Raw genomic sequence first — 72,089 nt, 5'->3', positions numbered from 1 at the left:
CTTCAAGTATCCATTTCCACCTGGTTAGCCTTTATTAAAAGGACAGGACATTTTTTTGGACAACCCTACATGGGACTCAGGAAGCAAAATTCAGGGGCCCTGGTCACCAAGGAGCTGGGTGGGTGATGAGATTTGCTTTTCCATGGTCTTCTAACGGAAGGCTCAGGGGGAATCCATGCAGAGCTCCATGATGACTCTTGGCAGTCCTACAAGTCAACAAACAAAGAATGGGAACTTTGAAAAGAACTGGCTTCTGCTTATTCGTTTTTGGAAATGTTTTTGTACAGGATCAGTGCTTTTGCTCTCTTGTAAATTTCTGAACTAGTTTGCACAATTACAGTTTGCAATTCTGTGTACAGTTACTACTGAGAGGCATCAGTTAATATGCCTAGAATTGGGTCATCACTAGTATTCCTCATCATCATCCAACACTTTCATCCTTGGGGTTGATAAAAACATACATTTTAAAAATATAGCCTTTTAGGATATTTCAACACAGGTGCTTTGGTAGCGGCTGGTCGGGTTTCTTGGCCTGTCTGAGGAAGCACTGGTTACTTATTACATTGCTTTCAACAGAGATAGCAACAAATTCCTAGCAGTTCAATCCTAAAACACCCTTCTACGTTCATTGAAGTAACCCTTGGAAATCTAGTTGATCTTTAAGGTGCTGTTGGACCCAGATCTTGCTCTTCGATTGCAGACCAACATGGCTATCCACCTGAAACTATCACGCACCATTTATCTGTCTTTTCCATTTTTTTCATCTTGACCTTCATCAGATAATCTCAGTGCAGTTTAAAGTTCTTCTTTTCTTGAAATTTTGAAATTGGTCTATTGTGTATAAAAGATGTTAATTTTGCCATTGTCACATATTTGTTCAGTTTATTCTTCCATTCCTTCAAATCTGGACGTTTCACTGTCTTCCATTTTGCTGTGAATATTACTCTTGCTGCCATCGCCATATACTTAAATAACAACAACAACAACATTTAATTTATATACCGCCCTTCAGGACAACTTAATGTCCACTCAGAGCGATTTACAAAGTATGTCATTATTATCTCCACAACAATAATCACCCTGTGAGGTGGGTGGGGCTGAGAGAGCTCCTAGAAGCTGTGACTGACCCAAGGTCGCCCTGCTGGCTTCAAGTGGAGGAGTGGGGAATCAAACTCAGCTCTCTCGATTATTCACTGTATTTTTCTAATATTGCTTAGTGTGATATGTAATAATAATAAGATATTTAATAGCATATTAATGGAAAGAGTTTTTTTTATTATGTACCTGAAAATCATAATCAAAATTAAATTAAAACGGAGGATGACAGAAAGAAAGATGTGGGTAACACATATCAATAGATTTGAAGATAGAAGGAAATGTTAGAATAAAGGTATTTAAATAGAAGTGAAATATTAAAAAGGAAATTTAAGTAAGTTCTATATTGTATGATTTGATTATGAAAGATTATAGGTTTCCACCGGCCAGTTTGGCTAGGGATCCTGGAGGTGTTTTTTTTTCATCTTCTGGGCATGGAGCAGGGGTCACGGGGAGTGTGCGAAGGAGGAGGGTAGTTGTGAATTTCCTGCATTGTGCAGGAGGTTGGACTAGATGGCCTAGAGATCCCTTCCAACCCTATGATTCTAAGAATTTTATGTTTTTATATTTGTAAAATGAAATTTTTTAAAAGTTCTTTTTTTCATTTTATCCTCCCAACTAACTTGTGGGGTAGGTTAGGCGGAGACAGAAGAGCCTCCCTTGTCCTGCCCAACATTCTAACTACTATGGTATGTGCACTACAGATATGATGTGCTCATCCTACACCCTAAATTTGAATTTCCTGAGAGATGGGTAAGGGAGCAGAATTCTGAAAAATGATCCAGGCTTCTGAGAGCTATCATACACCCTGGAAAAAGATTCCCTCCACCTCCCTACCCCAATCCAAACCAAGCCTCATATGAAAAACAAATCACATGACTTGGTTTCAAGGGCTCCAGAGTGTCCAGGGGCATTGCCCCCCACCCCATGGCCCTAAGAGTGACAACTCAAGCACTAACATTTTAATAAGGCAGCTTCAAAGTTTAAAAAATGTGGTCAAAATAGGGAATGTGATCTACTAGGGACAGGGAACATAACAACAAAACCAACAACATTCTATTTATACAGTGCCCTTCAGGACTACATAATGCCACACTCAGAGCAGTTTACAAAGTGTGTTATTATTATCTTCACTATACCAAACTGGAACAGTGTCAGATAAATTGGAGTATACATTGACAAGAACCTGCAAGAATTTGTGGGTATGCGTGTATCCCTCTACATACACCATAAGTGCAATCATAAGTAGAGTTAGGTCCTTCTAAGTCAATTGAAGTCAGTGGGCTTAGAAGTGAGGAACTCTGCCTAGGATGGCCATGAAAGTCCTCTTTCTGTCCTACTGGCAGCTCCCTTATCCTCTGAGAGGATGTTAATAGACCAATAAAGCTGCACCTGTCCAGCCTTTCATCTTCATGGCAGTAGTTTAGAGACAAATAGGAAGCCTGATGTATTGTCGAAGGCTGTCAAAGACTGTGACACTGAGAGATCCCTGTCTTTTGGTGCTACACCTCTGAAGATGCCAGCCACAGCTGCTGGCAAAACGTCAGGAACTACAATGCCAAGACCACGGCAATACAGCCCGGAAAACCCACAACAACCATCGTTCTCCGGCCGTGAAAGCCTAAATAGGAAGCCTATTTGCCTATCTGGTGAATCAGCATTCATAGTTATTAGTGGAAAGAGTCCAGCAGCACCTGTAAGACTAACAAAATTTGTGGTAGGGTATGAGCTTTTATGAGCCACAGCTCACTTCTTTAGATACAGCTAGAATGTGAGTCCAGCTGTCCTTATATCTAGGAGAGTGGAGTGATTACAGAAGCTGAATGATAATAGCCGGTGAATGACAAAGGCAGGCATGATTGAGTAGGGCGGGGCATGCAGAGGGGTAGTGGGTGTGAAGAAATTAGCATTGGTAATGAGACAGGAAGCCTTTGTCTCGAATAGACTTTGTCCCTAATAGTTATTAGGGAATTTATCATCTTTAAATGCAACATATTAAAAATATAATAGATTTTTCATGTACTTAAATACTCTGGTATCTCTGACAGGATTAGCAGGATAGTGGAGGAGGACCTCAAGATAATGCTCAAAATCAATAAAACAGAGGAGGAGAATGATGTAAGCCACTTTGAGTTCCTGCTGGGGAGAAAGGCAGTGTATACATGAGATAAATAACTACAAATTTTGCTCCAGACCCTGGAAGATGTCTCCATGCTCCCAATGTTGCTCCCTTTCTAAGCCATTGCTTAGGTTTGTACTGTGAGAGAATAATATCTTCCTTGCCAACATGGTAAGCTTGCAGCAAAGATGACATTTCAATCAGAGATGTTTTCACTCTTAAATCAGTGCCCCAGTGTATGATGGAACTTTTTCTGTTTTATCATTTGCACACAGTATTTGCACAGATTAAAAACAAAAGTCAGCAACACATTGCCAATCCCTCACACCCAAAAGCAATTACGGGAGCTCAGATAGCCCAGCTTAGTCCAAGACCATCTGAGCTTGAGAGCTAAGCAAGGTTGGCCATGGTCAGTACTTGGATGGGAGACCACCAAGGAAGACAGGGGTCAAACCACATGGCAAACCATGTCTGCGCCTCTTTTACCTGGAATACCCCTTGAAGGGAGTTGCCATGAGCCAGCTGTGAATCAATGGCACATCCTTCTCCCCCCCCCTCCTCCTTGCTCTGAGGAGTTCAGGGTGATGTGCATGGTTCTCCCCTACCCCCCATTTTAGTTTTGTGACCCTGTGAGGTAGATTGGGCTGAGAAAGATTGAGAAGCTCAGTGAGCTTCATGGCAGAGCTAGGATTTGAACCCAGGTCTCCCCTGTCTAACCAATATACCACATTGCTTTTCCAAACATGCTCGGAATGAATTTTAACAACAACAACACACACAAACCCATACAGACACCCAAAGAAAAAAGAAAAAACACCGAAAGAGGAGAATGACATATAATATATACATTTTTAAATGAAAAGCAGCCTCAGAAGGCTGTAATTTTGAGAGGGGGAGGAGGGAGCAAAAGAGGGTTGCACAGTCATTGCTTGTTTAAAAAGGTAAACACATAACCTGGAACCTGGATGGAGAATGTGTGGTAATAAGTAGGGGGAAAACACTACATCCCCTTTCACTCCCTTGTTTCAAAATTACAGCCTTCTAAGCCTGCTTTTCATCAATGGTCTGGGGGGGACAGACCTCCTATGGGGCTTTGACATACACATTTTTGTGGTTTGCCTCCAAGTCTTAAAGAAAACCTTTTAGAAGGAGAGTTAAAGAAATGTAGAGCCTTGTACTGAGTTGGCAGATTCTTCAAATCAGATTACAGGGAGGGAAAATCAGCGGTGAAAGTCTGCAAGACTTTATCCTAATTTTATCAGATTACTTACTCTGAAACTCTTCTTTTGAAGTGCTCTTCAACAGAAGAACAAATGCCGAAGACTTCAATGCTTCATAAAGCTGAAAGCTTCTCCCCAGGGTAATTGAAATGTTTCTTATCAAAGGATTGATAAGATCAGGTTGCAGCCACAACAAAGAAGAAACGGATAAAGCCAAGTGGAAATTGGGAAGACAGCGTTGGTGGTACCAGCCCATTGAAGATGGCCGAGCTAATTAGAATCTATAAGTCAGGACATTCCATTACATGCTGGGCAAATGACCCTGCAAGTTTCAAGTCTATCTGCTGCATTAAAAAAAAGTTCAGATGTAAAAAAAAAAAATAACGTGATTGATGGATTCTGTGTCCTTGAATGGCCATCACCAACCAGAGGTCTGGGTAGCTGGCAAATTTCTTTTAAATGAAGGCCCTTTGAGTTTGATTTTATGCATCTGTCTTCACAACTGAAAAGCCCATCTTCTAAAAATTTCACACTGAGCTTTCTGAGAAGCAGTGTTCAAAAGAATTGGGGGGGGGGGAAGCAATCAAACAAAGTTTTACATTAAAAAAAAATCAGCTCCTGGAGGAACATGCCTATTGAAGACACGAGGGAGTTTAAATTGGGGTTGCTTAACAGGCAAAAAAGCAAGTATTGATCTAATAAAAATGCTTTTTATAAAGCATATATGGTCTTAGGGAATGTTTAAATTACAGCAGGATGCAGCCCTCATTGCACCTGTAATTCAGATTCTGACATGTGTGGAGATTTCCAAATTGCTTCTCAACAGGGATATTTGTAGGGTTCTGGACGATTTTTTTGTTAAGCCCCAGATGAGCGAATAAAATATCATTTCGGCATGTCATACTAGTCTTGTGTGTCCTATACAAGGCAGTGTAGTCCAGAGAATGCATTCATCAATATGGGTCTATGGGATTTGGAAACATATATCCCATCATTGCCACAGAAACTCAAGACGGCTTTGGACAAGGCTGACGCAAGGCGTTTTGTTGCCTGCAGCAAGTTACACCCATCAGTTCCCAGACCTGTGCCATCGGCAGTTTGGATGGATCCAGCTGGCAGCAGTAGAGGGGAGATGCTAGTCATTTCCTGTGCTGCTGGTAGCTGGGACCAAACTCAGCCCATCTGCTGCAAGGTTGCCAACTCTGGGTTAGGAAATTCCTGGAAATTTTGGAGTGGAGCCTGGGGAGAGACCTAAGAGGGGTATAATACCATAGAGTTCACCCTCCAAAGTAGCCAATTTACCCAGGGAGCTGGGATCTCTGCCCTCTGGAGATCAATTGTGATTTCAGGAGAGCTCCATGCCCTGCCTGGAGGTTGATAATGCTAAGCAGTTGCCCTCCTCATGCTATCCCAAGCAATTGTGAAGATAGCTTGTGTAAAGAAAATGGCTTTTCTTTTCAAACTCTGCCCATCTTAGAAATCTTTGGTTCAGGAGAAAGGTCTGGGTAAGTTTACAGAACATGCTAGCAGACCAGTACACAGCAGCCTTGGAGATAAGAGACAGCTCATTAGCAAAGATTCCACAGCCTTGCACCAATTAACATTCCTGAGTACCAATTTTACACCTGTGGGAAAGGGGAGAACACAAAGCTGTGCATAGGTTTCATTTCTGCCCACTCACGTGTTCAAGCTAGCAACAGTGACATCAATTCTTGGAGCTGTGATTGGCTAATTGAGCCAATTTGGCCACCCTCACCTTTAAAGTTAGTTAGCATCATGAAGAAGCATGAGGCTAGTCACGAAGAGAGAACACCTAGGTGCCCTTTGAAAGATGGCTGCTCCACGGCAACCATCCTCTTGTCTGCTGTTATGGACTTAGACCTCTGGTCCTGCTTGTTTCTAGGGAAGAGAATCTGAGGCAATTGTGTCTGCCTTCTGAAAGTATTGTGGATTGTGTGGTTAGGGCTGTATGGCCGTTTTCACACATTTTTACCCTTGTGCAAAATTCATGGAACAACGGTGTCTTCATGGTGCAATTTCCCATCATGATTCCATTTCGTGGCACAATGATGTCAGAAATCATGCCATGAAACAGAATCATGACAGGAAATCGTGCCACAAAGATGCCGTTGTTCCATGAGTTTTGCGTGATTTTGCATGAGACGTGAAAATGTCCATTTGTTATATTGTCCCTACAGTCTGTCTTGTCTTTTTGAATATCTTGCACCAAATAAATAATTATATTAAAAAGCTGTTATATTATATTAAAAGCTGTTGCAGTTCTTGACTCCTAAATCGCAAAAGGCTGAAGCCAGCGTCTTGACCCAAAACCACCTACCAGGTAAAACTTGGTTGAGAAACATTACTTGCAAACCATCCTTGCAGGTTAATTTCCCTGAAGGGTTGGGAGGTTTGTCCTTTTGCTTCTGTGCTGTGGGATAGATAAAAGGATTGGTGGTGGCTACCAGAAGCTGATATGAGAGCAGTCTCTCATTGGCAATTTTGTAACTTTGTTTGCTACAGAGTGGATGCTCTGTGTGCATTTATCCTTGGCTTGGGGTAAGGCAGGTGGTAGTCCCCAATCTTGACAGTTTGATGTGTACTGGGTCCACACAATCTTTCAGTTTCCTCATCAAGAGTCCTGCCCAAGTTGGCTTACAAATAAAATAAGTTAGTATAAAAATTGAAAAGAGCAAGAGTCTAGTAGCACCTATAAGCAAGAGGCTACGATATCTGAACTGTGACTCATGAAAGCTGTGACTCACAAAAGCTCATACCGTATCACAAATTTTGTTAGTCTTATAGGTGCTACTGGACTCTTGTTCTTTTCTACTGCTACAGACACACTAACACAGCTACCAGTATAAAAATAACAAGCTATTGAATAACATAGTCTCCTATGCACTCAATTCAGTACTTGTCGTGGTGTTGTAGGAGGTTGTGGGACCTATTTTCGACTTATGTGGGATGTCCTGGCTTTGCCAAGGGGTGGATAAATTTTGAAAAGACCCTAACCCTGCAGTTCTGTGTAGATCTTGTGCTGACCCCCCACCCCAGGCATTACTACAGTGGAAGCACTAAGTATGTTTTCCTAGAAGCACTGAACATAGTTCAAAATAGGAGTAGGACTAAGAAAACAAGGCAATGGATTGAATTGTGTGAGAAGGGAAGCAGCAGAACTCTCCTCCCCACATATCACTTTCTCATCCAGCTACCAGAATCAAGAAGCAACGTGCCCACAGGACAGGTGGCATAGAAGCATTGTGTTGTTGTGGTTAGTGTTAAACTAGCATCTTCAAAACCCAGGTACAACACACACTCCCACCCTAGATGCTTGCTGAGTGTCCTTGGGCCAAGTCAGTCTCTCTCAGCCTAACCTACCTCACAGGGTTGTTGTGAGGATGAAATGAAGGAGGGAGAAGAATGTACTCCTCGGAAGAAGAGCCTCCCGATACTTATGCCATAGCACAGAGACTTAAGCCAGTGGAATTCTGTTGTGAATATTGGATGATCCAGCCATGCCTTGGGTTCATGTAAAAAGTGATTTATGATTTATGATTATGATAATGCTGGTTAAAAAATGTAATTTGGACATGACACTAGGTGGATCAGACTGATGGCCCATCTAGTCCAGTTCCCAATAGTGGCCAGTCAGATGCCACAGAGAAGTCCAGGGTCAACAAACCATAGTCTTCCTTTGCTGTCTGCTCCTTAGCACTTGACATCCCGATATTGAGGCCGATAGCCAGCAATAGACCTACCTTCCATACATCTGCCCCAATCCCTTTTAAAACCATTTAAGTCTGTCACTTGGGGCAGTGAATTCTACAAGCCACCTATATACTTGTGGGTAGCCATTCCTTTTGACTGTCTCAAATCACTGCCAATTGGTTTCAAAAGGCTGCTCAGAGTTCTAGTGTTATGAGAGGGGGAGAAACATTTACTTCTATCCACTTTCTGTTCACCATGCATCATTTTAGACCTCTATCATGCCACCTCTCAGTTGCTTCCCCCCCCCCTACACTAAAAAAACCCAGACTCATTTGCTTTGCCCCACTGGGCAGGTGGTCCAATCCCATTATCTGAACTTTTGCCAGCTGTTGGATATCCTTTGTGATACAGCAACAAGAACTGTATACAGGTACCTAAGGGACTTGCATAAGACTTACTATACAGCCCCGGAATTTCTTCAGACATCTGTGTTTGGCTTAGTTCTACTCAAATACTCCCTGAAATATTCAGGTAAGGGACAGATATTTACCCAACTTCTTCCACAGGGAAGACAGATGCAAAGAACCATCCTTCACTTTTACATGGTACAGATGCAGATGAGTTAGCCGTGTTAGTCTGTGGTAGCAAAATCAAAAAGAGACCAGAAGCACCTTTAAGACTAACCGATTTTATTGTAGCATAAGCTTTCGAGAATCAAGTTCTCTTCGTCAGATGCATGGTACAGAAACTGGTCAAATATAGAAGAGGAGGGGGGAGTAGGTTTGATGTGAAATCACGGTTGATGCAACCTGGGAGAATCCTAAGCTTTAATTCTTTTTCTTATTCCTTCCTCCAGTATTTGTTCTGCTTTTACTTCAAGCACAGAAGTAGCACGCTGGGCTCTGGGCTGTACTACTTGAAAACTGCAAATAAGAGTCCATATCCCATGCAATACTCCCTCCTCCCTACACATAGAAAATAAGGAGGAAAGCTAAGCCGGAAAGTAACTACTTTTCCTTGTGAAGGTTTTTTTTGGGGCGGAGGAGCAGCATTCTGTCACTTAAAACATAAAAGCCATGGTTAGCATACTGGACTGGTATCTAGGGAGAACCAGGTTCAAATTACATTTATGAAGCTTTTGGTTGACCATGGGCCAGTCACTTTCTCTAAGCCTAATCTACATCACAGCATTGTTGTGAGGATAAAACAGAAGAAAAACACCCATATGGTGTAGTGGTTAAGATGTCAGACTAGGATCTGGGAGATACAGGTTTGAATCCCTATTTTGCCATGGAAGCTTGCTGGTTGACCTTGGGCCAGTCACACCCTCTCAGCCTAACCCACCTCACAGGACTGTTGTTAGGATAAAACTGGAGGAGAGGAGAATGATGTAAGTGGCTCTGAGTCTTCACTGCGGAATAAGGTGGGGGTATAAATAGCCTAACTAAATATGTCACTCAGAGTTCATTGGAAGAAAAGTGGGGACTGTGTGACAGTCAGATAGACTTGTACCAGAAATCAGAAAACATAAAGCTCTAGCACAGGCTTTCCACCTACAATGAGGTGCTCTAAATGGTGCTCTACATGCTCTAAAAGGATGAAGCATGCTGTAGCCTATTAGCTAAGAATACAATCTATGACGTAATACCTTTTATTCAGACCAACCTAATTCTACTATATAAAAGGCTAAGCGTATTCAAAACAACTCACTTCCTATCCTGGTGCGCCTACAGAGGGTGCTGCTGTGGAGGGAAGCCCAGATGAGGCAAGTGCTGTTGTTGGGTGAGCTGTTGTTCTGCACTTGATTTTTGCCTTCTGCGTGTTAGGGATCAGGAGCAGAGCAGGTGGCAATGACCATCCCCACTTCAACCAGCTGGGATCAGGAGTGGAGAAGGTGGCAATGCCTGTCCGCCACGTTCATCCAGCTGAGATCAGGCGCAGAGCAGGTGGCAATGCCCGCCTACCCTTTACCCAGCTAGGATCAGGCATGGAGCAGGGGGCAATACCTGCCCTCCACCTTCAGCCAGCTGGGATCAGGAGTAGGTGGCAATGCCCGCCCCTCACCATCACCCAGATGGGATCAGGAGTAGAGCAGATGGCAGTGTCCATTTCCTCTTCACCCAGCTCAGATCAGGAGCAAAGCAGGTGGCAATGCATGCCCTCCTTCACCCGGCCAAGATCTTCAGTGGAGCAGGTGGCAATGCCCACACCCCACCTTCACCCAGGTGGGATCAGGAGCATAGCAGGTGACAATGTCCACCCCCCCCCTCAACCAGCTGGGACAAAGAGTGGAAATATCCACCCCTCTCTTCACCCTTCTGGGGTCAAATGTGGAGCAGGTGGTAATGCCTGCCCCACCACCTTCACCCAGCTGGGATCAGGAGCTGAGCAGGTGGCAATACCTTCACCCAGCTAGGATCAGAAATGGAGAAGGGGAATACCTGCCCCACCTTCAGCCAGTTGGGATCAAGCGCAGAGCAGGTGGCAATGCCTGCCCCCTGCCTTCAGCCAGCAGAGATCAGCAGCGGAGCAGGTGGCAAGACCCCTCCCCACTTCACCTGGGTGGAATCAGACACAGAGCAGGAGGCAATGCCTGCCCCTTCTTCACTCAGCCGGGATCAGGAGCAGAGCAGGTGGTAATGCCTGCCCTCTTTCACCCTGCTGGGATCAGGCGCGGAGCAGGTTGCCATGTCCACCCTCCTTCACTCAGCCAAGATAAGGTGCGGAGCAGGTTGCCATGCCCACCCCCCTGCCTTCATCCAGCTGGGATCAGTGACAGAGGATGAGGGAATGCCCACCCTCCCCTTTCTAGAGCCTGTTGTGTTTCCCCCCACAATGGGCTTTGTTGCTAGTAACACACATTGTAAGAACACTTTCCTGGGAATAAGCCCCATGGAACAAAATGGGAAGTGTTTCTGAGAAGACCTGAAAAGGATTGCTCTTGTAAGAAGCCATCTTTTGTATGATTAAATTTCATAAAACAATCAATCCTCCTTCACGCTAGCCACATGGCAAAATGTATTGGAGTTTCTGCTCTTCAACCAACATCAAGAGCACTATTGTATTCATAGTGATAGCATCAGGGTTTTTTTTTCTGGGAAAAGAGGTGGCGGAACTCTCAAGAGGGAAATCAGGAAGAAACACATGGGATTCTTTGAAATAATATTATTTTCAAGCACTATTGCCGAGTATTTTCAAGACGTGCCGGAACTCCGTTCCACCGCGTTCCCCCTGAAAAAAAGCCCTGGATAGCATTGATTTCCACAAGGTGCATTGTACATGGAAACTGCGGGATGCATATTATATCGCAAGCTTTGTAAGGCTTGGAAGCATCAAAACAGGTACCAACGTTCTGTAAATATATAACACAGACACAGGATGTGAAGTTATTTATTTATGTTATTTATATCCCGCCTTTCTCACTGAGACTCAAGGCGGATTACATAGTGTGTGATTAGTACAATCAGTGACAAGAACAAGGGCAGGCATCTTGACCATACAGTGTCAAGAACATTTCCATAAACAATGTCATGGGGTAAAAGAATGTAAGTTTACAAATATATAATATTAGCAAGGATCCAGTATGGGGTTGAGGAATTGCTGAAACAGAACATAATCAATTCTAGACTGACATTGAACAACATAAAGCACAGGTAGGATATAGGAGTACATATTTAAAGCAACAGATAATATGTAAGGCAACATAAAGGTGAAATCTATGGTTTCTAACTCATTGGTGAAACATCAGGAATCCCTTTCCTACAATACCACCGTCTTAGCTGAGAAAAAAGGCCTTTTGGAATAATTGTTTTGCTTTGTTTGCGAAAAGCCAGGAGGGTGGGGGCTCTCCTGACCTCCTCAGGCAGGCCATTCCACAGGGTAGGGGCCATCACAGGGAAAGCCCGTGTACAGGCTGCTGTCGATTTTGCCTATGTACAGGCTGGCACCTGCAAGAGACCCTGTTCAGATGAGCGAAGCTGCCGTTAATCCTCAGCTGAGCACCCATTACTGTTCTTTGGTGTGTATGGGGAGAGGGACAGGAGTGGGCTTGGCTAAGCTCTGCCTCCTTGTCCTTTTCCTCATCTCCTGAATATGTAGGTTATTTGACACTCCCCCCAAAAGCCATTGTGATCCAGAGAACACAACATTACATAATGGCTGAGAAGAGTTGACTGCAAACCCCACAGCTGCATAGGGCTTTGACTCTTGAAAGCTCATACCCTGGACATCTAGTTGGTCTTTAAGGTGCTACTTGGACCCAAATCTTGCTTTGCTACTACAGACCGACACAGCTACCCACCTGAAACTTTAGACAAACCAATCACTCTCAACTTTAGGCCTCGGTCTACTAAATATGTATAGGGACCCACTTTACAGAGCTGTTTTGGGGGGGGAAAGCCTATGGATTGTAAAGGGCTTTCTGCCTTTAAAAGTATGCTGTACGCTATGATGATTCTTTGCTTTGCTTTCACATTTCCTGCTCTTTCAGATTCCTTTTGTCCTGCCTTTTCTCCATTGTCCATCTCATTTCTACCTTCTCATGCTTTTTTCCAGCTGTCATTAGAGTCTTACTAGCCCAGCTTTATTGATGACATTTCCCCATATTCAGTGTCTAATACTTGGCTATTTCTCCCCTGCAGTCTTCACTAACATTTCCTATGCGGGAAAGAGTCTTATATTTGGAAGTACCAATTCTGCACAGCTGGAGAAAAAAATTCCAGCGCTACAGGCTGAAAACCCAATAACCACAAACAATTATGGAATGTGGTACAAATTGTAGTGTAGAAGACACATCAATTTTGGGGCTTGAAGGACAACTCTTGTAGCAAAGGAACACCAGTGAAATAAGAGAACATAGTTTTTAACGTTGTTGGCAGGTGACCTGGAAGATCTGACAGCAGCAGGAACCCTACTGGTGTTTAACTTTGCCTGGAAATCATGACATTACCCTGGACGACCTATTCCATAATTCTAAGTGTGTGGACACAGGACTTCTGTGTCCAGGGTAATGGAAATGCACTATTCACATGCATTTCTCAGTGTTCAGGAGGACAATATTTTTAAACAAAGGGATTTAAATGGTAATATAATGGAACACCTCCGGAGGTCAATTCTATAAAGGATACTAAGATAGTCTATTGCACTGTTTATTCTGTGTATCACATCTCGTTACTGCAATGTCCTCTACCTTTGTAGCCCTCTTTCTTCTTTATAGCATGCCATGCCTTAGAACAGCTTTCAGTTAGTGCCTTCCCAGTTCCGTCATCCTACTGAATTGTTTATTGGCGCTCTTTGCTGTCTGATTGAATTACTTTCATATTTTATAATCCATCTGGAGTTTCAGTGAGAAAGGCAAACTATAAGAAGAAATGCAGTTTTCCTCATTGCTAAAGAAATTTTATATGATTTTATTGTTATTTCACATTTCTTGTAGTCATAGAGTGCAATAAAGTGTAGAGATTAGAAATCAAGCATTATACATCTATGCAGTTTGGACGATTGTAAGGTGAGGTATGCAGGGCTGCCTCTGAAAAGTATCTGGAAACTACAATTGGATCAGGATACAATGACAAGCCTTTTAACAGGGACCTACGAAAAGGAAATATAACCTCAGTATTGTGTGATCTCCATTGGCTGCATATTTATTTCTGAGCACAATTCAAAGTGCTGGGAATGCCCTTTAAAGCCCTAAGAGGTTCGGGACCAGGGCACCTGAAGGACTGCTTCCTCCCATACGTTTCTTAAATCTTCTTTGAATGCCTTCACCAAGAGAAGTGTCATGGGGAGAGGGGAAGCTTATAGAGCAGGGCTTTCCCAGTCACTGCACACCCAGACTGCAGAATGCTCTCCCACAGAAGTTTATTTGGACTTCTTTCCCTCTCGCTTTTAGATATCGGGTTAAGATTTTTTAGTTTCAAAAAGCATTTGGGTGAATTTTAATATGTTTGTCGAAGACTACCTTTGAGTTAATGCTGATTACTTAATAATGCAATACTAAGCAGAGTTACAGCTGTGCTTAGGATTGCACTGTCAATACTCCACTGTCTTGTTGTTTTTTAAATGTCGATGCTGCTGCTTGCTAGTTTTAACTGCTAAGCCTGGGGAGCAATCCTAAGCAGGTCTACACTACTCATTCATTGGGCTTTGATCCCAGGAAAATGTTCTTAGGACTGTGGCCATAACTATTTATCCTTTAAAAAATTAAATTATTTAAGGTAAGTACAAAAATGATAATTACTTGGTTTTATGGCTTTTTGATGGATTTTTTTTGTACCTTAATTAATTTTAGGAGAAAGGTCTGCTAAAAAGTAAATCTGCAAACCAGGGTGAACAAACGGACTTTGCCATTGTAAATGACGTTGGGTATGCAAGTTATGGGAAATCAAGGGATGTACATACACATGCAAAATACTCCTTTTTTATGCATTTATTTACAGTACATCTTTCTCAGTAAGACCCAAGTCAGATTACACAGGACAAGTCAGTAAGAACAACAGCTAGGACATTAACTGAACAAATAAAAAAGAGCGTGGGTTGTAGAAATTTGAAAAACAGTGTAAATCTGAACACAGAGATGAAACGTTGCTGAAACAAAGCATAAGTAATTGAACATGTCATCTTTAACGATGTGGAAAATACCTAGCAGGAGCATAGCTACATCAAGAAGCAGTACTCAGTCGAATAGTAAACTGTTCTGGTCTCTTTACCAAGGCATCTCTCTGAGCCATTTCTTACAGAACAGCCCTATTACCTGAGTAAAATGCCCTCCTGAATAATTCAGTTTTGTAAGGAAAGCCAGGAGAGTGAGTTTCCCTGACTTCCTCAGGTATACCATTCCATAAGGTGGGGGCTGCCACATAGAAAGCAAGTCAGCTATAGCACTTACCCAACTGCAGGGTGGTATCTGCAGAAGGCCCTATTCAGATGAGCAGAGCTGCATAGGGGGCAGAGGTGGTTCTACAGGTAGGAGTAATATGCATGCTCCATCTAGCTCCTGATAGTACCAGTTGGAGTCTCCAAGTTGACTTCGAGGGGAGACCTATGTAGAGTGCAATACAGTAGTCTAGTCTTGATGTTACCATGGTGTGAATCCAGGTGGTCAGATTACCTGTGGCAAATACTTCTCCAGGTTAGTCCTGTGGCAAATACATCCTCCAGGTTAGTCTGAGTTGGGAGAAAGCCTTTTTTGCAGCTGCATTCATTTGCTTCTCTAATAGCAGCGCTGGATCCAGTATAACCTCTAAGCTTTAACCGAATCAGCCATGTTCAACTGAACCCCATCGAAGGTGAGAAGCACAATGTCCTTCAAGATCTCTGCCTTCCCAACCAGCAGCACTTCTGTCTTGGTTGGGCTCAATTTAAATTGGTTGGCTTTCAGTCATTTGACAGCTGTGAAGCAAAGATTTGGGATCTCTACTGGATCATCATGAAATCCGGATAGTGAGATACAGAGCTGGGTATTATTTGCATATTAATGGTATCCAATTCCATAGCTACAAATAATTTCTCCTAAAAGCTTTACATAGAGGTTGAATATCATTAAGCTTATGCCTTGTGGAATCCCACAAGATAATTCCCACACTAAGATAGCTGGTCTCCAACAGCAATCCTTTGAGTCTGTTCCACGAGGAACAACTTAAACCAATCCAAGGCACTTCCCTTGATAACACTTCTGTTCCAAATGCCTCAACAGGATGGCATGGTCTATTGCCTCAAAGGCTGCAGGTAGATCCAGGAGGAGCAACAAATTGCTAAAGCCACCAGAGCTGTCTCTGTTCCATAGCCTAGCCTAAAACCAGACTGAAAAGAGTCGCGAGACAAGAACTATCCAAGAAGTCCTGGAGTTAGTTTCCATCCCAGCTGACCTGCTAAATATAAAATGACACTGCTATAGCTGAATTTCATTCCACTGAGAACAGTTTGGTGGTTGGTTCCAGTATGATCTAGATTTGTGTTTCTATAACCCCCATTTTAGTTTCTTATAGGCTCTTAGGCAGGCCTTGTTCATTCAGGCAGGGTAATAGAAAATACATGCAAATCCTGGGATGCAGTCTGCCTGTTGGCTTAAATCCTAATGCTTCAGCTGAACTGGGCTGTGCATTGGGCTCTTATGAGTTGCATTTAATGTACATTAATGTAAATGCAAATGGGATTTGGTATAATCAATATTCCCAGGTTGATTGCCTCTGTGTTTCTACTTCCTTAGACCAACCCCCTAAAAACATTATAATTTTCCCCCCAGCTGCAGCAACTGGCCCTAATATTAGCTTGTAAATACACTTTGCCTTTTAAACACCACTGAGTGTATATTTCCAGCACAAACAATTTTAATCAGGCAAATTCACATGCAGATTACAGCAGCCCAAGCCAAGCCTTGTTATCATTATTGACTAGAACTATGAATAATACTCCAAATATAGCCCTCATGCTTCTTGGGGCTCCACATTAACTTAAAAAAAACCCTCTCTTAACAGACACTTGAATAACTGCAGAATTTTATGCTTTCAGTATAAAGTGGCCATTGCTTTTCTCCCAGTATGACTTGGTACAACCTCTCATCTTTTGCAGTGGGTACAATCTAGCCTAACTAGTTTACTTCCCAAACACTATTTCATCTGACGAAGAGAACTGTGGTTCTCAAAAGCTTATGCTACAATAAAGTTGGTTAGTCTTAAAGGTGCTACTGGACTCTTTACTATTTTGCTACTACAGAATAATACAGCAAACTCCTCTGGATTCATTTCAAGACTGTTACATATTGCAGCTGGGGCTTCTACTATATTCTATATAAAAACTATATTCTATCAGCAATGTATTTTCTTCTCCCCTCCTTTAACCCACCCCTTCCTTAACAGTGAACTTCCAGAAATGTTCGGGAAAATACTTAATTTAGCTCATTATTTTGTTGGTTCTAATAAAGGTCTATCTTGCCATTCAGATTTTTTAAAAAATTTGAGGTAGCTTGCAAAAAATTAAGAAGAGGGTCAGATCTGAATTACTATGTGTGGAATGGGATTTTCCTGCTTCTCTCCTATTGCAGCCTTTCTGCTCCTGTGAGTTAGGGTGCCCTTATACATAGCAGTGGTGAAGTGGTGGTGAGATTACTGCTAAAAATCACAGCCTCCCTCCATCAATGGAAATGCTGTTCTGCTAGCACAAAGTAGTATCATGCTGGCAGAAAAGCAGCTTTGGATCCAACTCAATGAAGCATCAAAAAATAAACAACCAAACAGAATAAAACAACATAAAAAGACATGAAACAGCAGAAGCACTTAAAAAGAAACACAAAGCACTGAACACAGTCATCAATCAAACACACAGAATTTTTTTTTTAAGTTGTAACCTAAGGAAAATAAAGTTGTTGCCAGATGGATGTCCCAGCAGGGGGATGTATTCTACCGTCAGGATGCCACCAGAGAAAAGGCCCTGTTTCCAGTTCCACTTGCCTAACCTCAGAAAATGGGGGTATCCAGAAAAGGACATCAGTAGATGACCCTTAGAAATAGGCTAGTCCCAATAATGAAGCATGTTTTGGTTGCATTTGGTGCTTATCCACTTTAATTCTTCCTTATATTTGCAATTACACTCAGTTTGGTAGAATAGAAGGAAAAAAGAGGACATGACCGTAATGAGCAGAAGTACTGAATGCTGAAAAGGTGAGGTTCATCAGAAAACTGAGAACCAGGCATAGGTGGCAGATTTGGGAACACAACTGATTAAAGGCAAGAATTTTAAATTCTTTAGTTTATCATTACACTTTTAGTAACATGGTGAGAAAGCACCATTTTGATTTTCTGCCATAGGTACTTATACACATAAAACCTAGACAAGTTTCAGTAGTCTTTGCTGAAGAAAGTAGGTTATGGTAGACAGTGTAATGGACAGATGGTTGGGAATTCAAAGTTTAAGAATGGCATGGCAGAAGGCATTCAGAAAAGCACAAAAGAAATCAAGGCCAAATACCTTTGGACACAGCAGCAGAAACAGATGAATGAAAAGGTGCAGCATCTTAGTTGCTAGATTGCAATGGAACCTGTAGTCTCCCTTGGCCTTTTTTAGTGGGCGTAGTGGCAGTCTGACAGGGGATCCTTGGAGCTTTTCTGAAAGGGGGAGGTCATGAGGAAAGGAGGTACAATCTCCCTCTGTACATAGAATACCTACATGGAGATAAGGTGGTCAACTCTGGCTTGTGAAATTCCTGGAGATTAGGAGGTGGTGCTTGGGGAGGGTGGATGGAGCTTGGGGAGGGAGCTCAGTGTAATGTGATGCCAGAGTCAACCCTCCAAAGCTGCCATTTCCTCTAGAGGAAGTGATTCCTGTATTCTGGAGTGGTAATTTCAGAACGTTGGGTTCTACCTGGGGTTTGACAACCTGCCAAGCAGCAGCCCCTACTCACCAAATTGTAACTTGCATCTGGAGTGAGAATAGGCACTTAAGATGTGCCAAACTTGATCAAGAGTATAAGCGTTTGAGAGTCAGAGCTCCCTTCTTCACATACTAAGAGGGATAAATGCTGTATTTTAATATTTATATCCGCTGATTTTAACTGTATATGGAATAATGTTTTATGTTTTTATTGTTTTTAATCTTTATGTAAAAATCGTATGTTGTTACACCGCCCTGAGCCTGTCTGACAGGGGGGGCGGTCTAGAAGTGTAATAAAATAAATAAAATTGTTTTATTTCCTTTAGTGAAGGTCTTCACTTGTATAAACTGTGCATGGGTGGGCAAGAGGGTACATTTAATACCTTGTTTTTAAAAAAGGATTCTTCCATCTAGAGCACAGTACCTCTGAGAACATGCTGAGTCCCCATGCCTGATAAGGCTACTTTTCTTTGTGAATGGGATGCCTTATTTGGCAGAACAAGACTAGAAGAAACTGGAACTCTCTTTCATGGAGTGTATGATCAGCCACCATAGCCAGGCAGGTTTGCCATGGGTGCATGTATATGAACTAGCAATTGCATTGTGCAAGCAGGCAGCTATTTCTCCTCCTATTTGAGCCAAGGATCCTGACATGCCACACTTTTCCTCCACTGCAGCATCTCCACCACTCCCTTCACACCCACCTTACTTGTATAGTGAGCAGCAACTGGTTAGGGCTGCCAACCTCCGGGTGGTGGCTAGAGATCTCCCAGAATCACACCTGATCTCCAGGCCACAGAGATCAGTTCCTCAAAAGAAAATGGGTTGCTTTGGAGGGTGGAATGTCATTATACCCTGCTGAGATCTCTCTCCTCCCCAAACCCTAACCTCTCCAGGTTCCGCCCTCAAAATTTCCAGGAATTTCCCAATCTGGAGCTGACAACCCTAAGCAACCCCCTTCTAATCTGATATGCTAGGGCTGCTGGGGGGTGGGAAATTTTTAAATTTTTTTATTTCATATTATTTATAGTTCACCTTTTTCACTGAAAATCAAGGCAGATTACACAGTGTGGGTTAGTAGTAAGTATCAAGGAACTTTCAGTAAACAATTTTAGATATCACCATTGATTCTTATTCTTTTTTTCTTTTTTAAGAGCAGGATTTTACTTTCATTTCTCTGCAAAGAAAAGAAGGAAGATAAGGCTGTAACATAGTAGTTAAGTGGCTGGGCTGCAAGTCAATACTCTGCTGGTTTGAATTCCACGCCTGCTACGAACTCAGTAAGTAGCCTTGGGTAAGCCCCAGCTGTATTTTTAGGACAACACCGACTTTCTTCACTTATCTGAGTGGACACTAATCTGCTCATAAGGGTGTTATATAAGCTCACTGTTGTTGTTTCTATTATTATTACTGGCATGAGCTCAGTAGGTGGCCTTGGGTAACCCACTCCTCTCAGCCCCAGCTGTTTTGTGGGGGTAATAATAACACTGACTTTAATTTCAGATGGGTAACTGTACCACTCTGAGCCCTGTGGCACAGTGGTAAGCTGCAGTACTGCAGCTCAAGCTCTGCTCACGACCTGAGTTCGATCTTGGCGGAAGCCAGGTTCAGGTAGCTGGCTCAAGGTTGACTCAGCCTTCCATCCTTCCAAGGTCGGTAAAATGAGTACCCAGTTTCCTGGGGGTAAGGTGTAGATGGCTGGAGAAGGCAATGGCAAACCACCCTGTAACAAAGTCTGCCAAGAAAATGTGATGTGACACCCCCCCCCCCAAGGTCAGTAACGAGTCTCCTCAGTGCTTGTCCAGGGGACTACCTTTACCTTTAACCATGTTGGTCTCTAGTGGAAGAGTAAGATATGGGTCCTGTAGCACCTTAAAAACCAACTAGTTTTCCAGGGTATGAGCTTCCAAGAGTTAGAGCACCCTTTATCAGATACCTGACATACCTGACAAAGAGAGCTCTGACTCTTGAAGACTCATACCTTGGAAATCTAGTTGGTCTTTAAAGTAACACTTTTCTCGGTGAAATCCTAAGCAGACATACTCCAGTCTAAGACCATTTAATGGGCTTAGACTGGAGTAACTCTGTTTAGGATTGCACTGTTTGTTCACCGACTTGATAGGAGCACTAATCCGTCTAGAAGAGCAGTCTATAAGCATGGCTATTAAGGCTTGGAAGACACTGCCTGCCTCTGAGCATCCACAGAGTGAAAGTTGCATAACAGCCCCTCCTCTTCAGATTTCTTTCACCAAATTGATTAGAAACCAACTCCGAACGCACTCCTAAAAAAGAGAACAGGGGTTATTGGATTGCAGAGAAAAACTAGGTAAAGAGGAATTACCACAATTTCTATAACCCCACGCCGTCTCTCATACACGGCCCTTAACCGGCAAAACCGAGTCAAGCCAAGCCTGAAAAAACCCCAACCCGCTCCCCCCCCAGCCCCTTCTTCCGCCTCGGCCGTCTAGCCTCAAAAGCGCTTGTGCCCCCGCGAGGAATGAAGCCGCGGGGCACCGACAGAGACATTTGTGAGGCGAGGAAACCAAACTCTGGGGACGCTGACGGAGACGCAGGGCTTCCCACCCCTTCTCAGCGGAGCTCCGTGAGGCGACAGCCATGAGGGGGCGGGAAGGCTGAGGCGCGCCGCCTCACGCCCTCGAGGCGCGGAGGGGGAGGAGAGAAAGAAGAGGGATCCCTCCGCCTCGGTGAGTCTCCGCCGGTGGAAGAGACCGAGGGCGGCGCCGCTCCGCCCCACCTTCCTCCGCTCCGCGCGGAGCCTGCGTCGGAGGCGAGGAGGGGGAAAGCCTTGAGGGCGCCCCCGTCCCCCTCCCCCTGCCTCAGGTGGAGATAGTTTCTAGAAGCCCGTCCCAGCGTCCTTTGCGGCCCCAACATGGAGGAGCTGACGGTGGAAGTGCGCGGCTCTAACGGGGCCTTCTACAAGGTATCGGCCGCCCTCCTCGCACGGCGCTGGGGGTGGGATGGGGGCGACGGGGAGGCCGAGGGGGAAGTCGGTTTCCATGGTTACGGGGCTGGAGGAAGAGTAGGCCTGGGGGGGCCCCCGGTGAAGAAAGGGGGGGAAGGCCTCTTGGTCAGGCCTGGGGAGGGAGGCGGGGAAGATGGAGCGCCTGTGTGGTTCTAGGTGTGTGAGGGGTCGGGGGCCAAGGTGGGCGGCTTGGGATCCCGGGAAAGGCTCTGGGTCTGAGCATGTGAGGAAGGCTTCGCCACTCTCAGTTCTTTATCCCCCTCGTGTTAAATGAGGTAAAACCTTTCGCCCTCTCTGTAAAAGTAAAAGAAAGGGTTTCCCTTTTTCCCAGGGACTGGGATGCTGTTGAGGAGACTCTTCAGGGGTGGGATTTTTTTCTTTAAAAAAAAGAGATTTTTGACCTGATAACCTTGAGCTGTTAGGTAAGTATTCCGTGGTTGAAATGGAGGAGGGTGTCCTAATTTTAAATTTTTAGTGTGCCTGTGGGCTGTTTTGGGGTGGGGCGGAGATTGCATAGAGCAGGGGTCAGAAAGGCTTGTGGTTTTGAGTCACTCATGGGATGGGATGGCGTGGTGGTGGTGGTGGGAATTCCCATAGCTTTTACTCATAATTATCTTCTAACTCTTTACTAATGCTTGATTCAGGTTTCTGAAGTGTAGAGTTGTATTTTTAACAACACAGACCCAAAGCACTGGTGGAGGGTATGGGGAAGTGTTTATAAAATGTGGTTGGAAATAAGCCAACGTCTGTGGAGTTTTGAGCACTGAAAATAAAAGGGAAAATATGCTGCTTCCTTATAGAAGGAATTAGGAATGTGTGGCAACTTTAATGCTTTTAGAGTCTTGGACTTTATTTATGTCAGCAGAAAACTTCCTTCGCTGCCACCCTCCCTGGTATGCCAGGAAGTTACAGGATCAATACAGGATACTCTCAGCTGTTGCCTGTCAGTCTTTCTCCCTAAGCCAAGCCTTGGATGCTTGAGAATCCTAGATCTTTTTATGGTGTGAGGCCTCTGTGTTCCTTTGCAGGAGCACTGATAGCAAACCAGCATTGTGAATGCTATTTATCTTTACTCTGTAAGTGAATTATACTTTAGTATAAATGCATGATAGTATTCCCATCTGTGATGGTACAACTCACATTTTTTTAGGTAATATAATCTATGGTATATTTTGCTTGAACTGAGTATTATAAATATAGTTGTCATTTAAAGGATTGCTACTAGATTATGTTCCAAGTAACTATTAACTGCAGTCCTATAAAACAGCATTTATTGTTTTGAAGCTATAACCACACTTCTGCATTTGACATATTTTTGACCTTGAACCACATATTGAAAATGTACTTTGGTTTTGCATCTAATGGAATACATGAAATGGCTTGAAGTATTTTAAAAATGCAAAATACTAATCATTAAGAAAAAACCTTTAGGATTGCAGACTTGTGAGATATGGGTGAATTTACAGATTGAAAAATAGAAGTTTGTGTGACAGATGTGATTTCAGGACAGTTCATTGGCTCTGAGTGTTGGAATACTCAAATTTACAGTGATTCCGCACACGTTGGATAATGCACTTCCAATCCTCTTTCTAGATCATTTGGAATGGATTTTTTTTTGTGCGGAACAAAAAATCCACCTCAAACGATTGATAATGTGCATTGAAAGTGCATTATCCAATGTGTGCGGAATCAGCCATAGTTCCATACTGTGATGAGTCCTTTCTCACTGTTTAATGCAAATTCACACCATTTCAGAAAGTCCTATTTTGGTAAATAAAATTAATTAAATAATCTGTTGAATTTGTTTAGCCTTGAAGCCGTTGCACTTAGCTACTACCATCTTGCTTTTGTAACTTATCTTTTTGTATGTGCTTGAGAAAGGGGGAGGAAAATTGGGTTTAGAAATTAAGCCTAAGAGTTGGGAGTAGAATAGGAATTGGATATGATCCTAGAAAAAACAACTGTTGGAAGTAGCAGGCAGTATTCCTGGTTGAACCCAGTGAAAATGACATACTTTTTCACCTGAACTGTATTTGAGCAATACTTCAGGCAACCGTAGCTCACTTCTATGATTAATGTAATCGCAGGCTACTCATTTACAGCCAACTCAAGGCCATTTGTGATACACTTTCCTCCTTGGGAAGTTCTTTGGATTGGCTGTGTGAAAATAATAAATTACAGAATGCAAAATCTATGTAGATTTTTGTAGAAAAGACATGTAAACTGGAGTCTTTTTTCATCCTATTTGTAGACATTTCCAGCAAAACAAAAAAGGATCTGTTTTCCAAGTGTTCCTCTACAGGAATTGTCTCAAAGCATTGCTATAGAGGAAAAATGTTACTTGTGCAAATGGCAGCCATAAACATCTCTTCTGGGCATGGGAGGGCTCAACAATTTACCCATGCCAAGTAATGTTTTAAAAAACTAAAGAATCTGTAAAGCAGCACAGATCACAAGTTAGCAAATTGTTTACTCTGGCTGTTAGTTTTTGCAGGACATTCAAATTAACTTCTACTGGCCAAGGGAGATTAGCCCTAGAAGCCATTACTGCTGTAACTTTCATTAGTACTTTCAGAAATTGATATATACCAATTCAGTGACTCATTAGTCTATTTGGCACTGATCCTATTAGAATTTATTGGAGAACTTTGGCAGAAGCTTTCTTATGTCTGCTTTGTTAGGTGACTATCAGGCCTAAACTCCTTAGCTGCATTCTTTTTGAGCACAAAGAAAGTTGTGGGGGGGGGGGAATACGTTGGTTGCCCATGGAAAGAGCAGTTCTGCTTCTGGCAGGAAAATCTTCTTTTCCTGTCACTGAAGTTCAAGTTACTGGGAAGGATCTATGGCTGTGTGATAGAATATCTGCTTGGCATACTGAAGGTTCGATCCCAGGCATCTCTAGTTAAGAGGTGATGTGAAAGAACTTTGCCTGAGCACCTGGAGAACTATTGTTGCTGTGAATAAACAGAACTGATTTCGATGGACCAGTGGTCTGATTTGGTATAAGGCAGCTTCATGTGTTCAGTGCCGCGGTTTCTAATCAAATACTAACCAGTATTCATTCAGTGACCAAATTTCCTGAGATTGATGGTGCTTCACATACACTTTATGTTGTGGTATCACAAGTGACTATTTACATAACCCTCACTTATCATGCTTGTGCTACTTAATAGTTTTGAAAAACACACACAAAATAGGTCTGTCAGAGGTCACTAGCCTTGATGACTAAAGGGAACCTCCACTTTCAGAGGAAGTGAACCTCTGAATACCAGTTCCAGGAGGCAAACTTCAGGGAAAGGCTTTAGCCTCTATGCCCTGTTGCTGGTCCTCCTTGGTAATCGCTGGCCACTGTGTGAGACTGAATGGACCACCCTAGTCTGACCCTAAAGGGCACTTCTTATGTTCTTATTGAAAAGGGATTTTTTTTTGTTAGGGGTGGGATGGGAGCATTCTTCCAGACTTCTAAAACTTTGGACCATAAGAATGTTAAACATAGTGGCAAATACTAACTTCTCCCCACTGCATGCAAAAAGACGATACTTAGTGCTTCTCCCTCATGTAGAGTCCTTTTTTGCAAAATAAACACAGTTTTTGAAGTTCATTATTTCCTTGCTTCATGTAGTGTGATTGTTGTAATAGTTCTGCCCTCATTGTCACTCACCATCTTAATAATTGGGGGTTCCCATCATTATGTAGGAAAGTGTAAGATGGTTGAACTCTCACTTTAAATTATTGGGACACATTTGCCCATATGCACATGTGTAGCAGAAAGTGATGCATAGGTGAGAGTCAGTTGGCTAGGGCTTGATGTTGAACTGAAGAGAACCAAGCGGCTACAGTGGGGTGGGGTGGGGGGGAAATGGAAGATATGCACAATTAAGTATGTATCTTTTGAGCAAGATTCCCTGCACCCACCATGATATCCCTCAAGCTCAATGTAGGCGTTTACTTTTCACAGTTGAAAAGATTGTATGGTGTCTGTATCTGAATGTACATGGAATGGACCTCTGAGGATAAGCGTTCTCTGAGGCTTACTCTCTCCTACCCATTCAAGAGTTTTTTAAAAAACTCTGGTCCAATTTCCAAATTATGAATTGTTAGCATTTACGATACATATTGGCTACTATCCAGTGGTTTGTTAAGCCCCATTGATCTGCATTGTGCTGCATTGTGACCTATGTTTAAAGTTCTTACTATTTGTGTTTATATTTTTTAATACAAAAGATCAGTTTAATTTTAAAGTTGATCTTTTGAAGAGATCAGTTGTAATAAACTTTTTAAAAAGTTTATTCATAGATAAACATCAGGTCCTGCTTCAGCGTTAATCAGTATTTTAAAACATAGGAGCAAGGTGTGTAAGATAGTGCCCGTTCATCAACAGAGGTTTGCTCAGTTAAAGAAAAACGAGTAATGTTTCATGTTTAAATTCTGTAATCAGCATTAAGCTGAGTTTGTACTAGTCTCTCACCACCTCTAAATGTCTCTTGCCCTGAAAACCCAGTGGGGTCTCCATAAGTTACCTGCTACGTGATGGTACTTTCCACCACCATCATGACTGTAGGAGAGCGGCTTCCAGATGAGACACATGCCTTCTCTTGCTCTCTGCTTTGCTCAGAAAGTACACTTGAGGGAACAGTTTCAGCTGGATGGATTGGATTTGCTCCAAGTGGGTACTGAACTAAGAGCTTACTAGAGTCTTTAGAAAATTGACAGTCACTGTATAGGGATGGAGGTTCTTACTAGTAAAATTCTTCTGTGCCAAGGGTTGCCTATGCAATATGACATGATTCTACAAGTTCTGTTTCTTTGTATCAGTTACATGCAACTAAAATACGCTGTTGGTTTATCATTTGTTGTCTGTATTGCAGATGTCATGCTACATTTAGTAAATTTGTTGCAATACTACAGTATTATTATGCTTGTTCTGAATTAGTTACCACAGAAGTGAAAATATTGATTCAGCGAGTTAGGAATCCTGGGATAAAAAACATATTTATGATTGGGGCAGTGAGGGTGGCTGAGGTGTGTGTTAGTTTTTCTATTCTTCTAGCAACTTTTATCATTACATTTTTAAACAATACTATGACCATGGAGGCAAAAAAGTGAGTGTGTTTGCATGCTGCACAAAAGAGGTTTTGGCTAGACTTTGCTTAGATATGCTCATATTTATGTGACTTGATGGAATGACTTTCTAAATAGTGTTGGATTGTTTTTGTCAGTGTTTTATCTGATGAATACATGTGTATGTGCATGTGTAATGTGTTCAAAATACATATAAAACTGCAGCTGGTCTTGAGAAATGCCTCATGGCCTCAGTGCTTAAATGGCTGTCTAAATGAATGTACTGCATAGACATAGTTTAGACAAGCTTTTTTTCTCATATCAGGGAGTGTCTGCCATTCATTTTTATGGTATAAAAATAAATTAATGGCATACCTTTTATTTGGACCAACCAAAATAACTCACCATAGTGTATAATCTTCTGAGTTCCTCAGAACTCTTCATCAGTTTTTGTGTTTTTAAAAAAGTTTTTATGTTAGAGAGGAAAATGGTATTTCAGGTCATTGTGGAAGGATACATGATCTGTAACTTATATGGGATGTGTTGTATACTTAGAGATGGGGTGTTGCCAAGTGCGACCCCAGCGGAGTTTTCCTGTCAAGAGACTAACAAAGATGGTTTGCCATTGCCTGCCTCTGCAACCCAGGGATTCACTAGAGGTTTCCCATCCAATTACAAACCAAGGCCGACTCTGCTTAGCTTCTGAGATCTGACAAGATCAGGCTCACCTGGGCTATCCAGGTCAGGGCACAATGTAATGTTCCTTGTAGTTTGTTTGTGTTCACATGAGAAATGTTTTACTGAAATTTTTGGAAAGAATTGGGAGATGTTAATAGATGAAGGCTTTTGCTTATATAGAAAAACCTGGGGAAAACTGTTTTAAGATATATTTACCAATGTCTTGTTAGAAGGAAATTGTCATGCAATACTGTTTTTATTTATTTGTATATCCTGTTTTTTTCTCTAATCAGGGACTCAAAGCTGCTTTTCACACCATTCCCATCTTACGCCTATTAAATTGTTTAAGATATCTCCTCATCCTGTTGATTGTACTGACTCATGAAATCTGTTTTGAGTCACAGTGAAAAGTGTAAACTATAAATAACAAATACAATAAATTTAACAAAACCTGCTGGGAATCTTCCTTATGAGAAATTCAGTGTGGATAGCAGAGAATCTTTGATTCCAGATGATATGGGAAATCTGCAGAAAAAAAGCTTGTGCTATTCTGTTTCATATTGAGGTGATACAAGCCTGGACAACTGTGGCAGTGTACAGTTTCTGAAGCAAACCTTTAAAGCTAGTACAAAAGATAAATATATTTTGTAGCTTTGAAAGTAAGTTTCCAGCCTTCAGACAGTTGATTTGATCAACTGTGATCTCTGCGACAGCTTGAGTTGCTTTCTGCTGCCTGTGAGTCATATGTCTCTTTTTGGATTGAGTTTTGCTCGGCTGTCTCACGTTCACTGACAAGTTGCATAGCTGTAAGGTTATTTTAGGCTATCTGATTTTGATAGTAGGGGCTCTGAAGAAGACAGACATTAATTTCAGTATTAATTTTATTATTCATTTCTTCTGTATTATGTCACTTTAAAAAGATCTAATCTTTTTCATTTACTTTCTGGGTGGTTTCAGTGACTGTAACATAATTTTGAAGAGTAGCATTTGTAATACACTTTAAAGGCAGTACAGCAGGAATAATAACTTTCTGGACAGCTAAAGTAATTCAGACAAATGTAGAAGCTTTCAAAAGAATTGTTTCTTTATTGCTGTGATTTTTCAAAGGACTTTGATGCTGTGTCACTGATTAGTTTCATTGAGACTTAGATGATAAGTGCCAGTTTCCAGAGTGCTCTGGTTTGGGTCCTTAAAGCGTTTTAGACAAATACAGCTCCGGCTGAATATAAGTTGGATTCCAAGGACGTATTCCACTAAAGGCAGTACTTTCCTTTCCATAAGATACTAAGTTGTGATCTGTAAAAGTTCTAAATACTTTTGTTTGAAATATTTGTTATATCTCATGATTAAATACTGAATCGCGACTGAAATAACATCATTATTGTGTTCAAACTGTACTATCTCACAATTCATGTATGTAGAATTTTTTTCGGTGCACTCTTGCATGAATATTGCATTGACTAACTCAAGTGTTTTGAAATATTTTATTTAAAACTTTTAAAGCTCCCTTTCCGCCCAGCTGAGGGTCCCCAAGGCAGTGAACAATAAAACATTAAAACACAATTAAGCACGCGTACATTTAACAATAAAAATAATGAGAACAAAACACGCAAACAGATGAAGGGTCAGTAAGGAAATGCCAGACAAAACAGAAGACAGTGATATAAGGGGACAGACACATCTCCTAGGGGAGGGAATTCCATAATTTTGGTACTGTGGCTGAGAAGGCCACTTCTCGGGTTGCCACCCAACTAGCTTCAGATAGTTGTGGGTCTCTGAAGCAGAGCCTCTGAAGATGATCTTAGAGGTTGGGTAAGAGCTTATGGGAGTGGGTGTTTCTTAAGGTATGTCAGTCCCAAGCCATATAGAGCTTTAGAGATAAATACAAGCACCTTGGCTTGGGCTAGGATGGAAATTAGGAGCTGGTGTTGATGGAACAAGACTGGAGTGATACGTTTCTTTGACCCACTTCAGCCAGAAGTTTGGCCCCAGTCTTCTGCTCCAGTTGTAGGTTCAGAACATTCTTCAGTATGGACTGTGACTTGTATGCATGGATGTGTTTAGTCTACTCCCTAATAGGAAGCACAAGGAGGAAATAGCCTCTATGTAAGAACTGAACCACCTCAGTTATGCATGCTTGAATTGACACTCGATTTTAAAATTCATACTCTGTCTTTCCCGCTGAAAATAGCGGGTTTCATGTACTGCTTACTTTAATTGAGTACTTTAAAATATTGCTAATTTGAGCAAATAGAACATTCAGAATAGTTGTCAGGACTTTTGTTTTTAGCACTGTGATCAACACATTTCAGAGGGATCAGGGAGACCCAGGTTTGATTTTCCATTCTGCTGTGGAAACTGACCATGGACCAAGCACATTCAGCCTAATTACCTCACAGGGTTGTTGTGAGGGTAAAATAGAGGAGATGATGATGTAAGCCACTTTGGTTGTACATTTGGGGGAAACACAGGAGGTAAATAATTGAATAAATACATGTTGAATCCATAGAATCAGCAAACTGGAAGGAACGTATAGGTATGAAAGGGGGATGAATGAGGCTTGCTAAGTAAGGTGCAGTTAATAGCTAGAAATTTACTAGTATTGATGAAATAAAGCGTGTGCCCTTCTAACTGCTTATGGTCAGTAAAATCAGTGACAGATTCTAAATCATATCTTTACTTGATCAAAAGATATTGCAAAATATCATAAATATTATACTTCTGATAAAAGTACATAAAAGCACATAGTTTGAATAAATATGAGGGTGACATACTTGTACATTCACAGAAACACTGAATAACACGATGAATGAAGCCTGTGGAGTATCCTAAAGTTTTAAGGCAAGCATAAATTGAGGTACTGAAAATATTAATGGCATATATGTGAAATTATAGCCCTCCCTCCCTGTGAACGGGCTCAGGGTGGGTTACAATAAAATGCTCAGTAGGCATTAAAACATATAAATACAGTTACATTTTTGAGAGAATTTACTTACCCTCCTATTCCTGTAACCTTGTAAAAATGGGGGGGGGGAGAGAAGGCAGCTATGAAGCTGCACATGGCTCTGATGCAGGACTTCATGACTGCAAGTCATCCTTTGAGGAGGCTTCTCGATTAAAAAAAAGTTCTTCGGTCTGATGCTCCCGTTGCTAAAGTGGTCAAAGTGGTTCATATTATCTGTACTGGATAAAATGCTACAGCAGGATTTGAATCTAGGGGCACCTTAGAAACCAAGATTTCAGGGTATAAGTTTTTGAAAGTCAACGTTCCCTTCTTCAGATACACTCTAAGAATACGTGTTGGTCTCTGAGGTGCTTCTCGACCCAAATCCTTCTGTTCAGTGTACTGCAGACCAACACGGCTACCTACCTGAAACTGGTTAAAATGCTCCTGCTTTTGGTGAAGAGTGAGATTTTGATTTTCTCTTGCAGGTTGGGGAGCTCATTTGCCCCTTGTTGCTAATTGGTTTAGAACCAATTTCTTCACCTGCTACATCTTCCCATACTTGGTGGGATTAACATATTGAGCCCTATTGTCGGAGGAAAGAATTTTCAGAGTTCTGTCTAAAAATATCACTCTTGCTAGTTAGTGCCTAGCATTTTTTTTTAAAATAGTGGTCTAGGTGCTTTGGGGGATCCTTTTTGCATGGCAGTGTGGCATAATTTATTTGGAAGTGAAGACAGTGAAAGAGACAATCCAGCTTCAGATTTTCTCTTAGTTTAGGGAAACTGGTTTTCCTTCGAACTACAGGAAGTAGCAGACAAAAGGAGCAATCAATACTGGAAGTTTACAATAGAACAAAAATTCCACCATTAACAGCATTGTTAATGGCTGCTGGATGGGAATGTTTAACTGACAAAAAGGGGAGCTCCTGGTATATTGTAACAAAAATATTTCAGGGCCTTAGTGCAAGTGTGTTTGATAAAAGCTACGAGGGATAAGAAAAACAAAAGAGGAGCTCTTGGCAATATAGTTAAGGAAGTGGTCCAGAACTTAAGTAAAAGTTTGTCCACAGTAAATTTTGAAGTTGAAGGTTGCCATGTCATGGGAGAGACATATTTAATTATTTCCCATTGAAGCTGTCATACCTATGAATGCTGCAGAGTTGTCATTCAGCAAAACCCCTATTTCCGCTCTCATTTTAATAAGCTCAGTGCAGTATTGGCCAAGTATGTTAGCTTCACTTCTGACAAAATTCCTGTAGGAATTGAGTCTCGGTTCTTGATTTTGTTGTTCAAAGATCCTTCAAAACTATTTACCTTATTCCGTGGACTCTTAACAAAAGTTGCATTTATGTTATAATCCATATTTTCTACTGAGATTCATGGTGGATTACACAATGAAGTCAGTACAATCAATTGGATAAGGGGGCCATCTAATAAACTGTATAAGTAGGATTAGAATTGCAGAAATCTGAAACAAAGTATAAGTATTAAACATGACATTTAGAAGTCATAAATAAGCCACCAAGTGCTCCAGTGCCCCCTCATCTTCTCCTTTTTACATATGGCATGGTGGTTGGAGACTTTCTGAATTAGGGCAAACTTAAGTTTGCTGTGACATCTAAATTTTGGAAAACCACAAATTGTGGTAGTTTGTTCTCTTGCCTACACAAACCGAGATTATAGGAATTAAAACTGTAATTTAGAATCCTAGTTTAAGAACAAACAATAGGGGGATTTTTATACCGTTTGGTTCCTGCAGTAAATAATATCCAAATGTGCTGGCCTGGCAATCCTACTTGTTTTGACACTATAGGAAAGTTTCTGTCCAAATATACTTTATTTGTTTATTACAGACTTATCAACTATCAACTTTTAGTTTTCCTTATGCCTCAGAAGGCAAAAATGAAATACACGTGCTATGATAGCATAGGTTGCAGCAGTTAGCAGTTCTTTCACAAGTAACAGGTTTTCATGCAGTTTTTCTTGAAAATGGAGATACTTTATTCCATAAATATGCTAAAGAGTATGCTGACTAATTTACAAATGATGCATCTTACGTTGTTCAATCAGTGAAAGAAGTTTAATAGGAAAGTAAGTATAGGATTACAGCTGTGGTTCCTGACATTGGGTGACCTAGACTTCACTAATGGGAAGCTCTAGGGTGTGGGGTTCTATCTTTCCAGACAGTCTCCAGGCAGTAACTTGTGATCCACTGAACTGTAAGCATATGAGAGGAAGTCATGTGATATATTGACATAACAGGAGGAAGAGCCACACTTACGAACTCCTGGGAGGGCCACTATGCCACAAGCGGACATGTAAAATTTTTGGAAATTTGGAGCTGTGAGGCAGTTTTTTTCTATTCTGAAAAAAATTCAATTTGGAGGAAATTAAAATATATGTAAAATATATGTACTTTCCTATGAAACCTAAACCTATTTTGGTGCTTTAGCATGAAATGCCTCATTTATAAAAGTTATCATACACTATTTTTATTTATTTATTTATTTTATGTCATTTATAGTCTGCCTTTCTCACTGAGATTCAAGGCAGATTACACAGTATGACATTAGTACAATCAGTATCAAGGACATTTCAATACAGTATCAAGGACATTTCATAAACAATACCCTAGGATAAATAGATACAAGTTTAAAAGACATAGTATTAGCAGGAATCCAGTACAGAGTAGAAAAAATACTGAAGCAGAACATAATCAATTCTAGGACTAACATTAGACAACGTGGAGCACTGGTGGTACATAGGAGTACATATTTAAAGCAGCAGATAATATATAAGGCAATATAGTGATGAAGTCTATGGTCCCTAATTCATTAGCGAAGCATCTGAGACCCCTTCCCTACAATACAGCCCTCCCATTTGAGTAAAAAGCCTTTTTGAATAGTTCGGTTTTGCATCATTTACGAAAAGCCAGGAGATTGGGGGCTCTTCTGGCTTCCTCAGGCAGGTAATTCCACAGGATAAGGGCCACCACAGAGAGAGCCTGTGTACAGGCTGCTGCTGACTTCACCTGTGTGCAGGCTGGCACCTGCAGGAGACCCTGTTCAGATGAGCGAAGCTGCCATGGAGGAACATAGGGAGGGAGGCGGTCCTGTAGGTATGCTGGACCAAAGCCATGAAGAACTTACTCATTCAAAAAGAAAAGCTTCAAGTTTTAAAAATGTAGCACTCCCCAAATTTACCAATTTTTGCATTACAAATTTTAAACAGTTTTTTGGGGAGAAAAATGGGATTCCCTCTCCCCCTATATTTTTCCTGTGCTTTCACATCTCTAACCACAAGCATGCACGGAGCATTGGAGGACTGATGTGGGGTGTATGTATGGAGGCTGTGCCAGGTTGTGCCAAGCAGAGGAAAGAGAGAAGGCAAGAGAAGGCTTTTATAGGTAGGTGTGTGTGTGTGTGTCTGAACTTCTCTGTGCTAAGAAGGAATAATCTCTACCATTGAGTGGCCTTTTCATTCTGCTGTGTGCACAAAGAGGCAGGAGGTATGGGGCTTTACTTCAGGTGTGCTAGCAACAGTACTTATAAAAAACAGCTCCTCAAAAGCAACACTGTAGGGGATTGAAGCCTAGCAGAGAACTGCAATCCCTGTGGTGAAGACCACAGATCTAGGGTGATGCAGTGTCTCTCTCTTAGTGGAAGGCATAGAGTCACTGTACCTTTGGTCCCTACAATCCCTCCCTCCTCACATACCCCATCTATTATACACAGGGCTTTTTTTCAGCTGGAACGTGGTGGAACGGAGTTCCGGAACCTCTTGAAAATTGTCACATGGCTGGTGGCCCTGCCCCCTGACCTCTAGACAGAGGGGAGTTTAGATTGCCCTCTGCGCCACAGTGCAGAGGGCAATCTAAACTCCCCTCTGTCTGGAGATCAGGGGGCGGGGCCACCAGCCATGTGACCATTTTCTCAGAGGGCAACCCACTGAGTTCCACCACCTCTTTTCCCAGAAAAAAACCCCTAATTATACAGATACTTTTCTAGTATTTAATATGCCAAATGGTACCGGATTTAGATTTGACCCAGCAAAACTCCATTTGATATCTTTTTGCCGGCTGATGCGGTTTCATTTAATAATTGCTTTTCTGGCTTTTCAGCCAATTGCAGATCCATGTGTACTATGTTGCAGTTTCTTTATTCTCAAAATAAAGCAGCAGCTGAGCAGGAGGGATTGTCTGTACTTGAATATAGGTTAAATGGCTAGCTGGTGAAGTGAGAGCTTAAGATTAAGCAGTTCCATTAACTTTTAAGCAGCATTTTGAATTTTAAAGGCGTTAGTTATGATTAGACTGCTGCTTTTAGAATTTTTCGTTAAGAATTTGGAAGAAAATATAGGATAAGCTGTCAAAATGTGGAGTTAACTTCATGTGCTCTTTGTGCTGTGCTGGGATATGAATATGATGTTATGTAGACTGACTTTTCCTGAAGATGGCTAATTCCATAATTCTTTGCAGTTATTAGTGTAGTAGCCACCCAAGCAAGGTATTGCTATGAATGCTGAAGCATTTGATTTGTACAGCAGTAAAAAGATTTGGGTCCCTGCTTATGAAGATGCTTAACATTTGGAAAGCTGAGCATTAGTGTTGTGTGTGGAACCAGTGCTACATTGCTTTGAATATCTTCTATTTATTTAAATGAAGGTTTTAGCTAGGTAGTAGGCAGTAAGGATGGCACAGTAAGGATGGCTTTGCTAGCACAGTAATTGCCATAGAAACAGGTCTGTGATATTTGAACAATTGAGTTTGGTTATTCTAGTACATCATGGTGGTAAGAAAATTTACACAATAAGAATCTGTGACAAGGAAAATACAAAAACTGCTTTTCAGTGACTGCTTCTTCCATATGATAGCACTTAATATCACGCTGGATATTCATGACTAGTCCAGGTTAAGATTATTTTTATAGTTCAAACTACTCTCTCTTCTCCCCAGTAACTGCCAAGAGTATTTGAGAATTTTTCCTATTCAACAGTTTGTGGCGGGTAGCTGGACCCAACTTCCATATTCTCATGATGAGTCTTTTTGGCCTCAGGTTTCTCTGTGCTTTGCTGAAGAGAGGAGGAGGAACCTTTTGCAAAAATACCTAGGCAACACAAGTGTGTGTGTAGAAATTTATAGACTTCTAAATTAAAACAGGAGTCTTATTGTACCTTAAGAGTGTCAGCCAACCAGCATCAAGTAATTACTTTGTTATTAACATTCTCTGTCTGCACCGTACAGTTTGAGTAACGCTGCTAAGCTTTGGAAGTGGCTCTCAGGTCTGAATTTGTCTCAGATTGAGCAAGTTACAGTATCAAGCATATACATTTGGAATCTGATTCAGTCTGATCAGTGGGGACTAGAAATTGATGTATCTTTTTGTTTTAAAATATTTTTAGCTTGCTTTTTAGTGGGAAGAATATTTCAAAATGGATTACTCTAAAATCAGACAAAAACTGCAATATATAGTCAAACGGTTTTAAAAAAAACACAACCACAGAGCAAGAATAATAGAACTGTTGGCTTCACTTACAAGCAATTATTAGTGTTTTCTACCCCTTTCTCTTCACACACAGAGAAGGCAGGAGGTAGCAGGAGTTCTTTCTGCGGACTTGGAAGAGACTCTGGCACTCTGCTGTTTCTTACCTTCTCTAAACAGCATTGCAAAAGAAAACTTTCATTGCAGGGGATGGGAGAAGATAGTGAGCTGCTTAGATTATCAGAGGTCCAAGACATTGGTTCTAGTGAATCAATTTGTGAATAACTTGATTTTAGTACTTGATTTTTTTTAGGGAAAAAATATTTTTGTCAAGGAAACAAGGAAGAGGGTATGGAGCAATTAAGCAAAGTCTGGGAACAAATATGAAGGATTAGAGTCTCTGTTCATATTGCAGGTTTCCATCCTGTCCTTTATCCTGTTTAGTGTGGAAGAGCTTGTATGAGGATTTGAAATTTGGTGTGTCCTTTTCACTTGGATCCTGGTGAGACAGTATGGTTCTTGGACTGGAGTTGGTCATGGCTGGATGAAGATTCTCTTGAATCCAACTTTGCACTTTTATTCTGACACGTTATCTCTGGCTATAGCTGCTTTTAATAGTTTCACTTGGTATGCCAGGTGCAATCCCTCCTGAATGTTAGAGTTTAACTATCGTATACATGCCTCGAGTAACCCCTATATTAGATTACTGCAGTGTGTGTTGTGCAGAGGAGTGCCGTTTGAAGAATGCTTGGAAACAGTCCAGAATACAATGGCTAGATTACTTGAGGTCTTGACCTAGAGGTCCTTTTGTCTGTTTGGGCATGGATTTTAGTTTATATTGATGTGGGATCTGTTGATCTGTGAATTGGCTTGATTTGTTCGTGATTATATAGCCAACATTTTAACTGTTTAAATTGTGTTTAATATGAACATGCTTTAAAAATGTAATCTACTGTGAGAACTGTTACAGTTTTTAATTAGTAAGGCATTTCTATCTCCCCTTCAAACTTCCAAGTTCAAAGACTGAAATTTTAATGTAACTGTGACCCTTGCATGCAGTTTAAATAGGTGTCATCTTCTTGTAAGGCTGTTGTAAATGGAACATCCTCTTAACTAACTTCTGAAGTGGTAAATCCTATTTATGTAAAATATTTTGTGCAGAGCTAAGAATATAACAAAACACTAATGCAGTGGTTCTCGACCTTTGCAGGTATGAGTACCCCTTATTAACATAAAACAATTTTGTGGCCATCCATATGATAATAACTGTAGAGGTTAGTATCCATTGATTGAAAAAAAATACATACAAAAAGAACATGATAATGCATTTTGAGTATATGGACTTGAGGACCCCCTTACAATAACTTTGGTGTCCCCGGCCTCGGCTTCACTAATGCATTCATCAGTATATAATGAACTTCTGCTAACTTCTTTCTAATGACTGTTTCTTTCACCTAAAACTAAAGATTAGAGTAGGCATAGGTTGAATCATCTAAAACATCATTGATTTAAGTTCAGCTTTGATCAATGATAGGGCAGCTTGTGTCTAGCTGTTCTCCATTAAAATATCTTTGCTTGGTAGGCCTTTGCACCTTAAAGCCTTATTTTCAGCATCCATTAAGAGTAGAAATAGTATCTTTAAAAAAAAATGAGATGCCAGTAAAATAGGATCTTTTCATAATAAAACAATTAAGCATGAGTGTTTCTAACCATTTTTGCGTTTTGTTCTAGGGGTTCATCAAAGATGTTCATGAAGATTCTCTCACAGTTGTATTTGAAAACAAGTATGTACTGTGTAAAAAAAACTTTATGCAAAATATGTGTGCCGTTCTTCTGTGTTTACTTAGAGAATGTAGCCTCCCCCTCCAAAAAACCCAGCTGATATTTTGACTTTCTAGGGAAGGAGAGAATGAGATGCTGACTACGGACACAGTTCATTTATTGTAAATTGGAAAGGAAAATACCTTATAAAGCTTTTTGCATCACAGAAATCCTCTGTTTTTAGGGACTACAGCAAGTGTATTGTTTTTAAAACAAAAATAATGGCTAACTTCTTACTCTGGAGAAGAGCAGACATGTAAAAATTCTGTTGTGAGAAAGAATCACTTCCAGGTGAAGGAAGCAGTGATGCATCCATAAATTGGAAGAGTGATATGTATGTGTTCCTTCCAAACTCTTGGTGAGCCCACAAATGATTTACATACGCATGTATAGAGAGAAGAGCTATTGAAAATATGGACTAGTAGCATGTGTGAGATTTACTTGCAAAGCTGATAGTTCTGTGTCTGACATTAAACCTGTCAGTATGCCGTTTGTAGTCTGGTTTCACTTCTAAATGTGATTATAACAGTGGACCAGGTTTTCTTTTCCTTATTGACGCTGAAATAATACGAAGTACCTGTTCACCTTTCAGTTGGCAACCAGAACGCCAGGTTCCCTTCAATGAAGTAAGATTACCACCGCCACCTGATATTAAGAAAGAAATTGGTGAAGGGGATGAAGTGGAGGTGAGTTGATGTGCAAATACTACTTTCCTTGCTTATCCTTAGATAGAAATTCCTTGGGATTTCACCAAGGCCTATTGTCAGTGACTTCCCCTTCAAAGGTACTATTTGTCCATTTGGTTTTCTTACACAAATCATGTTGAAGTTAATGGGAATTTAACAGTAGCAATATTTAGTTGTGATTTAGATATTGTCTAAAACAGGAAGGCATCTTTCTCAGGACCTACACAGCCTTATGAGTTTGGTTAGAACAGTCCCCCTGTAATATAATATATGGAAGATCATTTTTGTTGGATGGTAACAATGGACTTACCCAAAAGTAATAGGACCCCGAATCTAAGACGCCTGCCTCCAGATTATACACAAGAAGCTTATTTCTGAACAAACCTGTAATGTGTCTGTATGCCAATGTAAGACAACCGTTATTTTTTCTTGATGACACTCCTGGGCATTTGTGTTTGTGCATAATACACATGTTAATTTTTCTGCTAGGAATTGTGGCTACTTAGAACTTAAGATGTTGAAGCTGAAACTTAAATTATTATTTCTAATACATTTTATTCAAATATACGTTCTTGTGTTCATATGGATATGTGACATCTGTGCTAATTGAATCACTGGTCACAACTTTGTGGCTTCAAAAGTTATTTTTGTTGATAGCAAAAATATCTGAATTTATTATTTGATTTATTACACATACATATTCCTGTTTTTTAACATGGACTGAATGGCCTCATAACTTTAACAGTGTGTCATCATCAGGTTCTGAGACTGTTCTGAACCCCATAGTTTAAAATGGAGGTAATACAGAAACATCTTTGAAACTTTACTCATCACATTAAAAAAGCAGAAAAGACTAATTCCAATAAAATTTTTTTTAAAAAAGCAGAAAAGACATTGAAGTAAGTGAGGTGGAGAGAAAGAAGATGTTTCTCGCTTTAGCCCACAGTTTGGGCATACATGAGTATTTTGGTAAAGGCTAACAGTATTATAGTACTTTAGTGCTATTCTGAATAGGACAAGCTGTAGGATTCATAATTGTACATTTTACCTATCTGTTGAAATAGGCTGGAATTCATGTGTCTCTAATAACTGCTGTGGGTTTGGATCTGCATGTTTAGCTTGCTGGCTTCTTAACAATGTTGTTGCGACTATTGGGTTTTTTGATGGCTAGTGTGTATGTGGGTGTATTGTAGCTACATTTGTGTAGATGTTGAACTAGTCTAACTTTATAATTTGATTGGAATTAAATTGTACTTTTCCTATATAATTTACCAATATCTTCATGACAGGAAATGATTAAATCTTGTCCAGTCTCTTACGTTTACCTTCCTATGGAAACAACTGCGTATTGATATGAAATAGCAATGGCAATCAGTACTTCAGTCTAAAACAGTATTTGTTGGGGTATGTCACTGCTTTGACCCAGAGTTTGCCCTGTGCTCTTATTCAGAAGGAGATCTCTAATTTACTTAATAGAAATCAGGTGGTAAACAAGAGTTTGACTATGGTACTGGAATAGAAGGCAACATATCTTTCAGTAAGCATTTTTAAATTTTAATTTAAATTTTGCACACTTCAGAATTTCTTTATATATTACTTTATTAGAGGCAACTCTTATATGCTGTTATATGTATATTTTTAGTATTTGTTTATTTATTAAACTTCTATCCCACCCTCCCCGCAAGCGGGCTCAGGGTGGGTTACAACAGTAAAACATAATTTATATTAAAAACTTAAATAAAACCACAAAATTAACACCACCCCCAGACAGCGACCTGATACCCCATCCTTGCCAACAATACACAAAAGGGTGGGCAAAAAGAGGGGGAACAGGCCTTTCAGTCAGCTGTAACTCATATGGGGGGCCAGATGATCACATGGCCCCCTGACAGGAGGCCAGTTGGGAGGCTTTCTGATGACTCTACCATATGCCTGGCAGAACATCTCAGTCTTGCAGGCCCGCCAAAATGATAGAAGATCCTGGCGGGCTGGAGTTCCACCAGGCCGGAGCCAGGACTAAAAAGGCCCTGGCTTTGTAATTGTATTTTGTTTTTTTAAAAGAAAATTCATGGTTGTTTTTGATTGACTTTTTTGTCTCTTGAAAATTAAAGGGGCATCTTAGTAAGACATATGAATAGAGCTGAATTTGGCTAAACTTGGAGGTAGTTGCAAAAATTAAGAGGCAGCATAAAAGTGTTCTAAGTAAATACTGTTTTGGAGTAAAAGATGCATGTTTTGAATTTGACACAGTGTTTCATGTGTTCATATTTTGTCATTCAGTATGTACTGAGTGTATCCAAGAGTTGTTTTCCGTGAACAAAAGGGCACTTGCAGTGTGGGGCGGAGGCATTTTAGTTGATTTCTGTCTTCTATTGCAGGCCCCTGTGCAAAACCCAGTGCTCTTCCTGTGGCTCCCTTGAGCACCAGGGGTATAAAGAAGATAGGCAAGAAACTTAGTTTATTTATGCCTAAATCTTTTATTAGAGGGAGGGGGGAAATGCAGAGAGTGAAAGTGTGATGACACCTGAGAGAGAGTTTCTGGTGCAGGTGAAGTGCTCCAAAAGTGGAAATAGTAAAGAGTCCAGTAGCACCTTTAAGACTAAGCAACTTTTTAAAATAGAGTTGGAGAGTAAAGGTTGTTAAAGGTGCTACTGGACTCTTTACTATTTTGCTACTACAGACTAACATGGCTAACTCCTCTGAAAAAGTGGAAATAACATACTAAAATCTTCTCATTTCCCACATTTCTTGTATACAACTTTTTCTGACCTTTCTAGATTGACTGTCTGAACTAACCATATATGCAACTAATGGCTCACTTTGGGGCTTTCACCTGCTCAGTACCATTTTGCTTTTTTACCTTGTCTAATAATGTAAAAATGTCCCCCAAACCTTGGTGAAAGAATGTCATTGTGGTGTAAACTTAAGTTTTAGAAGACTGCTTCATAAATATTTATTGTCCTGTAATGTTGACGTACACAGGTGGCAAACCTGTCTTGTATGTACTTCCGTAACGGACTTTTATCTGTGTCTAACTAATGCTTCTGCTGTCTCAGACTAAAGCTTTATCTTTTCTCTTGTACAGCTTTCAGCACTTAAGACCTGCAAAACAGAACTTGCTCTTTTAACAGAACAGCTTATCAGTACAAAATTATTTATAGGGTTCTTCTTGCAAAACTTTTCCCCATCAAGGCACATAGAGTGCTTCTAGAGTTAAGCAAGTTATCAAAACATATATGATTATTACTATAAATCCTACAAAATTGGAACACAGAAAAGCACTAAGAATTAGGTTTGCTAACATTTCCTAATTAACTCTTTTCAAACAATCAAAGGTTCTATGAAATGCATTAAGATTCCCATAGCAATGGTAAAATTCTTGCCTAAGTTCTCATGAGATTTCTTCCAGTCAAAACTCTGACATTATCTGAGCTGGCATTTGTATAGGTTATCTTATACAAAAATCTGAGATCTTTTTCATGTGATAGCATACTTAATTAAATATTCATATTTTCTATTGTATATTTTAATTAGCCAAAAAGTGACATTATATCCAACTTGCAAAATAAAACTATAAATCAGTAAAAAATGACAGAAATAGTTAAGTGAGTAGAGCAGCATTGGTCCATTCTGTGATTGGAGGACATTAATCTAGATACTGTCTACTACTTTTAATTAGCTTTCAAAGATGAAAGTACACCTGTGTTGGTTATACAAGCGAGAAAAAAATCACAACAGAGTTCATGCAGAGTTCAGAAGTTCACTAGAATACATGTATACTGCTTTAGTATAATGTTCTCTAATCTGTTTTACTGTAACACTTCCTCAATGGAATTAGAGTTGTGCCAGAGCTTGTTTACGTTAGGAGTACTTAAATATATTGTATGACTTCTTTTCAGGTTTACTCAAGGGCAAATGACCAAGAGCCTTGTGGATGGTGGCTAGCAAAAGTTCGAATGATGAAAGGGGAGGTAAGTAGGGGTAAAACTTGGCTGTTGAGGTGCTTTTCATGTCTTACATTTCTTATGTATACTGGTTCCCATGACTCTGTCATTTGTCCTTTCACTTGTAACCACAATTTAGTGGTTTTTTTATTTTAAATAGTCACTTTGAATTTTCAGAAGAACTAAAAATTATCATTCCTTCACAGTTTTATGTGATTGAATATGCTGCTTGTGATGCCACTTACAATGAAATAGTCACATTTGAACGACTTCGACCTGTGAATCAAAATAAACCAGTTAGCAAGAACTCCTTTTTCAAGTGTGCAGTAGAAGTTCCAGAAGATCTAAGAGATGCGTGAGTAATTGTAGTAGAACTTTATTATGTTACTGTGTCAGGTCTAATAATGGACAGAATAAAAAATTATCTAGCATCTGAAGCCTCAGGGCAGAAAAATATCAAATGAAAACTTCAGAAGGCTTTCCTGCATTGTGCAGGGGGTTGTTCTAGATGACCCTTCCAGCAATATGTTTCTGTGTATGAAGGGATCTAGTCTAGGAGTTGGTGGCTGTTTTGTTCTTGAATACTTCGATAGCTAAACTCTGGTTCATTGGTTAAGAAAAAGGTTGTCAAGTTTTTGAGCTCTAGCATACAAGAAGTGAATAGCACAGTTGTAACTGAGAGCCAGTGTGGTCTAGTAGTGATTGGCGTATTGGATTAGGCTCTGTTGTTAACACAAGTAGTTGCGACTGATGCCACCACCATTTTATAGCCTAAAAGGGATAGTTTAAAAATACCACAAGGGCCCAATCTTGATCATGTCTGCAGTGTGACAGGACCAGATGCTTTTGCCAACTATGCATCTTGTAGTGTTAAACCTGGATGGGGAGGGAGGAGTTTTGGCACTTGAAAATGCAGGGAGGCAAGAGTGCCTGGTCCCACTGCACTGCAGGCTTGAGTAGGATCAGGCTCACGCAGCATTTTTAAATTGACTCTGCTAGGCTCTAAAATGGCTGTGTCCCTGGGTCTGACCTGCGGAGCCCTCACATCTAGTTTTGCCATGGGAAACCCAGGTTCGAATCCCTGCTCTGCCTTGGAAGCTTGCTGGATGGCATTAGGCCAGTCACTCTCTCTCATCCTCGTTTGTTTCACAGGGTTGCTATGAGGATAAAATGGAGGAAAGGAGAGTCGTGTAAGCCTTTTTGGGCCCCCACTGGGGAGAGAGAGAAGGATGGATGAAGTAAATAAAAATGTTTCTCAGTGGCACCAAAATGCCTGAAGCTGGCTGTGCAAATTAATCCCCCAAATAAACACGGGGTTCTTCATTGGTGCTTGAATATGTGAGCACTTAGCATAATTATGTTGGGTAAAATCTTGAAGATTTCAAAACTGTTGCATTAGTAAAAAAATACACTATTACTGGAATCATTTCATTGTATACATTGACATTATCTTGCTTTCCTCACTGGACCCAACCTTTTACTTTGATCAGTAAAGGTTGATCCAATAAAAGGCAGCTCATTAACAAGATGTGATACCCCCCTATTCTTTAACTGGGAATTTTTCTTGTTTTGGAGTACTGATTTCAAATATTGCAGTAATTTTAGTTTTGTACAGGTGACATTGATAACATTTCCACTTGAACTGATTCTTCTAGGTGTGCTCATGAAAGTGCCCATAAGGATTTTAAGAAAGCAGTAGGAGCCTGCAGAATTTTTTACCAAGCTGAAACGGCTCAATTAATAGTTCTGGTAAATTATTTTCTTGATTCCATCAGTGCAAATCAACTCACTTCTTTGTTTGATATGTAGCTGAAATAACTTGCTACTTCAGTATATTGATAAAATTCTTCTACTCACAAATGGAGAAACCACTCTAGGGGGTGTGCATGTGGATATGCTGTGAGTAGGACCAGCAGCCACATGGTCTGATACAAGCTAAAGCTCAGTCTGTACCATGATAGCTTTGGCGCTTGTTCTGCCTGTATTGAAGCATTAAAATAGCTTGTTCCATGCAGTGGAGTAGGGATTTTGCAAAGGTTGGGGCCTCATGCCACTTAATGTGTATTTCCTTTTCCATGTTTGGCATGAAATTCTATTCCCCATTCCATGTTGCAGCTCTTGCATTTGGGTAGAAATGGCTTTGTGCCAAAAATAGACCAAGCTATGTCAAGTGAAGTAACAGGCTGTATATCTTGTAGCAAAGAAGTTCACATTATGCTGATGCATTTTCAAGAACTGTGGTCTTGTGAAATCAGTGAGGATTTTAATATAAAAAACTGCTCTGTGTGCATGCATTTGTGTGTGGTTTCTCAGTAGCAGTAAGAATAGAGATGTCAAGTCCAGGGGGAAAAGAAATATTTGGAAAACTGCTTCCCCACTCCATGAAAAACTAGAAATTTTGGAGAGGTCTAGAAAAATTCCTTATGAAATATATTCTCATTTGGAATGAGAGAAGTGCTTTTTACGATCAAGAGTTGCTGAGATTATGTATATGATTAAGGCCGGGGTACAGCATCAGACAATTTCTGTGTACTCAGGGACATGTGCTAAAGATAGCAAGGGCACAGCTCTCCTATCTGTCTATTTCTCTCAAGTATTTGGATATATTCACAAATTTGCATGTAAAATTGAAGGTGTTTTTCTAAATTCTGCATATATGCCAAATATGCTGAAGTTATATATTATACATTTTATGCTGTTGAAGCAATAAAACAAGTTTGGGTTTGATAAAAGAGAACTGCATATATGTCCCCCCCCCCAATTTCCACTGATTTTCCGTGGAGGATTAAAGTTTGTTTCCTCCACGACTTCAGAGTTTCTTGGATTTTGCACCTTTAAAAGAGGGGCTATATAACTCATCTCCTAAAACGTATGAAAAGCTGTGATAATTAGAATGCTGATAAATTCTCTAGATTATACTTGGTTTTATAAAATTCTCTAGATTATACTGTGATAAATTCTCTAGATTATACTTGGTTTTATAAAAAGGAAATGCTGTTTTATATTGCTCTTTGTAGTCTGCCAGTGAGTCAACAGTGAAAAGAGTAAATATACTGAGTGACATGCATTTGCGCAGCATTCGAACCAAGTTAATGCTCATGTCAAGAAATGAAGAAGCCACAAAGCATTTAGAGGTAAGTCATCCTCATGACTTTTTTTTAGTTTCATGGATAGTCTCATAGCTGTGTTCATGTGTGAAGTGCTCATAGTAGTAAACACATTCTTTTGCCACCTCCTCCCTAGTGCACAAAACAGCTTGCAGCAGCATTTCATGAGGAATTTGTCGTCAGAGAAGATTTAATGGGCCTTGCAATAGGAACACATGGGAGTACCATACAGCAAGCCAGGAAAGTTCCAGGAGTTACTGCAATTGAACTTGAGGAGGATACTGGTACTTTCAGGATCTATGGAGAGGTAAGGAAGAGTTCCTTAGTGGGGGTGTAAACCTGCAATTGACTAATGCTGACCCTGTAGGTATTGTTGGTGATTTGCCATTGCCTGCTTCTGTGTCGTGAACCTGAACTTCCCTGGTGGTCTCCCATCCAACTAGGGGTGTGCAAATTCAGGTTTCCGATTCGGGAAAAATACCCGAATTGGACCCCATTTGTAAAGATTTGGGATTTCTGAATGAGGCCCAGCATGCTGGCCCTGATTTGGAAATGCTGAATCAAATCTTCTTGAAGGGATTCAGGTGGCTTCAGGAAGCTTTGGGGCGCTTTCAAACCCCGCGGTTGACTTCAGAAATTCCGAAGCGGGAAAATCAAGTATTTTTTCTTGCGTACCCCTACATCCAACTCTTAACTAGGGTGGATCCTGCTTGGTTCCAGGATCTGATGAGATCAGGCTAGCCTGGGCTATGCAGGCCCTTGTTAGTAGCTGTGTGGTATTCTGCTTATTGGTTTGCTAGCCAGCATGGAATAGATTGCATAAATTCCAGAGATCTTAAGTATGCTCAGTTCCTTTGCTGAAAATGAACACTATTCTTAATGGCCAAATAACTGCCAAAAACATACCACAATTGTTGCCATCCCTTTGCTCCTTTTTGCCTCTCTGTCCTCTATGCAGAAGTTCAGATCAAAGTAGTGGAATTATGAATTGCTGTGTTTAATTTTTTATCCTTCCTCTGGAATTTTGCATGTGGCATTTTGAGGACATATAACTGCTTGTGTGCTTAACTGCCATGTGTATTGTTAGGGGTTCATTGATACAAGTGGCTTCTAGACTGATTAAGTCGTCTGATTAAGTGGGATTTGGGAGGTCAGTATGGCCTTTCTGGGAAATGGAGCAGCACTTTGTTTTAGATACATCTGCATTTTATATCCTGCTTTTCTCCCCTAAGGGGACACAGAGTGGCTTAGAACCTCATTCTTCCCTCTTCCATTTGATCACAGTATGGGGTAGGTTAGGCTGACACTGGCCCATGGTCACCTAGTGAGCTTTCATGGTAGAAGTGTTGATTTAAGCCTGGGTCTCCTTGGATCCTAGTCCTATACCACGCCAACTTTTAGAGCTGGGCTAATAGCTACTGGACTGGAGAGTCCATCCCTCATTCCTTTCCTGATAGGTAATTAATGGGATGGTGAGCAGAGGAGAGAGTTCATTGTGTGATTTAGAAAGATGGACATTTTAAGAAAGGGAAACACACAAAATGTTTAAAATGCCTTGTTCAAAATGGAGTTCTTACACAGACTTGATAACTAGCTTCCATCTAACGCTAGAATAAAAGGCCAGCTTTAGATCTTTTTTTACCAGCACAGGGCTAGATGTTGAGTAATTTCTCAAGTTGTCTTCGAGCAATTGACTCTTCCAGGCTTTTAAAATTGTATCTTTATCCTACCCTGCCTCTAAGCACTTCAGAGAGAATGATGGGCCCACGGTCAACCGCTGAATTTTTCCATGGAGGGGTAGTGGTTGAATTAACAGCTCACTGGTTCTCTTCTGGATCTGTTTAAGTACAGAAAGATGATCTAAGCACTTTTCTATAGGAAAGTGCTTTTCCATAAAGGCCTCTTTAGATTCTTCGTGGGCTCTTGGTGGGAGGGAGCAGCCTGTGGCCTTCTGTTTTTATTTTTACTGCTGTGGCAGATGGGTAATAGTGTGATTCTTCATCCAGGCAGTGTACATGGTTTGCATTTTCCCTTACTTTCAGTATTAACCATGTGTGTGTCTCCAGACTATGTGTAGAACCAGAACAGTTATTGCAGCTCTTTGTTACCCCTTAGTAGTAATTCAGTATTAGAACTGCTTCCTCTGTATCTGCATGACGACTATCAGGACCGGATGGCAGCATGGTGGGAAACCTGGGAGAATCTAAGGTCATGAAAGGAGCAGCAGTAGGAAACTGGCTGTATATTGGGGCTGTAGCCCATATCAAGGTAAAACGGTAATCTGCAGCTCCTGGAAATGTAAAGAATTTTGGCCCTGAAACCTGAGTCAGTCCTATTACAAATAGTCCATGTTATAGAGATGCACACATTGTGAAAAGTATCCAGCCATGGTCTAAAAGAGTTATTGCTTGGGTAAGCTGCAGTTACCATTTCTCTTTCAAATGATGCGGGAAAGTAGCCCTCCCTTCTTTTTTTACCTAGCTAGTCTTTTTGAATGCATGCATTGCTCACAAATTTAATGCTTGAATCAGATTATATGTATCCCTGTCATATTTTATATTATGAGGCTTCTCCTAAGGAGTGTTTAGACTGTGCAAAGAGGATTTAATTTTTAATGCAGTGTTTTTACAAATGACTTCTGTTCATTTTCAGAGTGCTGAGGCAGTAAAAAAGGCTAGAAGCTATTTGGAATTCGTAGAGGACTTTATTCAGGTTCCTAGAAGTCTTGTGGGTATGTAACACTTAAAAGTTTAACGTGCTCAAAAACCTGGTCGGAGTGGGGGAGGAGGTCAGTCATTTTCTTCCTCCCCCACGTATTTCATCCACAGCTGCTTTATGTTTACATCTGAAGTGTTTCAGCTTCTATACTGCATATTGCTTTTGTAATGGCTTAAGATTACTGGATATGGGTACAGGGGCATTCTGGAAAAAGGACTAAAAAGCAGGAAGTTGAAATTAACATTACCTGAATGATCCTTATAGACTGGGAAGTGGAAGTAGGCAGCAGGGGTGTGTGATTCGGGTTTCTGATTCGGGATTATTGCCTGAATTGGATCCGATTTGTAAAGATTTGGGATTTCCAAATCGGGCCCAGCATTCTGGCCCTGATTTGAAAATGCTGAATCAAAGTTTTCCGAAGTGAGTGGGGTTGCTTTGGAAAGCTTCGGGGCCCTTTCAAACCCTGCGGCTGGCTTCAGCTGTCCTGTGGGGGATCTCCCTCCTCCTCGCATAGCTGGAGCCAGCCTCTGGGTTTGAATTTAAAGCGCCTGAAAGGGGCTTTAAACTTCAGCTGGGAGTCCCCCATCTCCCAGCTGAAGCCCAGGGAAGCCCCAAACGGGCTCTTTAAACTTCAGCTGGGAGGTGAGGGAGTCCCCACCTCCCAGCTGAAGCACAAGAAGTGCCCCAGGCTTATTTCACCTGATGGGAGGGAACCTCATCTTCCCCCTCCCATTGGGTGAAATAAGCTGTGGGGCGGGAAGTTTCGGTGTGCTCCAAATCTTCATGGTACATATCGAAGTGGGTCGATAAGTGGCAAGCCGCTTCGGAAATGGCTTATTTATTTTTTTTATATCAAAATTTTTATTGGATGGGTCAGTATACACAAATCATAATATTCAGTATCCATATCGATCACATTATATCACTCCCACTCATTCCCCCCCCTTTTCAGTTGACTTCCAACAGTTTTCCATTCCCTTCATCTACATTACATCACTATCTCCTATAATATTAATTTCTAATTAATTATAATATATAGTATAACATATCTATATCTTCTGTGTTTATAATAAGTCTCTAATATTACTTTCAAGATTATAATATAAAATATACTATATCATTCTTACTTATATACTATTCATATTTTCACCTCTAACCAATATAAAGTAAAGATCTCTTCTCCCCTCTTAACAACTATCTAAAGACCACATTTTGCCTTTCATGTCCCACTTTTTTCCCACATAATTATTAAGTTTCTCCCAACTCGTAGCATATTCCACGGTATCTTGTTCTTTCAACTTCCTTGTTAGCTTGTCCATTTCTGCCATATTTAGTAATTTCAAAATCCAGTCTTCCACTGATGGTATCTCTTGCGTCTTCCACAACTGTGCATAGGACATCCTAGCCGCAGTAATCATATAGAACACCATTGTTCTGTCCATTCTATCAAATTCTTCTAGGTTCATACTTAATAACAACAATTCTGGGTTCTTAATCACATTTTTCTGTAAGACAATTTCCCCCCAGAATTGTTTAGCTTTTTCACAAGTCCACCACATATGATAAAAAGAACCATGTTTCTTACACTTCCAACACTTATCTGACATTTGACTATTACCATTTGCTAACATTTTTGGCATTAAATACCATCTATACATCATTTTATACACATTTTCTCTTATAGTGGTACATGTTGAAATTTTTATAGTATTTTTCTACAGTCTTTCCCAAGCTTCCATCGGTATATCTTTATTACAATTTATTGCCCATTTCACCATCTGTACTTTAACTATCTCATCTACTGTAAACCATTTTAACAAAGATATCATCTTTTCCCCTTCTTGAAGTAAGCATTCTTCTAATTCCGAGTTCTTAGCACTAAATCCTACCTTTCTACGATCTGTATCATATAAGTCTTTTATTTGTCTATATTGAAACCAGCCATACTGAAATGACAGTTCTTCATTCGTTTTAAGTATATATTTATCACAATCTACTCTTAAAATTTCTTTATATGTCCTCCACTCCTCTCCATCATATTCCACTTTTGGGTTTACAACTTCTGCTGGTATGATCCACATTGGAGTCTCTTCATCTAAATATCTCTTATATTTTTTCCAAACCGCAAATAAACTCCGTCTCAAAAAATGATGTAAAAACATAGCATCAGCTTTTATCTTCTCATACCACAGATACGCATGCCATCCAAAAAGTTTGTTGTATCCTTCCAACGTCAATAGTTTATGGTTTTTCAATAACATCCACTCTTTCAACCATACCAAACATATAGCTTCGTGATACAATTGCAGATTCGGTAATTGTAGTCCACCTCTCTCCTTGGCATCATATAGTACCTTCATCTTAACTCTAGGCTTCTTCCCTGCCCATACAAAGTTCATAATCTTCCTTTGCCATTTTTCAAATTACTTATTATCTTTCACAATTGGTATTGTTTGCATTAAAAACATTATCCTCGGAAGTACATTCATCTTAATTACAGCAATGCGACCAACCATGATAAATTCATTTTATTCCATTTCAACAAGTCCATATTTATTTGCTGCCATAATTTGTCGTAGTTGTTTTTAAAAAGATCAGTATTTTTCGCAGTCAACTCAATACCTAAATATTTTATTTTATAGACTACCTCACAATTCGTTATCTCCATTAAATCTTGTTGTTCTTGCTTAGACATATTTTTACAAATTATTTTTGATTTGTTCTTATTTACGTAGAATCCTGTTAGATCCCCAAATTCTTTTATTTTCTCCATCAATCTTGGCATATTTTGGATTGAATCTTCCACTATCACCATGATGTCATTGGCAAAAGCTCTCACTTTATATGAAAATCCTTTAATTTTCAAGCCTCTTTTTTTCAAGAGGTTGATAAGTGGCAAGCCGCTTCGGAAATGGCTTATTTCTGATACTTTTTCCTGCGTCGGAAACTGAATCTTTCTGGCATATATTTAACTGTCCGACCCTAATGTTGGCCCTCCAGTAGCACTGTTGTCAACAGCGACTGTTTATTTAGTGGCCAAAAGGAGGAAACTCTTTGTGGAACTTTGCCTTTTCACATTCCATTAGAAGCCATTACAAAGGCCAACATTTTCAGCTTGAAGACCTTTTAAATGGAATTTTTAATTTTTTAAAATTTATTTACTCCATTCATACCCTGCCTTTCTCCCCAAAGGAGACTCAAGGCAGCTTACATCCTCCTTTCCTCCATTTTATCTTCACAACAACTCTATGAGGTATATTAGGCTGAGTGTTTGAGAGTGGCCCAAGGTCACCTAGCAAGCTTCCATGATAGGGTGGGAAATTCAAATCTGAGTCTCCCAGATCATCGTCTTGACACTTTAACCACTACACCATGCTGGCTATCATGTTGAAAAGAGTCAAAAAATATGCTAGCTAAATTAGTCCTGGGCAAACTAGCTTTTGGGCATCACTTTTTACAGGTTACTCTTGGATGGGATCAAATGATCTTCAGCTTCTGCTGTTGTAATGGATCCTTCCTTGATGCTTTTAAATTCTCACCAAAAATCATGGCTGAGAGCCTGGTCAGCAAAGAAGACATTTAAAGAATAGCTTGACCACTGGTCCTTTTGTTGGGAGCAAACTTTTTGGAGACTGCTTCAGTTTTATGCTAATGGAGTTGAAGGATGAGAGGAAAGTCTTGCAAATGTAAGGAAGGAAGTAGAGCAGCCTCATCTTTCTCCAAATAATTGTTTTCCAATTTGGGTCCTCAGTACATTTTTACAAGTCTTCCCTTTGAGCCTTTAGACGCATCTTGTCAGGAGCTGAGTTGGAAAAACAGTATTTCTGATTGTGGGAAGAATTTTGGAAGTGGGAGCCCTTTTTGTGGGAAAGGACCAAGTTGTCCTTCAGTACAGCTTTGCAACAAATTGTAATTTGTTTGTAATTCCTGCTATCTGTGTGTCCAAATTATTCCATATTTGAGAGAAGAAATGGCATAATCTGCATATGTGGCAATGCCTCAAGTCTTACCTTAAGTAAACTAAAGCTCAAGGAGGTCTGGAGCCCTCTTGACTAACTTTTGGTAGGCTTCTTAAGGGTTAATCTAAACTACCCTTACCTCATGGATTAACAGCTGTCTTTGGCTTATCAAGCACCAGAGGAGGAAATTACTGCCCATTCTGTCAGAAAGTCTAGTGCTTCAGCAACTCTGTAGGGATATTCTTTTATAGAAGAGATTTGTAAGGCTGCAACTTAGATGAATCTTCACTTTATTATTACAAAACTGACCGCTGATAATTAGTTGCCTGTGATAAGATGCCTCTGGGGCTCTGTATTGGTTTGTTTTTTCCCCCTGAGATTGTTGTTTTTATATGTCCCCTTTTCAGAATGTCATTCTCCCCATATCTGTAGAGAGGTAGTATCTGGTGGATCTCCTGGATATGAGAAGGGAAACATTATTTCTCATACTTTATGATTTCATTTTCTGTGATTTCCTGGTTAGTTCATTATTTTTGTTGCCTTGTATTTTTGCTTTTCTTGTTAATTTCTTTGTCTTAAGCTCTCAGTGTTCCCGATGGGTGGATGAGGCAGAGTCCCTTTCCTTGTCTAAGTTCTAATTCTGTTCTTGAGGGAGTTCCCTTCTATTTCTAGTAGGTTTCTCTGCTCATATCCGGAAAGGAGATGTATCTGTTAAGATGCATCTTAGATCTCTTTACACTTTCCGATAATCAAGTCAGGTTGAAGAACAAAATTGTAAAGCGTATATACACAAAGCATTGCAGCTGATGCTAATGTGTATTTATTACTGCTTACATGGAAAGCACACCTGATGTAACTAATGATCAAATTCAGCAATAAATCTATTAGAACTAGTTTGAGAACTCTGTTTTAAACAGTTTTGAGCCTGACTAAAAGAGAACAAATAATCCAAATCTGAATGTCACCGGAACACAAGGGCTAATGCAATGCTGAAATACTGTCCCTGTCTTGCTAAGTGTTCTCCTTTTTCACATATTGTGATGGGATCTCTTCTACATTAAAAGAGCAACAGTGCTTCTCTAGTTGGGAATGTCTTACCGGTATTGTGGCTTCACTATGATCCAGCATTGCTCAGCCTGTGATTTGACCCAGCTGAGGAACACCCGCTTAGTTTATTTTCCAATTTAAAAAGTGTAAATAGCTACCTAAGGTATTTTGAGATATCAAGAGAAAACATGTCTTAATCTCATTGCATGGTGACAGTTCAAAACTTAATCATCTTTTTTCATTAAAGGGAAAGTTATTGGCAAAAATGGTAAAGTCATTCAGGAGATTGTGGACAAGTCTGGAGTCGTTCGAGTGAGAATTGAAGGAGACAATGAGAATAAACTCCCCAGGGAAGATGTAAGAAACCAAATTCCTAAGTTTTAACTAAGTTATTTCTTATAATTGTTCTGCTTCTGTTGATAAACATTTGAAATGGTTGTGTGTGTGTGTGTGTGTGTGTGTGTGTGTGTGTGTGTGTGTGTGTGTGTGTGTGTGAATTTATTAGATGAACTGAAGTCTGGTCATAGCTCAGCAGTCTGATGCAATGCAGGGATTTCACATTGTGTTCCAGGGAACTATAGAATCACTGAAGTTTTCCAAGAAAATAAGGGATGGGCAAGCTTCCTTAAAAGACTGCCCACTGTGACTCATCTTCTCCTAAAGTATGCTCCTGAATATCTTTCCCAGAGAGAGTGGATCTTTCATGGATACAGGGCTCTGTACTGCAAGCATAGGAGGAATAACTGGTGGGGGTGGCTGGGCAGCAGAGGAGCTGGCCTGGAGCCACCGCAAGGTAGGTGGCAGAGGGAGATGGAGGTTTAATGTTTAAAGGGCCCCGCCGCTGCTTGCAAGCAGCGGCGGGGCCTTTTAAACAAGCCCCGAAGCTTTCCGAAGCATTTCCGAATGCTTCGGAAAGCTTTGCTTCAACAAATACTGAAGCATTCCGAGTCGGGTTGCTTCGGGTAACTTTACCCGAAGCAAAATCCGAAGCGCACAGCCCTACTCAGCAGACCATTGGTTTAAGGTAAGTGTTGTCTGCCCTGAGTTCATCTCCAGGATCTTGGGTCAAGGTCTTTTGCATCAGTTGCTGCCTGATGCTTTAACTAGAGATGCCAGGGCCCTTCTGTGTGTGAAGCACAAGTCTTAACTCTGAGCCACAGCTCTAACAATTGGGTATTTCTTCTTGTAGGGAATGGTCCCTTTTGTCTTTGTGGGTACTAAGGAAAGCATTGGGAATGTCCAAGTACTTCTCGAATACCATATTGCCTACTTGAAGGTAAGTTTTTTTTATTGTTTTAAGGGGGCAGTATGGGTTTTTGTGAAACTGACTATTGCAGTTAGAAGTCTTTCATTTGAAATGTGGTGCTGGAGGAGAGTTTTACAGATATGTGGATGGTCAAAAAGAGAAATAAGTGGGTTCTAGATCAAATCAAGCCTGAATTCTTCCTAAAAGCTAAAATGACAAAACTGAGGTTGCCATACTTGAGAAGAAAAAGACAAGACTCATTGGAAAAGTTAATAATGCTAGGAAAGGTGGAAGGCAGTAGGAAAAGAAGAATATAATAATAATAACAACATTCAGTTTATATACCACCCTTCAGGACAACTTAATGCCACACTCAGAGCGGTTTACAAAGTATGTTATTATTATTCTTACGACAATCACCTTGTGAGGCGAGTGGAACTGAGAGAGCTGTGACTGACCCAAGGTGACCCAGCTGGCTTCAGGTGGAAGAGTGAGGAATCAAACCTGATTATCCAGATTAGAGTCCTACCACTCTTAACCACTACACTAAACTGGGAAGACCCAACATGCAATGGCTTGACTCAGTAAAGGAAGCCACATCCTTCAGTTTGCAAGATTGAAGCAAGGCTGTTAATAATATGACATGTTGGGTGTCTTTCATTCATAGAGTTGCTGTAAGTTGGAAGTGACTTCATGGCACATAAGAAACACAAAATCAGTTAGTTGCAGATATCTTGACCGTTCTGGTTCCTGGTTCTACATGGATTAATCTCTACTTTTTAATTTTTACATTGCATAATGAATTGTTTTTAAAAAGTTGTTTTTTGTCATGGGTTAGGGGAGTTTGATGTCCCACATTTGAAAGATAATTTGGGATCTTGTACTGTGTTTTGAATAAACAGGAGAGTGATTGTGTTTGGTTTTAAATTATCTGACTCTTGAATTATGAAGTATCTAAATGATACCAATTCAGTGATATTTGAAGCTGCTATCAAATAGGTGAACTGTCTCTAAGGAATTAAAAGTATACTGGCAAAATGCTCTGCTCGCAAAGCATGCTTAACAAAATATATTTTCTGTACATTTGTATTGTATAGCACCCTTCTTTGTTTCCTACCCATATGTTCTAAATGTGCATGCACACACATAGAAAAACTCCAGAGTAGAGATGGGCATGAACTAAAATACGAACCAAAATTTGTGACGAACTGTGCCGGTTCGTGGGTCGAGAACCGGCGGTTCGTCAGAGCCCATTTCTAATGAACCACCACGAACTTTAGGCTGGTTCATTTGGTTCGTTTTTTTGGTTCGTCACCACAGACAGCCTGGCCTCGATCAAACAGTTTCCTAGGCAACAGGGGATGGACTTGCTGCAGACCTGGAAGTGACGATTTGCTAACTTGGATGTGACATTTTCACGAACTGAACGAACCTGTTCGCGAACTGGGGCAGGTTTGCGAAAGTTCGTGCTTCGTGAAATGCAATGAACCACGAACCACATAGTTTGTTTTTTCCCTGGTTTGTGCCCATCTCTACTCCAGAGCTCTCAGTTGCAGCTCAGCCTTTGTGGATTAAGTGCCCTCTTTTATGTGGTGAAAGTGTTACCTCAAAATGTGTTGGGATCTCAGTGTGTGAGTAAATCCAGCAACATATTTAGAATGGCATTCTAGTGAACTTTTAAAAATTTATTTTAGAACTATACAAAAAGAATACAGTTCTATTATTGCTTTGAAACTGAATAATTTTCAGTGCTTTTGACTTGAACTTTCACTTGTTCTTGTGCTTGCCGGGTTTGAGTGTTTTGAGTGTTTTTGTCTTTGATGAACAGTATTATCCTATGTCTTGTAAAGTAAACTGATACTAATGCAGGTGGCTTATTGAAACACTTACAAAGCACTATGTAAGTTCTAGATATTGGGAATTTTTTATCTGCTGCTTGCACATATTTATAGGTTCAGAAGTGGTGCTTGCATATATTTATAGGTTCAGAGGTGGTAGGTACTCTAGAAAGCACCAGAGTGACTTAGATGGCCTTTAGTTTAAAATGGCTGTTGCAAGCATGCTGGAATCGCCTTTCACTTTGGCTTCTTAGGGCCTGTGTGCAGTGTAGGAGTCATTGTGCTAAGTCAATGAATTTTTTTTTAAAAAAACATTTTATTGGATAGGTTGAAAAACATAATCATTTCGATATCTCTTTCTCCTACAAAATACATATTTCATCCCAACCCACCCTTCCCCTCCCCTCCCTTCTGACCCCCAACAACACTTATACCCTTTAATTTACATAATATTCCCTCTAATTCTTTCTCATACTCTTCTAAGGTAAAGTTACAGTCAATATAAAATTCAACAGATTACATAATACTCGTCAAAAGTTATCCATGGACCACAGTTGGTCCTTTACATCCCAATTCTTTTCCAAATAATCTTTAAATTTTTCCCAATCCATCAAAAATCATTTAAGCTTTGTTCTTTTAACTTTCTAGTTAATTTGTCCATTTCCACCATGTGCAGAAGTTTTTGTATCCATTCATCAACTTCTGGTATCTTGTTCTGCTTCCAATATTGCGCATACAACAGTCTTGCAGTTATAATCATATACCATAATAGTGTTCTATCTTTCATATTTACAGTTTCCATGTTAAGATCTAACAAAAACATTTCAGGATTTTTCTGCAAATTACACTTCAACATTTTTAATATTTCAGCATGAATAGAAGACCAAAATTGTTTTGCCTTGTCACAAGTCCACCACATATGGTAAAAAGAGCCTTCATGTTCCTGACATTTCCAACACTTATTTGACATAACATTATTCATAATTGCCAATTTTTTCGGCGTTAAATACCATCTATACATCATTTTATAACAGTCCTCCTTCAAATTAATACACGTAGATATTTTCAAGGCATTTTTCCATAAATACTCCCACGATTCCTTGTAACCTCTTTATTAAAATTCAATGCCCATTTCACCATTTGAACCTTAACCACTTCATCTTCTGTATACCATTTCAATAATAGTTTATAAAATTTCAAAATCATTTTTCTATCATCTCCTAATAAAAGTTCTTCCATTTCTGAATTTTCCCTTCTAAAACCAAATTTCTTTTTATCTGACTCATAAGTCTTTTATTTGCCGGTATTGTAGCCATCCATATTTAAAAGTTAAGTCCTCTTCTTTCTTCATTTTAACTATATCTCCATGTATTAACAACAAGTCTTTGTAAGTTAGTCATTCCTTCCCTTGATATTCTGAATGCGGTTTTATAACTTCTGCAGGAACAATCCATAAAGGTCTTCTTTCTTCCAAAAATATTTTTGTACTTCAGCCATACAGAGAAAGTACTTTTTCTTATATAATGATGTAAGAACATACCTAAGTCAATGAATTTAATAGGTCCCACAATTCTAGAAATTGAGAATCTGTGCAGTTTCTGGTTAATTGTGATAAAAGCTATTCCAAGTTGAACGGCAATCAGATTATATGGCTGGCAAATTCATGTTGCCCAAAATCTTAGTTTCTCTAGTTATCACTGATAGCTACACCCTTAAAACATCGACCTGTTCCCTCATCCTGCCAGCATAAAAACATCATTTCCATCCCTGAGGCTCTTCCTGATCCATTGCTGTTTTTTCTCCATTTTGTCATGGGACTACATTACAGTATAACACCTGAGAGATAATATTGTAAAAAATATTTAAAAACTAGTAATAAAGCCCGTTTTCGGAAAAAATACAATGGGCTCTAGAAAGGGGAGGGCAGGCAAGTGGGCATTGCCTCCTCCTCTGTGACTGATCCTGGCTGGGTAAAGGCGGGGGGGAGGACATATTGCCACATATATTGCTCCTGTTCCCGGCCAAGTGAAAGGAGGGGCGGGCATTGCCACCTGCTCCACTACTGATCCCAGCCGGGTGAAGGGGAACGGGCATTGCCCCCTGCTCTGCTCCTGATCTTGGGTGGGTGAAGGGAGGGCAGGCATTGCCTCCTGCTCTGTGCCTCATCCCGGCTGGGTCAAGGTGGGGGGTGGGCATTGCCGCCTGCTCTGCTTCTGATCCTGACCAGGTAAAGGGGGTTGGGCAGTACCTCCTCCTCCACGTCTGATGCTGTCCAGGTGAAGATGGGGGACGGGCATTGCCACCTACTCTGCTCCAGATCCCTGCTGGATGAAGGGGGCAGGAATTGCCTCCTGCTCCATGCCTGATCCCAGCCAAGTGAAGGCGGAGGGCAGGCATTGCCACCTGCTCCGTGCCTGATTCCAGCTTGGTGAAGGGGGAAGGCATTGCCACCTGTTCCGCTCCTGACACTGGGTGGGTGAAGGGAGGGCAGACATTGCCTCCTGCTCCGTGCCTGATCCCGGCCAAGTGAAGGCGTGGATGGGTGGGCATTGCAGCCTGCTCCGTGCCTGATCCCGGTGGTTTCATGGGGGGCCGTGCATTGCTACCTGCTCCACTCCTGATCCCAGCTGTGTGATGGCGAAGGCGGGCATTGCCACCTGCTCCACTTCTGATCCTAGCTGGGTGAAAGAGGGGAGTGAACATTACTCCCTGCTCCACACCTGATCCCAGCTGGGTGAAGGTGGCAGACAGAAATTGCCCCCTGTTCCGCGCATGATCCCAGCTGGGTGAAGGCGGTGGGCGGTCATTGCCACCTGCTCTGCTCCTCATTCCATCTGGGTAAATGGGGGGGGGGGAGGAATTGCTGCCTGTTCCACGCCTGATCCCGGCCTGGACTTCTTGCCGCAGCGTGCTCTCTGGAGGAACGGGCTGCCTCAACTGGGCTTCCCTCCATAGCAGTGCCCTCTGGAGGTGCACTAGGATAGCAAGTGAGTAAGCGTCCTATAGATGAGTCTTTGTATTGGCTGACAGTGGGATTTGCAGTCCAGTCTGCAAAGCACCAGTCTTAGTGCTGATGCAGTGCTTGGAGTTTTGTAGCTCAGCATGTAAGCAACCAGTTTTATTTTGAGTTGGAATGCTGTAGTGGCTAGAATATTAAACTGTAAGACCTGTGTTCAAATCTCCATATGGCCTTGAAGTTGGCTGGATGTCCTTGGGCCAGCCACCCCCAGCCTAATGTACCTCATAGGGTTGTTACAAGGATATAATGGAGAAGAGAGAACTGTGTCTGCAGCCGTGAGCTCCTTGGAGGATGAATGGGTGGGAGAAAAATGAGAGATTTAAGAATGGAATTTAGGGCCTTGAGTTGTCCTGGTGTGACTAAAATGTGATTCTTGGCTCTGATAGCAGTGCAGCGGACTTGGTAACATTTGGTTTAACTGTTGATGCAGGAAGTGGAACAGCTACGGATGGAGAGGCTCCAGATTGATGAGCAGCTACGGCAAATCGGCATGGGTTTTCGACCACCATCCACTAGAGGTCCTGAAAAGGAGAAAGGCTACACCACTGATGAGAGCACTCCTTCTTCCGTACAAGGATCCAGGTCCTATAGTGGAAGAGGCAGAGGACGAAGAGGTCCAAATTATACCTCCGGTTATGGTGAGTGTGTGTTAAGATTGACAGCGAGAGCCAGTTTGGTGATATTCCTGTCTCCTGTCAGTCTTGGTTGCGTATCATGGACAAAAAAAATGGTAGAAGGCAAACTACAGATGGTGGGTATGCAGCGTACTTGGATATCACAGTGAATTTTTTACCAGCTGTTAAAAGATGACATGTGAGCTTAGAAATCCAAAGTTTCCAAAAGGAATTAATTGAATACGGACTTCATAATCAGTGTCCTTGTTTCTATCCATTTAATGCTTGGCAATGCTTTGCAGTCAATTAACAAAGACCCTGCTACCTCTTATCGTGAAGTTAAATAGAACCCCTGTGTACATAATCCTTTCTTGTCCACCATAGTTTCAAGGGACAATGGACTGTTTTTCAAACCTGTAATTTGTCACGTTAGCCCTAGCAGCCTAATGATCTAAGAAAGCAGTGGGTTATCTCACATGGGAAGCTTCAGCGTTGCATCATCTGCAGCAATGTGATATATTCATCCATATGCTCTTGTAAGGCAAATTCTTTACACCCCTTGTGAAAACAGCTGGGAGCATGCTAGGAATTTTCAGAAATTGTCTGCACTGTGGGAAAGGTTTACAGCAGTGAAACTCCATCTTGTCACCTTGTGAGAGTTTAGAGGCTTTAGCCTCCCCCCCCCCTCCTTGTTATGAAACTGGTAAGACTCAGACACGTAAGGGTTTTTTCTTTTGCATGATTAAACTACATACCTTTTTTGTTACGAAACAATACTGATGGATTGGTTTGATGTTGTCATCACGTGACTTAGGAAATGCCTCTTGCTTGGAGAGGCTTTGCCACTATGGTAGGATATAAGCAAAGAAGATTGTTTCAGGAGCTGATATGACAATGCATGAATGTAGCCTGTGCAGTCTCTTAATGGTAACTTACCAGTACTTGTCATAACAGACTGGGCGTGCCACTGTAAACCAAAACCAAACAGGAAGGGTTCCAAAAGACATACAACCAAAAACAACTTGTCAGAAACCCCAAACAAACATCAGTATCAGTGAATAAATCTCAAAAAGTATTTTAGTCATTCAATGTTCTAATTTGCAATATACAAAATCTCCTATAAACAGGTAAAGGACCATGTAACTCAGTTCATAATCACATGTCCCGAAGGTACTCTGAGATATCCGCATGTATGTCTCTGTGAGTAGAGCGGCCAATTCCAAAAGGTACCAGTACTCCCACAGGCGGATCTCCCAACAGATGGCAGAAACAGTGCAATGTCTCTGTGAGTGTAAATATTGAACAGCAAAGCGGCCGATTCTGAGGAGCACAACCACTCCCACAGGCGGATCTCCCGGCAGAGTTTGAATGCTGGCAGGCTCGTTGCCATCTGCCTTTTGGAATTGGCCACTCTACTCACAGAGACATACATGTGGATATCTCAGAGTAAAGAGTCCAGTAGCTCCAACCAACTTTATTGTAGCATAAGCTTTCGAGAGCCACAGCTGTCTTCAATCTCCTGCATAGAGTGATATGATGTAGGTGTAAAAAAGTCCTCCATATTTTCTGTCCCCATAAAAACATTCTCAAATAGGCAAAAAAATAAATCGTGTCATTTGAATGGTATATTCAAACAAATACAAAGCTTTATATAGAATTTATTTTCATTGGAATTGAAACATTTAAAGGTAATATAGCATGTATTTTCCTTACGTTAGGGATCAACAAATCCCAGGCGGTGAGTTGCTATGCTGCCTAGAATTTCCATATTGATGCCTAGTGTTTTCAGAAAATATTTTACTGGCAATTTTACTGGCAATATCTTGGCAATTTTCAGTGGAAGTACAAATGCTTGGATCCAACCAGATTTTCCACTGGTAAAAAGGAAGAGGGCTCCCTTTTGATCACCAAAAGGGCTGTTTTGGGATCATGGGACTTGCACGGACAAAGCTCTGTGAATGGGAACTGTAAAAAGGTGATTAATTGGCAAAGATTGAGCAAACATGCTGGCCGGATCGGATCCAAAGTTTATCGTTTAGTGGCAGAATGTTTTGTTGTATGGCATAAAAATAAATGTGCAGCTGTGATCTATAGTAAGGATGCTTCACCGCCTAGGAGTTCCGCTCACATCCTGTTCACCAGTGGGGATCAGGCAGCCAGTTAATCAAAGGGTTGCTCAATTGTTTGCAACCTGGTTGTACTAGCAAGAACAAGATGCTTCCAGCCATCATAAACAGACTTCCAGCTGATGAGGGAATTGGTTTCTGACCTCTTGCTGTGGAAATTTTGCCCTGTACCCAGCAAATTGTTTTTTTTGCGGGGAGGGGGGCGGCGTAATCAGGACCAGACACTCAGCTGACCAGCTGGAAGTTGGGTTCTTCTGATCTCCCATACTGGAAACCTTGCTGCCTCCCAGACTTGCTGAGATGCAACAGATTGGATGTGTGTGATCAGAAACCCAGCATATTTCCCTTCTCTTCTTTCCACCCCAAGCTATCTGTTAGGGCTGCAGAGAAAAATGAAACAAGCTATTTCCTTTTTGCAATGCAGGGATTAAAGTATTGCATCCATTCCCACCCATCTTGGGAATGATTGAGCTCTTACCTTCCCCTTTGCCAATGCAGCGTCGCTTCTGTCCCTGCTCAACTTGGAGGGGAGAGAAGACCTCTTTTGCAATTTCACTGAACAGCTATTTTGCTGTGTGTGCAGGGTGGATAAAAGCCCCAGCAAATCCCCCATCAGCTCTGAGCTGGCTTCTGCAGTTGCAGATTTGTTGAGCAGTTGTTGAAGTTGCTCAGTGCAATACGAATGTATCACTGATCAGCTTGCAGTCTGTGTCAAACAAGGTAAGCTCATGGATTCACTGGGAAATTCTTGACATCCTTCATCTGCAGATGGCTTTTGAACTACTCAAGCTAGTATGAAGTTGGAAGTACCTGCAGTTTCATGTATAAAAGGAAAAGTAGATCTCAATCCTGAGACTCCATGCTGTCACGTGTGTGCGAATGAAGATTTTTTTCCCAATGATACTTGGCATAACTAGGCCATATATACCGTGAATAGAATAGTTATGGTGGGATGGGTCTTGGTCCTCTTCAGATCATGTTTATTTGGCGGTTCACAACTGTGTGACAACTTTTACTTTGTCGAATAAACCTCATATCTGGATTTTGTGCCTGGGAGTACTTCACATATCTCATTCCATGGTGACTCAAGTGTTCCTGATCTTAAACTAGAACTCTAGAATGTTGTTGTTGTTGTAAACAATACTTTATCACCATAGTCTTTCTCTTTGCAATCTTTCTAAAGGAACAAACTCCGAGCTGTCCAATCCCTCCGAAACAGAGTCTGAAAGAAAGGATGAACTGAGTGATTGGTCATTAGCAGGAGATGATGACAGGGAGAGCCGACAGCAGCGTGACAGCAGAAGACGTCCACCAGGGGGAAGAGGGCGCAGTGTTTCTGGGGGTCGTGGACGTGGTGGCTCCCGTGGCGGGAAGTCGTCAATCAGCTCTGGTATGCAATTGAGAAATTCTTCAGTTGCAAGAATCAGCAGTGTGATATTATCAGGTTAACTGTCTTGATTCAGACATTGCTGTGTGAAGTATGAAGATTTGCAGTGTAGTTCAGTGAGCTTCGCTTTCCTACACTTCAATTCTAAACTTATTTTTGTCCTGCAATTCCTCTGAGGATCTCAGACTGGTGTACGTGCCTCCTCCATTTTATCCTCACAAAAGCCCTGTCAGATAGGTTAGGCAGAGGGAAGGTGATTTGCCAAAGGTGACCCAGCTAGCTTTATGGAAGTGTCAGGATGTGAACCTTGGATCTCCTCAAGTTGCTTTACATACAACAGAATACAGTTCATTGCTTCTTGTTATCTTATGGATTGACTTGGAGGGTACTGAGAAAATCACTTAAATAAATTTAAGTTTGGGTTTTAGATTTGCTAAAGGAGCTGGAGAGTTGCTAAAGCCCATCTGTCATGTATGGCATGCATCTGTAGGTATTTGAATATTCTGAACAATGGTTTGGGTGTGCCCATCCCTTTCTTCCCCTCCTGTTTCATGAACCGCAGTGACTTCTCTCCCCTTCAGAGGAATTTTCCTCCTTGATGGCTTGGCACCTTGTGCAGAGTGCTTGAGACAATGGTCTCTAATGGGAAATCCTGGTGATGAAGGAGGCCAGAAAGGAGCAGCCGATATGATGTGTGTCCTGGCTTACACTGCTTCTTCCTATTCCTTGAAGATTGCTTGCCTAACATTGAATTAAAATATTAGATCTGCTACAGCTGGTTTTGATGTGATCCGTTTTTCCTTCTGTCTTTTGCTTCAGTGCTGAAAGATCCAGACAGCAACCCTTACAGTTTACTTGATAACACAGAGTCTGACCAGACTGCGGACACAGACGCCAGTGAATCACATCACAGCACTAACCGGCGTAGGCGATCCCGCAGGCGAAGGACTGATGAAGATGCTGTTTTGATGGATGGGATGACAGAATCTGATACTGCATCAGTTAATGAGAATGGCTTAGGTATGTAAATAGCTTGTGCAGAAAATATACAGTGCTTCCTATGGCATCAATACCAAGCTGGTGTAATTATACTGGAACTACAGTGGACAATTCATTTTGACTTGCATGTCATTCTCTTTCCTTCCTTGTACTCCAAGACAATGTTGAACTCGTGTGCTGTCCTAAAAAGTTTCAGTTCTACTCATCCAAAATTGGAACCAGAATGTTATGGGCTTAATGGATTCTAGACGCATAGAAGGTACAGGATCATCTAGCACAACACAAGAAATTCACAGCTGTCACCTCCCTCAGTGACCCCTGCTGACCCCGTCACCTCCCTCAGTGACCCCTGCCCAGAGGAAGGCAAAAAAACCTCCAGGATCGCTGGCCAATCTGGCTTGGAGGAAAATTCCTTTCTGACCTCAGAGTGGCAATTGGCATTACCCTGGGTATATAAGAAAAGGCCATGAGAGCCAAGCACTAGCTCAGCCCTTCATGCACTTCCTCTTTTGAACTGTATAGATTCATATTATTAGAAGGGCTATGTAAGATTAACTTCATGGGTCTCTGTTGTCATAGAGAAGTGTTGCTACAAGGAACACTCTTCTGAATGGGAGAGACCGTATGCTCAGTGATTCTGACTACATCTTGTTTCAGCTTAGTGTGGTGGTGGGGTATTCACACAGAAGTGAATACCATGACTCAGCTTGATTTATTTCTTTAATCCATTTATGCCCTGCCTTTCTCCCCATTGGGGACCCAAGGTGGCTTACATAACTCTCCTTGTTTCCACTTTATCCCTGTGAGGTAAATTAGACTGAGTGTGTGACTGACCCATGGTTACCCAGCAGGCTTCCATGGCAGAGTGGGTTTTTGAACCTGGGTTCTCCAAGATCCTCATTTGAACCTCTAACCACTATACCATGCTGGCTCTGGGTTAGAAAGTCTCACGAACAGGTGCATAACCTCTGGGGAACTTTGGTTCCTGCTCACAGAAGTGGACAAATGTAAAATTAATGTCCCTTTTGCCTTGGTCAGGACTTGAGAGGGGATGTTTTGTGAAAATTGCTATATAAGCTTTGGAAGGAAAGAAGCTATATGAATTAAGATACCAAACACACACAAATCAGTGAGGTTTCTGCACATGTAGTTTTAAAGCGAAGATTTGTGATCACATACCGTTTTTGTAGATCATACACAGGCGAATTTAATTCCTTAAGTCCATGTTAATGTTTTGGGCACAAACCTAACATTACATCAAGTTTTAAACATCAAGTTGTGCTGTTGCTTTTTCAGTACCAAAATGTATAAAACAGGTGCTTTACTGTTCAGAAAACTTCTGTGTTGTGCGCTAAAGTGCTAGCAGAACAATTTATCACTGAGATGGTTCATGGTAAATTTTGCAATTGCAGATGATAGAGACAAAAAACCCCAGCGACGCAATCGTAGTCGCAGGCGTCGCTTCAGGGGTCAGGCAGAAGATAGACAGCCAGGTAACTTGAGTGGAGAAGTGGGCTGTCTCGGGTCACAAGCATGAAGGGAATGTCTGGCGTTTATGTGTATCTCTTTAAACACACATGAAGCTGCCTTGTGTACATAACAATTGCTTAATAACTAATCAAAATTGTAGGATAGAAAAACTCTTGATAGATAACTTAAATCTGTTCTTGCTTTAAGTTTAGCCAAGCATCCAAGGATGTTGATGTTAGAGGCTTATGCCCAGTTGAAAGAGACTTTGCTAGATGATTCTTCTGTGTAATATGGATGCTACTCAGATTCTCAGTGCTCTAACAGATTGGTATTGGGAGGGACCTGCATGATTTATGTCTGTCCCATAATTGATTTGATCTAATAAAGACCCTGAGTCCCTTTTAAGGACACAAAGAGTTGCAGTGGGTTTAGTTGCATGTTCTCATTTGGTACTGTGGTTTGATGCATTTTTAATGTGTACTAACATCTTACATCCCCTAAAGGTATAAAGTGTCTTGTGTAGCTATTCTAAACGTGTTGTGCCTGTAAATCCGTGCATTGTGCTTAAGTAACTTTGGAGTAATTTCTCTTAAAATGTTCCCGTATCTCACTGAAATAATGATCTGTGGCATTGTCACCTCCCTTTGAATAATTAAGGCGGACAAGGAGTTTCATGACACACAGAATAATTTGAGAAGATGGGTTTTCATATCAGCAGGAGATGTAATGTTGATTAGCTAAATTCTAAAGAAATCTTTCCACAGAAGGTTTTTGAGACATTGAAAGAACAAATCAGAACATGAATTTTGCTTTCTCTTATTTCTTCATTATCTCTTATAAAATTGCAGAGATTTTGTTTTGCTGTAGGACCATAAAGCGGCAAGGTACCTGAAGTCATGTAGAACTGTATCATGACAGGATTGTCTAGCAGATTAACTGTTCTGAAAACATTGGTTTAATCTTAAAGTTGGAATGAGACCGAATGCCTGTTCAGTCTCTCAGTATGTGTAGTTGTGCACGAGTTGGCAGATTTTTCTTGCTTCACAGCAGCTGTCAAGGCTAGTTTTATTACCATTCCTTGTTCTGTTCCCCGCCCTCGCTTTTGCTGGCTATTCTTGCAGGCAGCCAAAAAGAGAGAACAAATGACAGTACTCTTCTCCTATGGAGGAGTTAAGGGAGTCCAGAACTGCTTATTTCCCTGGCAGTAACAAGTACTTGAGAATATGAATTCATGAAGCCACCTTACAGTGCGGCAGAGCGTTGATTGGTCTAGCTCACTGTGGATCTCCTGGGTCACAAGCAGACAAGGATTTTTGTTAGCATCTGTCTGAGTTCCCTTTTTTATAGGAGACACCAAGCGATTAAGCCTAGGTGCTGTACAGCAGAACCATGGCACCTCTCCTCTGGAAGAATCACCAGCTAAATTTACCATTCAGAAGCTGGGCTATGGATGTAGCACCAGATCAGGTCATCTGCCCAGCACCCTCTCATGTGCCCAGCCTTGTGCAGGGCACTTTTATTATCCTTCCATCCTTTTTCCAGAATCATATAGTAGGCTGTCTTCAACCCTGAAGACTATCAATTTAAAAATTGTAAGCATTGTAATAGCCATTTACAGTCCTCCTTTTGGTAATAATGTAAGCCACAAGTTCCTAGTATAAACAATAGAGGTATCAGGAAACTTCTGGTAGACATTGTCTGTACTTGGTTGAGTTTTGAGTTTAAGGGGCTTGAAGACTGAAGCTTTCTACTTACATTGCCTCCAAATAAGAGAATGCAATGTGAATACTTGGTTCTGCTTGAGCTGTTAAAGAGTCTAGACTCAGGAAATTTCAGTAATGTATAGCAACAAATGTTGAAAGCTTCAGATTAGAAGTCGATATGCATAACTGGGTTTGAGATTCTGATGCTGGTAACCTGTGCCAGCCAGTAACTGTTCTTTTAAGTCAGGAAATTTGAGAAGCATCTTTTGAGGTAGAACCAAGATCTGTTGACTGGGCAGGATAGACGGGGAAGGAGAATGGGAAAGGTTAGTGCATGCACTTGAGCCTGCATGCCTTGCAACTTTGACTTTAACTGTGAACTAATTTTGAAAATACTGTTTATCTTCCTCTCAGTTACTGTTGCTGATTACATTTCAAGAGCAGAATCTCAGAGTAGACAAAGAAATCTTCCAAGGGATACACTGGCCAAAAACAAGAAAGAAATGGTAAGAAAAACAAAAGGCAACCTAACAGTTTACTTGTAAAAATGGTTGATTTTTACCCAGTGTCCATAGTTGCTTTAAATTATGGCACAAGGAAGCCCTACAAATGCTCTTCACTACAAACTGCCTGACCACTCGGTGTTCAGGCAACAAAGAAATGTTTGTGTGTTTGTGTCTGGCAGTACAAGCAGAGGCCCTAGTGTTCAGTTGCATAGGTTTTGCAGTTCTAGAAGCATACAGAATACGGGCTTCAGCAGGGAAGAACTGAGATGGAGAGATTTCTTAAATTTATGATGTTTCAGAATCTGAGAGAATGGCACAACCACATCCATTCTCATCTCTCTCAGTGGAGAAGTGCAATCCTAAGCAGAGTTACTCCAGTCTAAGCCCATTGACTTCAATGGAATTAGACTGGAGTAACTATGTTTAGGATTACACAATTTGAGTATCAGGCTGAAAACTGGTCATCCCATTTCTTTATACACAGTTTGCGTGCAGAATGCATTGCTACAGTGCTCTTTGAAAAACACTCTTGATTTGAAGTGAGATTTCCACTGGGGACAAATTAACCCATAGATGCAGTCCGTGAGTGGGTTTTTTTTTTTGTTTTTTTGCGACACTGGAAATGTTTGATATAAAATAGATTAGAAAGGATAATGGAAACTTCATTGGTTGTCTTTGGAACTTGGGGAAGGGGGAGGTATTGGCTTGTAATGGTTTCGAAATGGTCTTGTTGCCTACTGTGGGATTTGTGTTTTCTTTTAAAGGTAAAAGATGTGATTGAAGAAGTTGTCCCTTCAGAAAAGGCTGTAAATGGCCCTGCAGTAGTTTCTGGGACTGAATCTTCAAAGCTGCAGCAGAGTCCTGAAGAAAGGCCGAGTACTAAACCAGAAGATGGAAATAAACAGGAAGAAGCTGTGCTGAATGGTGTTTCATAAGCAGAGTTCCTAGTTTACAGTTCTTTTACATTACATTTTACAATAGTGCTTGTATAAGCTTGCCAAAGATAGAATATGGATCGCGAGTCTTGACACCGCACTTTCAGTTCCTGTTTTGGAAAACAGAAAGGGGAGGAGGGATCCTGAAGAAATCCAACGTTGAACATACTTTTGACACCTACTGTGTTATAAATATCATCAGATGTGCCTTGAGAATAGTATATGTAACATTTAAATAAAAACAAATTGCTGGCTATAGGAAATGTTATTTTGTTTTCAAAATATGGCAGAGATGTGGGGGGATCCCTAACGTAATCTTTATGAAAGCATTAGCTGCTTTTGTTACATTTTTAATAATATGCAACCACTTCTTCACCTGAGGAAAACTAGAAAAATGCAGTCTAAAATATTTTGCACTGAATTGTAATTTTCTCCATTAGTTTAGTCTGGAAACTGGTCTGTTTTAATACATGTTTTTTAAATGCTGTATGTAGTGGGAAAAACTGCAGGCCACTGGAATACATTTATTAAATTCTCAATCTGCAGGGATATTGGGTGACATTGGCAGTGACTGTTCTACATTGAGGCTTTGTTTGATTTATTTATTAAACTGTACAGTATTTAAAAATCAAACATAGCTTTAGTTAAAACACTTAAGCTGAATTAGTCATGTCCATTATGACATAACCAGAACTACTGAAAAGATCAATTTCCAGAAAGTTTATTCTGTATAAACTACATATGTTAGTCCTTAGAGTATTTTTATTTTTGTTTTGGTTGTTTGATGTGCAATATGTTTTTGTATGCTGGTAGAAAAAAAATAAATAAACTTTGATCTTCCATTGGTTGATCCTTAACTATTTTCCACTCTTGAAATATATATTATAGGAACCTGTCAAATTTGGATTAAAAATCCTAGTGTGTCCAAACAACTTGAGGAAGCTGCTAATTTCATAAAGGTCAAGCTTTTATTGTAAAGTGACAGCACATCTACTAGCCTTTCTTCCTGTGGAGCAACCCGCATCTTCAAGAGGGATTGCTCAAATTTCGGAAGAGGCATGGGAGGCTGATTTGTCGTCCTCTGACCTTCAAGACAACTGCATGTGGGGATTTTTAAATCTGCAAAAATTTCTAATTATACATCTCAAAGTTTGGCACATGTATTTGTATTTAAGTACTCGCTCCACTAGTCATCCATGGTAGCTCATTGTGCTCACAATACTTTATAATGGCTATGCCCCATATGCCTCTATGGGTTTAACCCCAAAAGCAGCATTTGGACCTGTTTTTCTCCTCTACTGTTTGTTCACACTTTGACAAACAACTATTCATTAAAAACATCTTGTTAGAACACTTGAACATAAAGACATACAGGATTTGGATTTTGATCAGTTTTATTAAGTTGTACCTGCATATTTTTCTTCAAGTAGCTTTTCTGGACACTACTCCAAAGGTGAACGCTCATTTGATGCAGGCCTACAACTCATCAGCTTTAGTTCCTTCTGGAATAACTGGGAGTGTTTGTCAGAAGTCCCCAGCTAATATAACTGACTCCTCTTGTAATTAAGCTATTTCTTGGCAAATCCTGTATTGTACAGCCTCTTTGAGATATGGTACTTTCACCCAATGTTATGTCAACACTCTTGTAAAATTATAGCTTTGGCTGTTCCTGTTTCAATATTACACATAGGCTGGTCACCAGTTGACATATTTAATGGTAATTTGCAGCTGTATGATTTAGGCACTTCTATTTTGTTTACTTTACAAACCATTCAAACAACTTGCCTTCTCTCTGTAGTTGTGGCTGAGACTTCAGCATGCACAAATACTCAGAAGTCTATAAAAACTGACACCTCAAAGTTTCATAGTTGCCAAGTCAATCATTAAGAAAACACAGTCAACAAAGAAAGGGGCATCACTGAAGGGCAGCACAGAGGAGTTAACAGTCTTGTTAAGGGAAGAGGGATAGTCTCCACCTTCCCTGTCTATGCTGCCTCCACTTTCCTGGCTTCCAATGAGTGAACTGTTGCTTCCATTGCAAATACTAATCTGGGCAAGGATACCCTGATTCCCTTAATGTTTAGCGCTGAAACTCCCATCATTCTGAAGGTGGTGGCCAGTTTTGGAACTCCTAGCTTTATTTCCTGATGAGTTATGCCTGCTACACAGATGGACTGGCAGAGACACGCATGCTTTTAATACAGATTCACTCCAGCTGTTCCAATGGCTTCCTTTGTTCACATATGTAAATTTTTGTGCTCCTAATAGACAATAGATACAATTTTAAGATTAGTTTCTCTAGCCTTAATTTCATGCAGCGTGTTTAATATATGAAAATAAGGCAGTGAATCATTCGAGTTCTCTGGGAGCCCTTTTTGATATTTATGAAGGAATGCAACTTATTCTAGAATTGCTAGACAAACAGGACCTGCTAAACTGCAGAGTTGGTATTCTGAATTTGAAAGGGAGCGCTTATAGCTCTTCAAGCTGTGAGGGTAAGTTACAGTGCTTAAGGGGCAAGACTTAATGTCTTTGTCCATGCCCTCTTGTTCCAGAGTAGACCTGTGTAGCTTATTTTGGTTCCTTTCACTCACCAACGTTTTGATGAAAAATTGTCCAACGTTTCCCTCCCAAACATGACAGCAAAAGTATACAGCTTGTACAATGTGGCTTTTCATAGTGCAAGAGAATGGAAGATACGTCATTCCAGGTGGGCAAACTTTGTCTACATGCAACTGTTAAATTGGTCTGTTAGTAAATGGGAGGTAGGGGACAGAAGAGGGAAAACAGACAGAATGACCCCCCCCCACACACACACACCATTTGATTTAGATGTTCTCTATCCAAACCACAATGCATACAAGCAAGACTCCGCGTCCTGTAACAATTTTACTGCCCTTTAAAATCATTTGGAAACCATGACAATTACCTGAAAGAAAACATCATGTTAGGAATATGCTGCATATTCCATTACAAGACAACTTCAGTATAAATACTTTATCAGTATAAGAAAACAAAGCATTTTAAACACTTTATTCCTGAAGGATCATCTCATGGTAAGTCTCAAGTTATTTCGACTGAGTCGTAGAGCAACATTTTTTTTTAACACTGACATCTCAAAACCACAGCAGCGTGAGCTTCAGATACCAGCATCTGATAAACCTTAAGTAGGCCCAATGTTTCAGAAAGTGTGCATTGTATGTCTGGACGTAAGTCAAATTCAAGTGTGTTCCCCATCTTCGTTTGTAGATCTCCCTAGCAAAAGTACAGATTTAGTTTGAAGATGATGTAAAAATTAAGTAGTTC

The 72,089-nt window shown here is 40.7% G+C and overlaps 2 protein-coding genes across 3 annotated transcripts in view; one reads left to right on the top strand and one right to left on the bottom strand.

Moving 5' to 3' along the window:
- Positions 1 to 21,188: 21,188 nt before the first annotated feature.
- Positions 21,189 to 69,623, top strand: FXR1 (FMR1 autosomal homolog 1). Of its 2 annotated transcripts, XM_054982941.1 has the most exons (17): positions 21,191 to 21,451; positions 37,390 to 37,442; positions 38,072 to 38,165; positions 42,065 to 42,136; positions 42,316 to 42,464; positions 43,765 to 43,858; positions 45,127 to 45,243; positions 45,353 to 45,523; positions 47,869 to 47,947; positions 53,188 to 53,297; positions 54,130 to 54,216; positions 59,474 to 59,681; positions 62,967 to 63,173; positions 63,990 to 64,190; positions 65,582 to 65,662; positions 67,757 to 67,848; positions 68,613 to 69,623. In XM_054982941.1, the coding sequence occupies exons 1-17, from the start codon at positions 21,401 to 21,403 to the stop codon at positions 68,781 to 68,783; spliced, it is 2,037 nt and encodes a 678-aa protein (XP_054838916.1). In that variant the 5' UTR covers positions 21,191 to 21,400; the 3' UTR covers positions 68,784 to 69,623. The 2 variants fall into 2 exon arrangements, with proteins under 2 accessions (XP_054838917.1, XP_054838916.1); XM_054982942.1 differs by lacking the exon at positions 65,582 to 65,662 and having other exon boundaries at positions 21,189 to 21,451.
- Positions 69,624 to 71,659: 2,036 nt separating this feature from the next.
- The window catches only part of DNAJC19 (DnaJ heat shock protein family (Hsp40) member C19), a 13,971-nt gene continuing 13,541 nt past the window's right edge, over positions 71,660 to 72,089 (bottom strand). Inside the window, exon 6 of the mRNA XM_054984169.1 lies at positions 71,660 to 72,089. This exon is cut by the window's right edge and continues 129 nt beyond it. The gene's annotated coding sequence lies outside the window, so the exon portion shown is untranslated.

The sequence above is a fragment of the Eublepharis macularius genome, chromosome 6 (assembly GCF_028583425.1).
Source record: "Eublepharis macularius isolate TG4126 chromosome 6, MPM_Emac_v1.0, whole genome shotgun sequence".
Lineage (NCBI taxonomy): Eukaryota > Metazoa > Chordata > Lepidosauria > Squamata > Eublepharidae > Eublepharis > Eublepharis macularius.
Note: the sequence above shows the minus strand (reverse complement) of the source record. Positions and strands in the feature narration are given on the sequence as shown.

Coding starts and splice junctions, on each gene's coding strand:
- FXR1 (XM_054982941.1), top strand. CDS start 21,401: ATGGAGGAGCTGACGGTGGAAGTGCGCGGCTCTAACGGGGCCTTCTAC. Junction 37,443..38,071: donor ACAGTTGTATTTGAAAACAA/GTATGTACTGTG, acceptor TTCACCTTTCAG/TTGGCAACCAGAACGCCAGG. Junction 65,663..67,756: donor GGCAGAAGATAGACAGCCAG/GTAACTTGAGTG, acceptor TCTTCCTCTCAG/TTACTGTTGCTGATTACATT.